We start from the raw sequence: 72,089 nt of genomic DNA on the forward strand, positions 1-72,089 counted from the left end.
GCTTTCTGTTTACATTTGTTGCCACTGGGAACCATGTACCTCTCATATCACAACTTCTACCAGTAATAAAACAACAAAGGTTGGGGCAGGCTGCCAACTAAATCAGGCAGTGACAGGACTCATTTGAAAATTCTAGGGCAGTTGTGGTGATGATCAAGAAGAAGAGGACTATTATCATAAATTTAATAAATAATCCTTGACGTTATTTATAACTAATGACAATAACATTACACCAAAAAAGGTGATGGACAGAGGGTAAAGGAGTGAACTGAAATCATAGGAAGTGGACATTTCTTCAAAAGACAGCTGTCTGGAAAATTTTTGCCACCTTCTGAATAGCTCTGGCAAGTCACCCTCATAAAACTCCTTGCACTGAAAAGGAGAAGCTTGTCTTAAGATATGTCAAATTCTGACCAATTGACCCTGCCTTTCTTTGAGAGCCAAATTCTAAAAGCCAGATAGATCTCTAATGAAAAATAAGACTCCATGCCTAACTGTATTTGAAAAATTTCTTAACTCTTTTCCAGTTTTATTACTGCAGAGAAAGATGGAAAAACATAAAAAGACACTTTAAAACATTAAGCTTACCCTTATTACACTGCACAGACACATGACACAGACATTTAAAATTCACTTTGCTACTTCTTTCTTCAGCAGTGGGCTCTGGTAATTTCAAAATTTCCCATCAGCCCCCATCATGCATAACACACTTCATAATCCTCTCACTTTATTTTCCTTCTATTTCTCCTTTTCTAACTTTTTTCTTTCCCTCTTCTCTCTACCTTTGTCCCCTCTTCCTCTCTCCCTCTCTCTCTCTCCCTCCCTCATCTTCTCCTACTTCCTTTACCTTTACCTCCATAGACAAATACACTTTTTAAAGACAAGATCAGAAAAGTAAAGTAGGAATTTTTCACATAGATAAATTTTTTGCACTTTAATTAAGCTTCTACTTTTGCAGCATACATGTATCTGTAATGAAGTCTAAAATTAAAGAATCTTGGGCAACAAACACCTTTTAACACTACAGAATATGATCATGTGGCAGGAAAAATGTTCAAGATTTTGTCATTCAGAAGTCATAGAATCTATCTGTATTCACCATGCCTCTGAAGCATTTTTTTTAATATGAAAATCATAGTGCCTCCTTGACACTTTAACATACCTCTCATCAAATGATGCTGGGGCTTATACTATTTGACTAGAAATCAATAGTCTCATCCTGAGACTATCTGTAGTGGCTATCATTCTGCTGATAAAGATTTTTAGTCATTTACTTGAAGAAAACTATTATGAACAGTATCTGCAAATTGACTTCTAAATGCATAAACCATACAGAAATAAAGTTTGGTGAATCACTTGTTATTTATCATCTTATATTTTCGTTAAAAGGCCCTTCCACGCTGAACAAACAACAGAATTAAATTATATTTGTTTTATGTCATCAAGCTTGTAGAAATGCTGACAGATGCTGATCTGACCTCTGTTTATTAGGATCTGACAGGTGGGTTAGATACCATCTGCCATCATTCAGGGATGTCACCTGAGAGTGACGTTACTGATGCGTCACTAGGGCTAATTGGTGCTGTTTAAACAACATTTTGGTTCAGCAAATGGAGGCAGAACAGGAATCAACAAATTCTTCAGCTACTGCCCCTGCTGCAGAAAACTTGGCTCCTAACGTGGCTGGCTATATTAAGTAATAGTTCCTAAAATTCCTCTCATTTCTCATGTGAGAAGAATATTTAATTCAAGTTTCAAATGCAAAAAATCAACTGCTTCATTTATCACCACAGCAACAAATTAAATACTGTGACTATAAAACAGCGACTTCTAAGGATTTCCTGTAACTCCTGTAACTTCCTGAAAGTACCAATATTTTTCCTTACGTTCAGTGCTCTGTCTTACAACATGGGCATCTACTTTTTTACTATTTCCTCTTTACTGTTGTAAGTGAATGGGCTTTTATTAAATAGAGTTCCCGTAGCACTCAGCAATGTTCTTTTAGGAGCTTAAACATTACAATTTAACTGTAATGTTAACATATTTAAACGTCCAACATATAATACGTTAGAATTGCTAATTTAAGTGTCCTCCCAGCTCACAAAAATAAAACCAGCAAAACTGAAACAGTACAATAACAACAAAAACAAAAACAAAAAAAAAAAAAAAAGAAGAAAAAAAAAAAGGCTACATACAACAAACAAACAAACCCTGAGAAATTTTACATAAAGAACTTGGTGACAGTGTGACAGTGTTGGGGCTGCTGGAGAACTGGCTTTTGTAAAAAGCCAGACTTAGCCTGATTCTACCTGAACACCTTTACAACTTTGTTCAAGCAGAGGCTACCTATAATCTGCAGATGTCTTAGTGACACTAAAATGACAACACACCAAGAACATGAAAATGTTTCTCTCTGACATTGTATAAATAAACGAGAGGATGCAGTTGCTGGTCTGACATCCCTTGGAAATCCAGAGAATGAAAATAGAAAAAAAAAATCATCTCTCCCACTTTACAAAAGGTAAATTGAGACTCAAAAGTTTAAATGGTTCAGTAAAGATTATGTACTAACTTGTGCCTTAGTTATTTGCTTGTGATGAAAATGTTTTTATATACCCTCCACAGCTAATTATCCACATTTCTACAATACTAAACTGATTAAATTGTTGTAAATTAACAAGAAAAAAAAATTAGATGTTTCAGTAAGTAGAAGCCTCTGGATCTAATTCAATACACATGGTCAATAAAAGAAATTAAACAATGCAATGTGCTTATCATAATCTAAATATGGTGTAGGTGACAGAACTGTCTGAAAATGTGAATTGAAGTTGCATGTCATTAATACTTGGTTTGTTTATGTTTTCAAAAATCAATATAATTTAAAAGCTAATGATGTAAGAGACCAGAATAAGAGAACTATGTGCAATTCCATTACTTTTCTCACATTTGATTGCTCAAACATGACATAATAATCATATAAAAAGTACAAAATGCAATTGAAACAGAGAGGAAAGATGAGAAACAGAAATTATAGGTTGTCTACATTCATCTTTTCCAATCTCCTCAATCATCTGTCACATGATTACCTTACTTTCTATTGAATAGATAACTATTATTAAATGCTATTGAAGAGAATTTCAATAATGCTCGAACTTCCTTTTCAAAAGCAGGATTTGAAAACATCAGAAGAATCTTTGCCTTATCTTCTGAAGCATAAAGAAAAAAAACAGATGCTGATAATGATTTTCTACTTGTGGAAAATGTATTTGTGCTCCTCATAGAACAGAGAGGTATCACAACAGACTAAAACTTCATCATTACTTCTTCATTCCAGATTCACCCAGTGTGACTGCCCTCAAAGATTCAAAAATTGTATCAACTCCGATTCTGGAACTATCTGCCTACTCTAAAACTAGCCAACATCACATAACAGAGTTTTGGATATTCAGATTTCTGATAGATGGAAAGCCCACTAGACTAGCAGTAGAAAGCATCCATTTTCCTGTGGATTTTTGCTAGCTTTAAACAAACAAACAAACAAAACAATGAAAAAGAAAAAAAAACCCTAACCAATGAAAATCCCCTACACTAAGAGAGCAAATGAAAAATACCAAGCTTTATCTCTCCAGTCACTATCAGTGGTTTAACACACAGCATTTTCACTGTTTCAGTTTGACAGTGTAACACATAAAACAATTGCTGTGTAATGTAACAACCAACTACTCTGCAGTTCAATCTCGTGTGTGTATAAGAATTTGAATTACCACTCTTGCTATCCCATCTGTTTCTCTGATTGCTGCTGGCTTCTCCACAGGGATAGAAAACAGTCATTTAGTTCCCTCACTGTTAACACCTGTGATTGCTGCTGGCTGAGAACAAATGTGCTGGGCTGCTGAAAAAGCCTTACTAGCTTTAAGGTCCTTACTCTTAGATGATCCTTAATTGCTGGATGACGGTAAAAGGTGGCCAGCACTGTAACCTAGATAAAGTTATTAAAGTAAGAGAAAAAGGCAGGCTGGGGATTGGAATTAGTTGATCTCTAAGGTCCCTTCCAACCTTAACCATTCTATGACTCTATAATACAAGCCTCTGTATATCACCCTGCCAATATAAAAAATATTGTTAGGAATCCGAGCCTTTATTCTCATACAGTAAAGCAATCCTTATCAGGTGATTTTATTTCTGCATCTGTAAAGAACATTAACAACTTTTACAGGAAAAAATCTTTTTTTCTGTCTGGGAGCTGTAGACTGGGGACCACTGATCTAAAGATACATAAATGCATTTGGGTTTTTACATATATCTTTTGGATGATCTCTTCCTCTTTTTTAAAATGTAACATTTCATTCCTCTATCTCTCCTCTTTGCATTCTTTATTTCCATGCATGAAATATACTTTTTGTAGAGATAGAAACCTGTGGCTTGATATACAAGTGGTAGAATATCTAAATATTGGTATAATGTGAGTGGAATTTGAAGGGCACAAACACAGGGCTAAGAGTGGTTGCTTTGTTACACATTCATCCATCAACACTGACATAAGCACTTAGAAAAACTATCAATACTTCAAGGAACAGAGTTATATTTCAGACTTATATCCTGCACCTCAAGTATTTTTTGAAGTTAATGACAATTAAAAAAAATTAAAACTTTTAGGGAATGCTAGGTAATGAAATGGCTTTTGATTGAAAGGGGAAAATGATCATATTCTGTTAAAGGAATTGTTCAAAGAGTGTTAATATGTCTCAAGGTGAAACCGATAAACAGAAAGATCTCATAGTATTTTTATTCTTCCTGCCAACAGATGAAGAACACGTACATTAGGTTTGGTAAGTGTGTTGCTTACTTTTGATATGAGAAAGCACCTCTTGACTTGGCAGTGAACAGAGCTACTTCTGAAAAGGCTTCGTCTTTTCTGTTTCAAAGTTTCAAAGGACAGTTCTGGTAAAAATGTCTTTTGTATCTCATGTAAGGATTGACTTACACTTCACTTAGTCTTTTCTCTGGCCAGCAGGACTGTGAAGAGTAAGAGCATCTGCTCCAGAGTTTTCACTGTGGTGGCAGCATTCATGAGACTGAGAGACTGTTACAAGGACTGTCTCAGTAAACTTTCTGCAATTTGAAAGGGTAAATTACACTTCCAGATCTGGGGATCTCCATTTTAAATGCAGATGAGACCCAAGGGAGAAAAGATGGAGAAAAAACAACAAAGGAAGGGTGTTTTGACTCTATAATACCTTGGTTTTTTCTGTGTTCTGATGTTTTGTGAAATGCAAAATTTCACCTTGGTAAGCTGAGGAGAGACTGTAGCTTCCATTTCTTAAGCAAGTGCTGTGCAACATCAGGAAAAAACATGTTCATCACAGATTTTTTGAGGCAGTTCAGTGCTGACCATGCACATTGAGAATACTCTGAACACATATCAAGGACTGGATCTCTACATGCAGTGTTAGAGGATTATATATGATTAGTGAAACTATGGAATTATGAGTTTCAGGTATCTCCAGGATCAGAATGTTGAACCACTATGCCAGTGTCTCATAAACTCCCTTACATGCAGTGGCAGGATCTCCATGGACTATGGTGGCTGCTCAAGTACCCTCTACAGACACAGACAGCCAAATGAAGGTGTTTTAGTCTAAGCCTGTTCCATATCTACTCAGAGAACATGGAAGAAGCCTCCAGAATGTGGAAGTGTGCTTCATCTAGAGGGAAAAGCATGCAGATGTGTCCACAGAGAGAAATGGTGACAGGTTCTACATAGGTCTGTGTAAAAAGTATCATATTCCTTATGTCCAACTATTCTGATTAAACTAGCAGCTTAGATTCCACCCAGTAATGTTCATTAACAGTCAGTTTTCTTACTTGGATAACATTTCATTTCAGATGATCTTTGTTTAAATAGTAGATACTTTTAAATTTATCAGTAACATAACACTCCTGGGGTAGCTGAATTCACGAGCAATTTACTCTAATTTCCAAGCTGCAGATCTACTACTCACCTGCACTACTGGCATCTCTATCCATACCTGCTCACAGAATGGTCTGGGCTGGAAGGGACCTTAAAGTTCATCTAGTTCCAACCCCCTGCCATAGACAGTGACACCTTTCACTAGACCAGGCTGCTCAGAGCTCTATCCAATCCAGGGATGGAGCAACTGAAGGGAACACTGCATAAATTTGGTCTGCAGATTGCAAATTAATAGGGGTAATTTTAATTCACAGTGGTTAGTAAACAGATGTTTATACATGGTAAATAGTCTGGTGTTCATGGCATACCATCTCTTGGCTATAAAAAATAGAAACTACTAAATAATTAAAATAAGCTTGCAAATTGGGTCAAATAAGACTATATGCTCTTCCATATTCCATCTGTGTTTTCATCCATTTCCTCTCTCAGTTTGAATGTAGGGTACCATTAGAGTATTTTCTTTTCCCCTCTGAATTTCATTTATACGCCTGTATTTTCCTGTTTTTCCTTGAAAAGGATTGTGTAGTGACTTCAACTTCTTACTAGGACAGAAAATGGGTTGTTATGGAGACACCTAGCAAGAGTTTACATCCTCCTCTTTAACTGGGGAACCTGCAGGTTTGCTCGGAAGTTTTCAGGAACAGTCCCTGGTCATAAAGCAGCCTTGAAGTTAGGTGGGTTCTCTGAGTCTGTGCTATTGCTGCAACTCTCTCTCAGCTTGTACACCTGAGTAGAAAAAGACCATACACACTCAGCAGCAACAAATCACATCCTCAATTGTCAGACAGTGCTGGATCCACATAATCTGTATCATGTTTGCCTCATCTTTCTCAAATGCCTCCAGCCTCACCAGAGCAGCTATTCCAGAGATCTTCTGTTCTTCATCATTAGGAAGATTTTATTGTGTTTGCCTGCTCTATTATGAATAAACAATAAACTGAACACAAGTTATGCTATTTGTTTAACATATGCTAAGGAGATGCCTATTTTAAGCTGCTCTGTATTGTAAAGTAGCTGTTTTGGGGTAGTTGTCAAACTACAAGGCAGTTTTATTTCATGAAGCCACATTCATCTCCACTTTTAAAGACTCCATAAAATGCTTGATTATTTCTCACAGAAAAATACCTTCAAATGAGGATTGGTAAAGGATATTACTATCTGAGATAGACTTATTCCTCATGTCTTGTTATCCTGTTTCACTGCATCAGCTGGAAATTAGCTCATCATTTATTTTCTCATCTTTTGGTGATACTGTTATCAAAACAAATTATGTATGTGTTTTTCATTTAGCCACTACATAACTGTGCCACTCCTCCAGACTGCAACCACAGAGCAGTGAGGCAAACACTCAGTTACATCCTCAACTATCACATAAGTCTTGGCATAGTGGAAAATAATGCTGATAATGGAGGGCCTACAGTCTATTCATTACATACCTCCCTGTTTTTCTCCAGTCCTGTGGAAGAACAATAATCAGGTGGAATTAAGGCCTTTTTAAGATGTATTGACATTTTTATGAGTCTATATCTAATCCTTCTTTTAGCAGAAAATTAAAACTATACTTTTCAGGTAATCTAACTCAAATTTCTAAATTTCCTAGAATTACAGTTGAAGCCAGAATAAGAAACCACACAAGGACATGACATAAAATCTAAATGTGATTGTATTTATATGTTAGCATGTCTTTAATATCATCATAGACCCAATTCTTATTTTCATCATCGTGAAATTGTCCTGAAATAGATCTATAAACTGATCCTTAGGTATCTCAAAGTTATGCATTTATTTTTTAATATTATAATGTCATTGCCCCATTCCTAACATGTTGGAAGTTTCAAATCTTAAAATCTTGTCTGCCAGGCATTTAATGCACAGGGAAAATATAAAATATTTAAAGATTAATATCACTTCTGTGCTAGAGAGTAAAAGTACTTTTTATTCAAGGGCATTTTAATAGTTCCTCTTCTATGCCATAAAAGAGCTTTTTTATATTTCATCTTATTTAAACTCTTCTTTATTTCAAATCTGTCATCATGTTTTCTCAGCCATAAGTTTCCCTTGCATAGCAAAGTACAAAAGTGATCTGATTTCTCTTCCTGACAGTGCTTATGCCACCTGCTTATCACTCCTATGGGACACAGCTTCTTCTCAAACATCTTTAATGAACAGAAAAAGAGTCAAGAACAAGCTTGTCTGTATGAACACAGATCCTGGTGAGCCAAACCTTGAGGCTATGGCAGAATTTCAGCTCATTAGTAATTTTCTCTAGTATTTTAGAAAGATATTACCTACTTTTTGCCTTGTATACCAGTAAAACAGAAACTTCAAGCAATTAAAATAGAAATTTTTAATTATTTAGGTAGTCACAACTGTAGGTAAGCCTTTCTGTTTTCTGAATATTCAGCCAATAAACCAATGTTTAGTTATAGTCTGCAATTCTACTCAGTAGTATAGTTCAACACTATTGTAATTATATATTATTAAGAACATGTTAAACTTTATCACGACCAAATTAATTGAATCAAGATACCAAGATAAACAATGAAGCAACTACGTTGCTATATCAATAATTAAATTAATTTTCAGGAAAACAAAACAAAAAAAGCCCACCCCACTTGTTCTGATACTGAATAGCTGCTTAAATGCACATGTGAATCCCAGACTAGCTTCATTAATTTATTTATGCTTGTCTTTGATCAGTTTTCTCTTCTTTCCTATTCAAGTCAGTATCTCAAAGGGCTTTTGTCACTGTTTTTCAAAACGTTACAGATAAAAATAGAGTGTTATCTGAGGAGTTACAGTCTAATAACAGGAAATTTGCTGGTTTGCACTTCCTTTTGTTTCTCTATTTAACCTGGTTAATTTCAAATATGATGAATTAAAAGCATATACAATTAGATATTCTAATATTAAAATGTTGGTAAAAATAATTAAATACATGTGTTTATCTGCTGATAACAAAATGAGGTAACACAATTAGTTGAGGTTTTTTTCCCCTGGGATGTACCTTTGAATAAATGTAAATTGAAAGAATTTAATTCTTTAAGACATAAGTGCAAATTATTATTAGAGTATACAATCAGTGACAGAAGATCAGTTTAACAAAACAACTCTGAAAGTTACCACTGAGGAGACATCCTTACACAGCATCTACTGGAAAGCTGGAGGGTTTGATTGTAGCCTTAATTTTATTTAAAGAATGTGCAATATTCCTGTACCACATAAGAAAGCAGTGACTCTGAAAAGATACACTGCAAATAGAAAATCAGTTGACAGGGAATTCCCAGTAGGACTCTGTGGAGGAATATTCTTGTATCTGTAAAAAAGATAGAGGGACAAAAGAATAGAAATTCAATTCTTAACCCTGAATAAGGGGGTTTCAAAGGAGTCCTGCTTTAAATCACAACAGTTGCAAGAAATTTTGGGGGTTTTTTGAAAAATTGTATCAGAAAATTATCCGATATAATGTATAAGTATCACCTTAAAAAAAGGGGGTGTGGGTAGTAAAGGGCTATAGAGATGATGCAAAGCTATTTCAGTGATAAGAAGCTGAGGACAGAGCTCAGAATACAAATCAAGGCACATCCATTCCTGGTGACAGTGATTAGTCATTGCAGCAGCTGACCATCAGCGTGTTGACACTATCTCTCAAAGCCTTCAGATCAAAACTGGATATTCCCATGGAAGTTATCTCTTAGCCAAACTCAAACATTTAAATCTGTAGGCATTGAGTTTGGGTAACAAGTTTTAACTAAGCTGAGGAGTAACGTTTTTGGATGTAATTTAATATTCTATGTATAGAAGATGCTACAAGGACATTCACTAACCCAGTGGGCTCCTGTAAATCCAGAAGGTATATAGTTAAATACATTGCCCTCTTTGCGACCATATAGTTCTTGGCAGCCAATGTTCACATGTCCTGGACTGCAGGATGATAATTAAACATTCAGCATCACTTCAGCAAAGAGAAATAATGTTTCCTCTGAATCATTCCTGTAGTACATTTGACTTCTCTAATTGGATCAATACTAGAAAAAGCAAATTCATCATGTGGTGTTTAAGGTGTAAATGGAACTTTGAGGAAAACCATCAGAAATTAGGTGTCTAATGCAAACTTTGCTGTATTGCACCATAGGCACTGCTCCCAACCTTAGAGAGTTTTAGCTTTTTTTTTTTTTTTTTTTTTTGAGATGGGCACCTTTGAGAAAATCTGCTCTACAAAACCAATCCCATTCCTAACCATTTGAATAAAATTCTCAGAATGGAAAAATAAACCCAGTGGAGTTAAATCTGAAACTATATTAGAAGCTAAGATGTTGCAATGTTCAAGATGCCTGATGGTACACAGGTAAATAGTTACAGTGAATGAAACCACAAGAACCTCCCCTTAAAAACAAGATTAAAAACATGTTTTTAGCAGAGCTTGAATTCACTTTTCAGCTACTTGCTGAAAGCTCTGTTATCAGTAGTTTTGGATGAGGTTTTAAAATCTCTGCATTAGCAATCTCAAGAAAATGATGCAATTTGGTACATTAATTACGACAATTTACTTCACTTACTTTGCTGGTAAGTAGGGATTTTTTTATCTTTATTTATTTGTTTTTTTAATCTTTATTTATTTTATCCCAGAATTCACCAAACCCTAATTAAGGAACAGAATGCTAATTTAATAATCAAGGATAAAAATGTCATTTGCTCAGTTTTAGTCCTTAAACTCTTCAAAGTGCTGTTTTATGGAGGAAAATAAAAATACGGGGGAAAAAAAGTATTAAAATACTTAAAGTAATAGATAGAAATTAAAAGTGTATCTGAAGCAAAATTAAAATTATATCTGAATGAAAAATTAGAAAATACAGATTCATAGCTATTTTTTCATAATTAGTTGAACTAACCAATATATTATTTCAGAATTTTTATAAAACTGTGTCTTGGAGAACTTTTAAAAGTTCATTTAAATGTAGTCACTTAAACCAAAGAATTTAAAAGAAAAAAAAAGTAATTTTTTTAATGGCCTGATTAAAATGCAGAAGATATTTCAGATATGAGCCATCTTTTTCACTTCACAAAGTTATCTACCTCTCCCTCATTCAACTGAGATGAGACTGGTTTTCTACAGGCAGTGAAATATTGCTTTTGATGTGCTATATTGATGTTTTAAGATACTTTTGCCCAAATTAAAAGAGAGACCCAAAAACTTTTCTGGATTATTATTACTATTTTAAAAGATGTTTCATATTAACTTCCAGGAATCTCTTTCAACAAAGACCCACAATTTCTGAAAACTCATTTCTTAGTAATTATGTTCAAATTACATGCCTTTTCAATGGCATGTAGTGATAGGACAAGGGGTGACAGTTCTAAATGGAAAGAGGTAAGGTTTAGAGTGGATATTGAAAATGAGTATTTTACTGTGATGGTGGTGGAGCACTGGAACAGGTTGTCCAGAGAAGCTGTGGCTGCCCCATCCCTGAAAGCATTCAAGGCCATGTTGGATGGGGCTTTGACAAACCTGATCTAGTGGAAGGTGGCCCTGCCCACGGCAGGAAGTTTGAACTAGATGAATTTTTAAGTCCTTCACAACCCAAATCAATCTATGATACTATGAAATGACAAAAGGTCTAAAAAGAATGACTATAAAAACCCAGGAGTAACCAGACATTTAAAAAATCTTATAATTTTGTTCTTATATATTTAAACAAAGTTTTATCTGCTCTTAGTAATGATTTTCCAATTTTTCACACTCCATATAAAAATGCATATGCAACTCAACAGACAAACCTGTTTCATTTGAAAATAATTTTACAAATACAAGGACATTTACAATGGAAACCTGGTTTTGTGGCTTCTCATAAGGCTGTAGCAAAACTTTCTTGCTTCACTGGAGTGCACCTTTCACTGTAGATGCCTGTAGCTGTGTATTCCTCTCTGTGCATCCATGTGTTGGCCACACCCATGTGCCCTGCTGGCCAAGACCACCCTGCTGAGGAGAGATTCCTCTGGTTTACCTGAATGTGCTTTATTTACCTCCCCAGCCAGCAGCGGGCCGCAGCTCTCGGTCATGCAATACCCTGAAGATGCCAGCGTGCTCCTCAACTCCACGGTGTGGATGCTGTGTGTGTTTGAGTACCCCAGCGAGCAGAACGAGGAGCCAGTGGTCTACTGGAGGAAAGGTCCTGACTGCCACAAGCAGCAGAGCCTCCAGTCGAGCCCCAGCACAGGCGGGACGCAGGTGCAGATAACAAAAAACATCCTCAGGGGATTCTCCATCTTAAAACTGAGCAACGTTGACCAGAACGCCACTAACTCCTATTTCTGTGATGTGATGCTAACAGAGAAAATACAGGGCAAGTGTGGAAATGGCACCAAACTGACTGTGCATGGTAAGGAACGTTTGGGAGCACAAAAAGGGGAGTGATAGAAAACAGAATTGTTGTGTGCAAGAGAAAATAAATTTTCCTTCAGCCTCACTGCCTTCTCTGCTACTGCTTGTGTCTGCCAAAAGAAAGGTGTAAAGGAGCAGTGTACCATCACACAAGTAAGGGAGGGTAGGTACAACATTTGTTTGGTGCTAACTATTTATACAGCTGGACAGACTTCTCAGGGACAGTGAGGTTCTGTGGATCTAAACCAGTTCAGTTCACTGGTTCATATCTTTTACATATCAAAATATATATCAAAATACATGATATTTTGGTGTCTGTACTTAGGTATTTCTTTTAATATTTTTTCTTACTCTCCTCTGCAAACATTTGCTGAGTCTTTATGCCAATCTTATAAACACCCAAACCAAGCCCCTGGTAACCGCTTTTATAATTTTCTTCAGCCCTTATAAACAAATGGTCTCTTGAAAAGTGTAGCTTGGACTTTCTCTTCCTATTTGTTAAAAAATGTACAGTAAATTCACACAGCAGTGTGACTGGTTTTAGAAACTGCACACAGAAGTAGGGATATGTGGCAGCAGAGTTCTATTTCCATTTGATGGCAAAATATTTTTCAATAATTTATAAATTTTCCCCATCTTCTAATTATGAACTGAATTTCCAGAATTCCACTGAGCATATGACCTCAGTGAATGATATACACAAATTCACGTGAGCCAAATTTTCTTTATGTGAACTTTCCAGAAAATCAGGTTCGCAAGTGCTAAAATGCCACAAATCAGTTTCTCATTCTAGATTTCACACTGTATTTGAAAATTGTCCAACAATTCTTCAGGTTTCCTGAAAAAAAACCAGTTATCAAGGAAATTCTATTGACAATTACACCATACGCATATGTTAGTTATAGCCTGAAAAAAAAAAAAAGGAAGAAAAGTTCTATGAGACTTGGTAAGATAACTGTGTTTTACATTGCCTTTTCTACATAACAGATGTTTTCATATATCCCACTTCTACTAAACAGAGAATCTTATTTACTTTCCATTGCATAAGTAATTTGCAACAGGTTCAGAAATCTCATGTCTGGAGTAAAAAGAGATAAGCTTAACTCCTGAAAAAACAGTAAAAGAAAATGTGATGAAAACAAAGACAATCGCCATTTGGTCAATTTTCACTAATTCTTTCAAATATTTAATTTTCCTTCTCTTTGTTCCAGATTTGAAATGCAAAGACTGTACAACATCAGATAAGATCTGGTGGGTTTGGTGCCTTCTTCTTGGATATACCATCTTTGTCACCACATTTATCATAGCTTTTGGTGTAAGTAATAACTTCAAAAACAAATAATACAAACCTTAAGGTGGATAGCGTTCTCTGATGGAAAGAAACAATAAGTAAATGAGCCTGAATATTCACCTGTGAAAAAGTAAAAAGTCCCTCTATTTTCTGTTAACTAAAGAGTTAGAAGTATAGCCCCCACCGTGTTTTGAGGGCAGGGCATGAAGAAAAAAGGGAAGCTGTGACATACAAATAAATTGCAAGGGGTTTTTTTCCTGAGCGTGCTGAAAACATGGAAGCTATTTTCCCTATTGCTGGCTTTTACCTGGAAACAAAAGAGGAAGCAAATGCCTAAAGTGATTAGTAGTTTGAAACACATCCTGCTTGCTTCATGCTTCCGAACACCAGCTTCTATTTTTATGATCTCCTCTGGACACATATCACTGTCTGCTCATCTTTTATCTTACTCATGTTCTGTCCAACCAACCAATCAGGCCAGGGCTTTTTGCCCAACCCCACCCACTAGCTGGTTTGGGCCACTGCTGGACATTTACCTGGCCAGCAGTGCAGCACCCTGACAGCTGGGATACTTGGGAAAAACTTTGCAAGACAACAAAAAAACATTTGTTTGTATATACAAAAATGTCTGAATCTGGGGTGAGTTTGTAGGCTTCCCATTGTATTTTAAAAATCCTTCACTCTTTTTTTGTCGTCGTTCAGTTCCCCACTTCAGGAAAAAACTTCATAGTAATTTTAATCAAGTACTTTTTATGGAACAAAATCTTAAAAAGACAGATAATGAATAGTTCTACTTTGATCCTAATAATCTTAATGTAAATGAAACTATTTGGAAACAGACAAACCTTGTGGAAGTCAGCTGAGCTGTGCCATAATGTGAGGCAAATGAGCATCACAAGTCCTTGAAAGCATGGATGACACTACATTCCTGCCTAACCCTCAACAGTACAACATGCTCTACCTAAGTTTACAAGGTCTTTGCCTGGAAGTGTAATTCCAAATTATAATTGATGTGAGACCTCAAAATCCACTTCTGCTTTACCAATACCTCTCCTCAAAGTTACTGTGGTAGAGACCCTTAAAAGTTAAAAAACACGTGCTAAATTGGATCAAGAGGGAATAGGTACCAAACTTACACAGGCTTCAGAGAACAACTCAGCTCTGGAGGAATTACCATGGTTTAAACCAGTAGCTCTTCGAACTCTAGAGAGATGGATCTTTCAGACAGCCAAATCCTGACCGAAAGGCAGGATTTCCTTCACTGCTCTGTCTTTCTCAGCTTGTGCTGCTTAAAGGTACTGCTACTTCAGTTTTACTGAATCTGGTATTATGGAAACCGTTCTCTCTCTGCTGATACTGCCAGACAGCCAAAATCTTCATTATCACAGAAGACTCAGCACCAGTGACATAACTTACAAGAATTAAAGACATTTAGGTTATCTGATTGCCCTTCTAGGTCAAGGTTTGGGTTTTGTTTTACTTAACAACTGGTTGTTAAGTACTGTTACCTCAAAGCCACAACAAATCGAGAAATGTTCACAGAACCCATGCAGTAGGTGACCAGACATGAGTATTGAGTGGCACAGTGAACTCACGAGAGAGATGTGGTAAAAAGCCAAACCTTGCTGAAATACAACAACAGCACAAGCCCGACAAAGAATGTATTGCATCTGAACATACAAGGCGTGCCTATCAAGTCTCTCCTAACATTAATCACTGTGACCACAATTAGCAAGCAGCAGCAGTAACCTGGGATGGAGCTTGCTTTCTTCATAGTAGTCCAAATGGTGCTCTTTTGATTTGTGGTTAAAACAGTGTTGATTATCATGGCAGTGATTTGGCTGAGCAAAATGGTTGAATGGCATCAAGGCTTTCTCTGTTTTTCACTCTGCTGCTCCAAAGAGGAGGATGGGAGAGGGCAAGAGATGTTCAGCAACAAAAGTTGGGCTAGGGGAGTTGCTTTTGAGTCACCTATTGCTCAGAGACTGGCTGGGCATTGCTTTGCTGGATGGAGGTTGTGAGTGATTTCCTCTGCGTTACTTGGCGTGTTTTGTTGTTTTGTTTGTTAGGTTTTTTGCTTTCTTCTTCCTCTCTCCTTCACCTGCTAGATTGTCTTTATATTGATGTGTGAGTTTTTCTGGTTTTGTTCTTCATATTCTCTCCCCAGTCCCAATCTGGGAATGGAGAAGAGAGCAAGCAAGCTACTCTGCAGATGCTTACCTGCTGGCTGGGCTAAACTTACAGCATAGAACAACACTGAAATTTAAAAAGTTAGGAGGTTTTAAAGCTCATTTCTTTACCAAATGACAAATGTTTCCTGTCATGAAAATATACATTCTGTCAAAACTAGAATGTAAACTAATGAAAGTGGGACTGGGTCCCACTCAAAGGTCTTTTTGCCCTTACAGTCCACTGCTTAAATCCAGTGTGTCATGGCTGGTTAAAGGCAGCTTCCATACACACCTCAAAACCAAGTCTGACCTGCCTCTTGTGAGTCTAAATCCCATTCAGCTGTTCCCTTGCTTCTTACTTCTGCTAAACTCTCTCAGAGCTTCCAAGTCTAGAGCAGGACACAGCAAGGCACTATCCCAACACCACCTGTGCCTGACAGCTGCATCATTACAAGTGTTTGCTTGAGAATCAAAGCGAAAATAAGACAAAATAAGACATTTATCTCCAAAAAACCCTGTCTGTACTACCTAAGAATCAAGAATGAATAAAAATATCTCTCCCATCACTCCCGTGCCCTATTTTTTCCAAAAGTAACAGCACGCAAATATCTTGAAGGGTAAAACTGGAAAATGGAGAAGCATTACATGAAACCACTGGTACACAGTCAGACACACTTTCAGCCCATTTCTTGTGCACAATATGAATCACCCTTACTCTGCTACCTATAAAGGCCTGGAATTCATCATATAAGATGCTAATTAACTGAAATTAATTAATCTAATACTGTAAGATATTAATTCTAAATAACTTTAACCCAAAATGTACCATCAGTATTCTGCTGTATCATCATGGCCCACACCTGGCTATATTCCACTTTTTTATTAAGTTAGAACCAAATAAGCTATAAAACAATAACTACATAGGTATTGTTAACCTAGCTTACGTATTACTAACAATTTCTCTACTAAAATAATAGCTATTAACAGTCTATAAAATTAATGGTGTAGTTAAAATTAATTTTCACATTTCATTTTGACTGCAATATGCATGACAACTTTTAAACTAATTCAGAATAAACATTGGACTGATATCCTAGTGAAGTTAGCCATCAGTTCTCTTAACAGATGAGGTATCTGATGGAAACATTTCTACTGCCTAACAATGTATGTTGTGCCTATTGCAACAGATTCACCAGTGCCATACAAAGTGCAAGAATAAGTTGAGAAACAAAGATATCAGCACTACTATGCAAAGTGAATGGATCTACGACCAGCCATCACGACTAGTTAATAATGGGTTTAGTCAAGAATATGAAGATATGTCAAAAATAAGAAGTCTATGTGACATGGGAAGGGAGAAGATATGAAAAAGAAAGTGCATGCAGTTGTAACCAAGATACGAGCACGTGTGATGATACTTCTATCAAGGTAGAAAAGAAATATACATAAAAATCTCTCCATTAACCTGGAATACTTTTTGTTCATGTATTTATTTCAAGTTAAAGAACTTTTTACTCCACACAGCTACAAATGAAATCAGCATTAATGTATGTAACCAGCATCAAAATACTGTGAAAGCTAAAGGTGTTCAAACCTCTTTTCAATGCCAACATATCTGACCATGTATATTGGGGTTTTTCTACTTCAGACAAAAGCACAGTTATGATTTTGTTTTTATCCAGCTTAAGGCCGCTTCTTTGCTTTAAAAATGTAGTTCTGTAAAACAGTATCTGTCCACTGTAATGACAGATTTCCAGAGAGGAATACCTCACACCCTCCCAGGGCACTGTCTGGCATTATTTCTAACTCCTTTCATATCCCCCGCATTAAGGAATCCCTGCAATTCCTTCTACTCTTAGCTATTTAGCCAGCTATGCCATCTTGTAATGCACATTTTCATTCCAAATTAAAATGCCTAATGTTGTTTTAAAAGTCATAGCTTATATGTTTTTTAAAGATATATTAATTACCAAAATAATCTTGACAGGTAGGCTACATGGTATACTGCTGTAGGGCTTACTGCCATATCTGGGAACATCACAGAAATTATTTGGATTTAAAATGTGTATTTTAAACTTATCTTAAAGTGTTTAGAATACTTGTGGAATCTAAGGAAATAGTTATATTAAGATGCATAGAAAGAGATTATCATAATTTGCACGTACTTGAGGAAACGCAGTTTTGACATAGTTAAGTATGTGTGACTTGAAGGAAATGAATTTTTTTTCACAGTCAAATACTGCAAGCTGAATACTGTGTTTCAAAATTGCCTGCAATTGTAAATATGTGAAAGGAAAGTTCATAGAATAAAATGGGAGGTTACAGCCTTATACTTTAATTGTGTTGTAAAAACTGATACATGCTTCTCACTGGATTCAGCTTCATCACTAGCTTTATTTTCTGAAATTCTTCCTTTCTGTAACAGTAAAAATGCCACATAATTTGAAAAAATTCATCTGTGCATTTGTTTCCTTTTGGTAAAAGTGCTGGCTACCATTCTTAGACAAAGTAAGACGTGACTTTCAGAGGGATCGACTGGGAGCATTCACATAGGGAAGAACAATCATGAAGTATCTTTTTAAAAATTATTATTGCTAATTTTTGGACATTGGGAAGTAAACAATGGTTTTCCCTCCTTCTCCATCTAAACTGGGAACTGACTCCATTTGCAGTCATACATATTCAGGCTTCCAGAGTCAGTAAATCGAATTTTAATTGTGGATGTAAATATGTAGTTAATTTCTTTTCCAGCAAAATTTATCTCTTAAGAAGCACTTCAGATTCCCTATTTTGAAACTCTTTAAAAATTAAACCCTTAATGCATATAATACATGCCTAATTTTTAATTTTAAAGGTAAAATTATATATTGGGTTAAATATTAAGGGGTTAAATACACTGAATGTTTATACATTTAGCATAGAGCTTAAAGGGCAGATATACATGAGGTGTGAAGTCCGTCTGAGGCACAGATGCAGTTCTTTGAAGAAAAGAACTGAAGGCAGCAGTCACTGAACCAGTCACCTCCAAGTGCACAAAGCACAAAGAGGTCAATGCAGAGCCTTTCAGCTCTGACATTTTGTCAAAAACCGTCAACAGTTCATATATAATCCAGCACACATCTAGAAGGTGCATTTAAAAAGCCTCTAATTCAGATAACTCATTTACCTCATTTGGGCTCTTTTCTTTACACTTGATAACACTGCCTCCACTTCTGATCAAATGAAGGCCCTTCAAATGAAGGTCAGTGTGATTTCTGCAGTTTTTCACATGCTTCTCAGAAACGGCTGAAAGTTGCTTCGAAAGAAGTTGGACATAAACCTCCTGAAAGGTTAAAAATTCAGCAAATTCTGGGGAACTGAAAAAATGTAATATCTAATATGTTCTATCATCTGACACCAACAGCAAAGCCACTACTTGTTATGCTCCAGTCAGACATCATGGGTTTTTATGGAAGTCTACCACAGAATGAAACACCAGGACCAAATTCAGAATTAATTTAGAACACAAATTCTTAATATTAAAAGTATGAAATATCCTTTTTTTTATTTATGCTTTTTTAAAAAATGCATATTGTAGTGTTAAGAACATTAAGACTTATATGAAATATAAATGGACAACAGTAAGTCAAAGAATGACAGAACCACTGGTTAGAGGGGACCTCTGAAGATCATATATTACACCCTTACTTAAGACAGAAAAGGTTGGCCAACACCTTGTCCAGATGGCTTTTGAGTCTCTCCAAGGTCAGAGACTTTCCTGATGCTCTGACGGACCCTTTTGTGTTTCTTGTTGCCTCTGATCCTGTCCCTGGGCACCAGTGAACAGAGCCTGGCTCTGCCATCCACAGGTATTTATACAAATTGATAAGATTCCCCCGATCCTTCTCCAGGATGCACAATCACAGCTCTCCCAGGCTCTCTAGTCCTTAATCATCTTCATGGGCTTGCAGATGACTCCAGAAAGTCCATAATATTCCTATCCTGGGGAACCCAGAACTGGAGAATGCATTCCAGATCTAGTCCAGGATCTTTCAAGCCCACAGGAAGCACCCTCATCCTTGTACTGCTGGCAGTGCTCTGCCTGACGCAGGGCAGGATGCTGCTGGATCCCTTGCCATGAAAACACATTGCTGGCCCATGGTCTTTTTGTTGTCCCTCAGTACCCTTTAGCTAGGGTACATCTGTGCAAAGCAGGTACAGGAACTTGCCCATATCTTTGACAAACCTGAGAGATGCTCTTCAGTCCAATTCTGCAGCCTGCCCAGACCCCTCTGGACATCTTCAGTACATCTTCAGTTACAGATGACTTAAAACAAGAACCTCAAGTTCTTGACCCAGCATCTGAGCCATGGAGTGAGTCTTAGACCTCCAGGGACTGAAGGAGACAGAATTCCTGATCATTTTAGTAGGACTCAAGTTTACCTTCAAATCACTTAAATATATTCTTTCATAGGAAAAATGCAGATAAGCTAAAGGAAAATAGTAATTGAAACAGTAACTTCCAATGACTTTGTCTGGTATTAAGGATTATTTAACACACCCTCAGCTTGACTTTAACAATAATTACAGATATCAAGATGCATTCTGTGGAAAACTGGACAGAAAACACTTCATTAGACTCCAGAAAATATATATAATAATAGCATGCGTGCCATATAGTTTCCCTAGAGAAATGAAAGAAAATGGAAAAAGGATTGAAATTAATGTTCATAAAAGTGAGATAGGAGGAACAACAAGTATTGATAAGCATATGAAAAACTGCTCATGAAGAATTAAAATACCTGTCCAGGCATCAGATACCCATGGATGTACCTACATTTGGATGATGGCATTATTGCTTGGCTTAGTATTCCCAGTCAATTAGTATTTGTGTTAACTAACAAAGTAGCTTGTCTATTTATATAGTGATCTTCATTTCCAATCTCTACACATCAACAAAGGTGACCAAAGTTTTCAAGATCAGAGCAGAGTTCAGAGTCCAGCCTTCTAGGAAAACTGAGGTCTTATAAAATATAGAAGCATTGCATTTCTGAAATATAGAAAATTATGAAATCCAAGAATAAGACAGTTTCTTAGGATTTGTATGTCTTACCTCTTTAAACACACTTAAGAATATATACAAACAAAAATGTACCTTAGCATATCACCAGCATAATCTGAAGAAATATCAGCACAGATATGAACATGTGCTTTGTAATAAAAAGTATTTTCATTCTCATGAGAAAATATTACTTTAGACTGTCTCATCTTCTAGATTTGACTGTGCTTGCACTAACGATTTTCAAAAGAATTCAGAAAATCTGAATCAAAAAACCAAACAATCCAAAACAATGGTTTCCCAGACAACACAGCCAGCAGAACTACCAAGGTTTCAGCAAAAATGGAACCTTCTATTTAAATTATAAGTATTGCATGCAATCATCTTCATTGCAACGCTTATCAACATCATGGTACAAAGTCAGTATGGATTTTTGCACATTTTATCTCCTTTAGCTTTTTAAGGTATTAGTAACATTTTTTAAAAATAGTTATGCAGCCTATTTGCATAGCAAGTCCATCAGAAGACAAAATTCTGTTGAGTGTAGGTTTCGCCTTCAGCCACATAAGGACTACACCTAAAACACATCTCAAAGAAGAGAAGCAAGAGAATCTATCTAGGAGGTATTCTTGAAATTAAAAAGCCAGTTATTTCATTGGGGTTTATTTTGACAAAGAGGTCACTAACTGATTTTCAACTCCACTTATTTAGGACCCAATAAAGAGGACTCTCTAATCGCAGGCATTTGTGAGATGGCAATGTTCCTTTTTCAGCACATCTGATTTATGATATTCTAACACAAAATTCCAGATATTACTCGGGATAGTTAGCTAGGAAAGATCTGTATTAACTGAAGAACTTGTAAAGTGGTAAAAACTCCCTGAACTTCCCCCATTCAAAGACGATCATATTCACCCCTTGAAGAATACAACTATTGTAAACAGAAAACAAAATCTAAGAGGGTCTGATTTTCTTAGATATCGCAGTTTCGCTGAGTGAAAATAAGCTGTTTCAAGATTTCACCAGAATTCTAGGACAGTTATTACCATTCCACTGAATCAGAGACTTTGACCACAGCAGATGAACATGAAAGAAATTTTTTATAGCACTATCTACAGCTGCAATTCATGCTGGAAGCTATCCCCTGTACAACTGAGAATGCAAGTGGGTGAGGCGCAGGTTACAAGGGTAGCTTCTTTCTAGTTTTACATGCAAAAAATGCTATCCTAAGGTCTGGAAGTCATGCAAGCTATTCTGTACATCACTATCACAGTACACAGAACCTCACTCACACTGTTCTAAAATGAATTTAAAGTGCTTCACATCAGTCTTTTCTTTTTATTATCAAAAACATTAATAAAATAATTAAATCCCTGCACTATGATTCCTAACTACATATTAATATAAATCTGGTGGTTAGTTGCTGAATAGGCTCTCAAACAGCTATAAAAGATTTTTTTTCCTTAGCCACAGGTTTTTCAGTCTTTAGAAATTCTAAATTTCATACATGCTTGAACCTCCAATTTTAACTTTTTTAAACTTTATAAATCAACTTAAGCTCCACACTTATAAACCAAACATGCTTTGCTTTTACATAAACAGTTGCAGATTTTAGCATTTGGGCATTGAGACTGGAAGTCCTAAACTTAAGGTAGTCAATACAACATGAATGTTAAAATAATAAGGTATGTGAATCTGAGTTCATTACCCACTGACTCTCATCAACTACTCTCCAGTAGACTGACAGTAGATAATAAGATCATTACAGCATTCCAAGACACTTGTAAATAAACTCTTGACAGAAGTTTCAAGAAAATATATTTATTCAGTTTTGGCAGAGGAAGAAAACAATAAATATAACAATTTTTACACCCTTTTTATAAGTTATTTTTATATCACATTTCTGCTAAAAAATTTCAGGTAGTATTTAAAATTTTAAAAGAAGACATTCACTGAAGAAAGAACATTTAAAGTGAAAAAAATACATAAGAGTGCAAATGCTTTATCTTCCTGTGTCTAGTACTTAATTTTCAAGACCTTTGGAACAGTGCAAGTTACATTTTAGTTCAATAACAATGTGAGCATCCAATTAATATGCAGAACTAATACACAGAAGTCTGTTACGTGAATAATACAGATGGTAATTTTTCATTATATAACATCAATTCTCCTCTCAAATAACACTGAAAAAGACCTTACCAAATTTCTGTAATTATGACACTTTTTACAAGCTTTTTAAAAATCCCACACTCAAGTCCCCAGCTGAAGCAAAATGAATCTAAGTGGAACCTCCTCAAAACAAGACATCCACCAGGCACGTCCAGCTCCTGTTCTGACATGTTTACACAGCTCCGTGGAGTGCAACTGATACTTTCTCAGCAGCAGCAGATCCAAATCCATTTGGATGCTTATTTTCATGAACAGCAACTGGGGCAGCAATCCCTGAGATTCTCTAGGATGCCTGTAGGTGTGTTTTGACATCCCTCATGTTTTGCTAATTTTCTGTGAGCTGTCTACTCAAACCAGTTTTCTTTCAATAAGAAGCGTACAGCATCATCAAAGCCATTTTGGTACAACGATTCCATTTTCTCCTGGTCTGGTGGGAACAAAGCTTGATTAAGCCTTACTAGGTTGGCCAGAGACAGCTGCAACAGAGCAAGAGGCTGTAAATTAGTTTATTAATGCAACTTATCCTGATGTGACTGTTCTGTCATCTGTTTCATGGAGCATATGTAAAATGGAAAGACTGGCATGGCTGTGTCCCCACCAGGGATTAACCACGTCCAGGGTCCCTGTGAGCGCCAGCACAGACTGGCACCAGTGCACACACACAGAGTCAAACTCACAGCATCCAAGACAGACTGGCTGCCTGTAACACTGTCCAAAGCTTCTGCAACACTTTAGCTTTGGAAACACTCCCAAAACTGTCTCACAGAGTGGTAGCTGGCACATGTTAAACTTGTGCAAGGAAATATTTTGACAACTTACTAGTGCAAACAAGCACATTCTTGGGAACATTCCCAGGCAATGCTTAACATATGAGTACAAACGTAGCTTCTGCTACCAACAAATTAAGAACTACTCAGCATCTTAAGTGGTCACTCTGATAATGTAAAAGGATTTTGGAGCTTTATTCTTGAATAGACATTTTATTAAATTGTTTACAACAAACTAAAGACATTATCTTTAATAATGTTCTGAACAATTTCTTTATATAATTAATACTTAGCCACATTATTATATACAATTTTTCAAAACAATATCAGAATCATCTTCATTATTTGAAGTAAGCAATTATTCAAATTCTGACACTAGGAGATGGAGAGAGAGAAAACTATTCATATTCACATATGGATATATGAAGATGTACAACCCTTCAATTTATGCAGATTACAATATTGCTGAAATGAAATTGTTCTTAGTCATCATTTTTACAGCCCTAAAAGCAGAAGTGCTTCAATTTGAATAGTTTTAAATGTTGCCTGGGATTCTGAACAAGTTTGCACACGACCCCAGAAGCAATGTAACTGTGCAATTAATTTTCTGTCTCTAAACTAATCACCAGCTCATTTTTCATCTTCTAGATACAAAACACAACCAAGAAATATACGATAATTGCATATACTCCCAAGATACATGAAATCAATAATTTCACATTTTGTGATCTTTACCAAGTATAACCATGCCTAATATCTCTCTGTGAAATATCATAAAGATTCAAAAACTGGTCCAATTGAGAAAGGCTTTACATAACACTGATTTTAGTAAAATTAAGTAAACATTAAAAACTGACTAGAAAGAAACTTTTAAACTAATTATTACTGTTAATCTTTCTTTCTAATGGAATATTGTTGACCACTTGGTCTATCACTATTCAGTATTTTCTTTCAGCATGTTGAAAAAATCAAAACTGTGGTTAAGGTCTGTGAGACAAGCGTTGCAAACACAGAAATGAAAATAATGAAAAGGAGGCAATAAAAATCAGTCTCATATTTCAATATACAAAAATGTTTCTCCAACTTGTAACAAAGCTTCTGGAAATGCATTGTAGTCACAAATATTCACAAGTTCGCTTGTGCAATGCAGTGACAAGTCAATGCATATACAATTTTAAATGTACAACTTAAAGTTGTATTTTAAATTTATTTAGAGCAACTGATTTCAGCAAGTATGAGGAAATGTTCTGCAGCTGTCCTCTCCTGAGGTATTCCACTTTATTTTTTTCTATAAACATCTTGTGTAGTCAAAGACACCTGATACGTAAAGCAAACCTAGTATTATTTACACTGAACAGCTTGATATCATTTGCTCAATTTTGTACTAGATCAATGCTTTTCAAACTTTCTTCTACATTCTCCTTTCCTCGTGTTTAAGAAAAGGTTTAACCTCCATTTGCAAAACAGAAAATGCCAGAACTTTACATAAGCTAATATATGAGCACAAAATAAACACTTAAATAGGAACACAACTGCAGAAATACTTTTTAGTGGTTTTAAGTTAATAAACAAGCAACTTACCATCATATCTTGTTTTGCTAATTTGACATACAGGTCCACACGCCCTTTATCTTGTGGACAGATATCCAATCGACCGCTGAAAGGGGAAATTGTCACCGTTCTTCCAACAGGCAAGATAGGAAGGCCATTGGTAAGGCCACCATCAACCCACTTCTATTGGAAAACAGAAATATTTTCTAAGTAACACCAGCACAGTATGATCACAATGCAATACTTTACCCTTATTGACTCTCCCTCCTTCACTCTCAAGAAAACTTACAAGTTTCCCTCTAAGAATACAATGAAAAAGCTTCAGTATGTGTCAAGCATCAAAGAACTGACAATGTACACACAGAGATTTGAATCAATGAGCATTTAACATAAAGTACAAATTTGGTGTGAGGTATTTATCAAGCTACTTATAAGACTTTTTAGTTAATTAAAAAATAAAATGCCCCATATGGGATTTTTCTCAATGCATACATGTAAAGACAAGACTGTTAATGCTACACATAATGTATCAGATATTAATTATATAGCATATACTCTTCTAGAACATTATTCTGATTGACAACAGGAGCTGTTCAATTTGTACATGCAGGTACTCTGACTGCAGAAGCTAAACCACAAATAACTCCTCTCCTCTTCTGTGATTTTTCTTCCAGAGCCTCATTTCTTCTTACATACACTACACAACAGCAGTAGCTGGAAAGTGGAAGGTAAAGGTGGGAAGGAGCTGAACAATTATGGCATAAGAGGGAGCAGACCTAATCCTGCTGTAGGAGTTGAGCATAGTGAAGAATGAGATCTAGGGGCCAAATTCCATTCCAATATAAACAGGACAGCTGTGACATCTCTTGGTAATGTATTTATACCTTCCTATTTCTTTCTGTGTTACAGGCATAGCTCAAAATTCAGCAGGGGGCTGCTGGCTAATTGGATTCACTGACATCTTACATGAGGTCTGTTGAGCAGATGCATCACACTGATCAGCTGATATGTATTGCTGTATCTGTAATTATAAAGCTGACAAGCTTTCTGACATAATGACTGCCTAAGTAGCAGCAAATACATATGATTTTGTGGGGCTTTTTGGCAGGGGGTCTGTGGAAGTTACAAAGGTTCTAGAGGCATCATTTGTATGAATGGGGAAGTGAAGAATCATCTATTTCTCATAAGGAAGAAATAGCCATTTTCATGCTTTTAAAATTATTCTTAAAGTGTTCATATGTTTATGTAAGAGAAACAAAGAATCTGTAGGAGCTAGATTGAGTAAAGACAACTGTAAAAAGGTTTTCATATAAGAAATACAAAATATAGTATTGAAGTTGCTTTCCCTTAAGATGAAGTAATTACACCATAAATGAAAAACATTTAAAAAGAAAGTTCGTAGCTCATGAAAAATTACCTGTCCTTTAAATTCCACTGGCTTAGTTCCTGCATACACTGGTATAAAACTACTTGCCAGCAGGACCTAGAGCGAAGAAAGCAGAAAGAATAGAGAAAAATAAAAGGCAAGGGAGTTTAGAACTAATACATATTTCCATGCATATTTACCAGTCAATATATTAGTTTTACATAAATCCACTGTAATCTCAAAACGTTGTGGTATGTCAAAATGTGATTAAAATTATTCAATAGGGTTTGATTTTTTAAGATTTTTTAAGACTTCACAGTGATAACTGTCTAAACAAAATATCAAACATTAACTCAATTATTAATGTGATTTAAGAGGAGATTCAACTTAGTTTTGCACAATGTGAAGTAATCTGTGGTTTTCAAGAAATTAAATATGCAGATGATGAAAAAAAACAGTTTAAGAAGGCGCTGACCAAGCCATTCTGTTGGCATATTAAAATAGTGTTTACTTTTCTAGTCCGATTTTCAAAGTTTCAATAATACCATGAATATCCTGGAAATTCACATATGTATACCTTTACCAATGTTTGTATTTATACATTCAAGTATTAACAGACTACTATTTCCCTTACTGTAAGGCTTCATTGCCGTTTATAGCCATTCTTGATTTTCATTTTTATTTTAGATCAGGTCAGCTCTTATCTCATGTACATCTTTGCACACAGATATACTTTTCTATGCATTCATAGCAATGCCTCTGAGACAGTGTGGGTATCTCTATACCTGTGTATCCACCCACACATATATAAGCAATCAGCATGCAGTATTTCCAGGAGAAAAGGTAAATGCACGGAAAAAGTGCAGTATGTGAGAACTTTTCATTCTAAATTTTTCATTCACTCAGCTAAATAGGGTGGATATGCACATGCTTGTGTGGTGGCACTGATGACCAATCTGGGGAACAGAAGCAGGTCACAAACTGGTGCATACACTGTGTGAAAGATGAACAGGTGCAGAAAAAAAAATCACAATCCATAGAGATTATGTAAGAAAATGCCTGAGCTTTTTTGGCTAGAATTAGTCTACTTTTAAAAAATTTAAGCTATTTTAATATCAGGCTCTTCTGTTTCCCTAACAAGTTTTAATAAAGACTGTATATGTATATGAAGTCTTCAACTTCTACTCTGAGAATGGTTTTCCTGCCTATTCATCTTCCTAGAGATGCAGAGCTTTGTCTGAGCTCACATTAAAAGGCTCTCTGTTTTCTAAAGTGAAACTGCAGCTATTTCTCTACCAATCAGGCCTTTCGCTCACAAAGTCTAAAGCAAGATTCCCAAGGTCTTAATATCAGCCTCTTCCCCAGCCTTGCACCTTTCCTCCTCTCTTCCTCGACTCCATCTCAATGACTTTGGCCCTTCTAAACTAAGAGAAATGCAGACAAAAGATTCAGTGAATGGAGTCAAAACCAGGTGACTCCTGCAAAGTTTGATTTCTTTTCAAGAGGACTGAAGAAAGCAGTTGTTGTTCTTAAAAAGTCACTGAGATCTCCTGAGTGAGGAGAGGCAGGACAAGTTTGAAAAACAAACACTTTCAGTATTTCCCACCAGTGTGGACTTCTAGGCACTATCTTACTTTTCCAAATTAAATATACCAGAGTTCTGTGCCTTGCTCTCCCACAAACACACAGATCGTGCCTCTCTTCCCCCTCACCTCCAGTTTAAGAACTGCAAGCCTACAAATGCCGATACAAGATGATTGTTTTATGGGAAGTCTACTTCAAAAATGGGAGATTACTACCTGCCTTTCCAAGTCCACAGGGAATAGCAAAAAAAGATAAAAGCTTAACATTGCAGCAATACACATTCATTTTAGTCATTATGAAAGACTTTTGGAACTGTAAGGCTTGGTTGTTAAGGATTGAAGTTGAAAGATTTCTGTCCGGGGGTGCAGATGTTTTGCTGCTTTTAAAACAATCTGCCCAGCAGTACCTTTATCCATGCCTTGGCTGTAGGTCATGCCTAGGCATGATACAATAAAATAACCTAACACAAGCTCTACCCTCCCTGATCCTGTGGCAGCCACCAGCACTCAAGAGAGCTGTACTCATGATACAGACAGAGCTGAAGGCATGCACAAAAACAGCTATTAGGAGCTGGACTGAAAGATCAGACAATATGAATATATTCCAATGAGCAGTTATGTGTAATTTTATTGCTATTATTCCAACCCACCCTACTGATATCATTGAGAACAAAAGAATAGAACAGCAATGGCTAAATCAATGAAAGAACTACTGAAATACTAGTAAAATGTACATATTTCCAAGGTCATCCTGATTCTTCTCATTGTCTCCAGGTTAGAAAATTTCACTGAAAAAGCACATAAAGAATAAAAATCTCCACACTTGCTACTATTGCATACTATAGCTAGAAACAACAGTGCGTAACTTGAGATAAACTCTTCACATAATTATATTTGCATGACAAAGTCCAGTAAATTGAGGACTATCCATGTAGAATATAATAGGGTCAAAATTTTAAAAAATATACTTTAAAGGCAAACTCCCAAAGCACACTTTGAAGTTTTGTTAGTAAGTGTCATTTTTTTAAAGTGGTAACTATAAAGAATTTGCTCTAAGCATCCACAAGGATAGAGAAAGAAAGAATTCTTTCTTATACTATTTCATCCTTTATTCTGATACATCTTATTATGTCTTCCACTAAGATACAATCAATTACTAAAAAGAACATCTGCTTCACATGCATCTGAATTGCTCTTACCATGTCTTATCAGCTTATGCATACAATCCTGATCCAAATTTAAAATGTGGCATTCAGATGAAGAGAAGGACAGTGAAAGATATACTTTCTGTTGGAATCCATAAGGTTAGAGGGTTTTTAGAAAATGGTTAAAAAAGGTATAGGCCTCAGACTGAAGTTCTGTTAGCATTGCAAATGCAAGCAGAAAAGTTTCCCATGCAAGCAGAAAAGTTTCCCAAGCAGTAGACGTGACAAATAACAATAGATCTCTGTAGAGTTGGTTTTAGGATGGCAACAAGGTTATTTAATGTATATCTTTAGAAGGTTAGCATGAATAGAGCTCTGTTCATTGTCTCTTATGAACCAGTCTTTGTTTTAGCTACGATTACGTATACTTTGTGGGATTGGATAGAATGCTTGTCAATATGTGTTTTCTGTGTGTGATTGGCTGAACTCTAGATTGAGATGATTTTATGTATTGCTGTATGAGCCCTCCTGGAAGAGGCATTTTTTGGGGTGGATCAGTGAGCTGTCATGTCTCCTTTTTGTATTATGAGACTGATGTGCTGGAAATAAAATCAAAAATCTCTTCACTGGTCTGTTTACAATGTTATCCATATTTGGATATTTTGCCGCGGCCTAGTGGGTTCCTTTTTTAAGACGTGGGTTCCAAACACAATTGGACTTATATCTACCCATCCCCCGACACTTTCCAGCTTATATAAAGTACTTAGCATTACATTATAAGTATCCACAAGCAGCACCTGTAGGAATTGTTCCATTTTTTTTAAACTTCCTTTAATTTCTTTTATGATGAAACAATGATATCAGTAAAGTAAGAGATGCAAACATTTTTACAATATTTTGAGATTTTCCATTGTGTTCTCATATACTGCAACAATTAGCTACCTGTTACTTTCAGAAACACTCTGCCTACAAGATAGAGCTTGAATAACCAATGAAGGAAACACAAACAACAAATATATTTTAGCAAAATTTGTGAAGCTATAGGATCAAATTCTGCTTTAAACATTGTTTATATTATGGTTTTAGCACCACTGGGAGTAGCATGGTTACCTGAATAAACCAGTGATTTTACTGTACAATTCATAATACACCCTTAAGTCTTGAAGAAATCTCTGAGTTTGTATTTACAACTGCCACATTCAACATGATTACCTTAATGACATCCTCCCTGGAGGCAAAATTTGAAACCAAGTGATTTTCCCCACTCTTGGAGTTGGTGACTGACACATAGAGCCGGTTCTCAGCTATCTCATGAACATCAGGAGGAAGAATAGACTCTATGCCCTCCCTAGAGGAAAGAAAATGCTCAGCATTACTCACCACTATTATTTAAAAGCCTTGCCAATGCATTAGGGGTGAGCACCCCACAGCACAGCAGAAATATGCACCCTCTCAATTTGCATTTGGAGAGCTCTCTAACACAAAAATGATCTCAGAGAAGCATTAAGATAGGTACCTAAGTGTTTTCATAAAATCATAACCAGGCGTTACTGCACCAAAGTTCAATCTTCTGACTTCCTGTGCAAATCCATAGGCAAAGTGCTTACATTTCTGGAAACGAAAAGCATTAACCATTAGGGATGTTTAAGTGATGGGAACCATGTTTAACTGCAGTACCTAAAATATACCAGAGCTAAAGCTTTAATAAAAGAGTTATTAGATCAAACCGAAGGATTTTCCCACGTGTGCTTGGTTTATAACAAGACATGCATAACAAAATGTTGATCCTTTGCTAAGGATTAATTTATAAGAAAAAAAAAATCCCTAATGAAAAAAAAAATAATGAATAAACTCTGAGGATACCACTCCAACAATCAAGCTAAGTTAAAAGCTATTTTTTTATATCCTACCAGTACTAAATAATCAGTTCCCTAGATCATGCCATTACAAGAACAATCACTTAGTTCAAACCCTAAAGCCACCTTTTATTTTAAGGTCTGTTTCAGAACTTAAACTAGACACAAGTACCTTGAGATGCTTATAAGTAGTAAGAAAAATAAAAAATACTGCAATTTCTTCTCACTAAAGCAAAAAACAGGGTACTAGCAAATACATAGTATTTTATTAATTAAATATGTGTAAGTATTTAATGAATGGAAAACTCTGATAGGTGATATAGAAAGAAAATACACATCAGAAAAACAGGTAACAGATTCCTGCACAGAGAACCTTTTACACAAGCTGAAATGCCCAGCATTAATGACTGCAAAAAAATAGCCTGAAGCATGAGTCACAAGAATTCCTAAGGGACAGTAAAAGAATTGGTATAATTTATTTTTAGCCATAATATTCTGCAACAATGAATTATGATCCTAAATGCTTAACACTCACTATTCAATATTTGTAATCCTTTTCTTATCCTTTCATGCAGGCTTTTATAATGATTTTAGAGACTTGGAAAAAAACTAAATTCAATCTCATGCAACCTTCTGAAATTGGTTTTTTTATATTTTATATTTATATATAAATTTATAAATTCACCCACATTCACCCATATAATCACACAAATAAAAGATAGTTTGGGTTTCCTGGATTATTAGGTCTGTGCACAGAGAACAAATATGTTGCTAGTAACAAAATCAATGACTGAGTGACTGGAAAGGGAAAGAAAAAAGGAGAGACATGAATATATCCCACTGAGGAGGAATATATTGAAAGAAAAACAAGGAAGGAGGTAGGTGAGGATTAACATGTGATCAGAGCCATGAAGGAGTTAAACTTCCTCACACCACTTGTATGACAAAGCACTCAGCTAAGCAAAAGGCAGAAATGTAGTTCTTGCATCCACTTTCTTTATATAGCCTTTGAATAAATGCATCAAAAAGTTCACAAAAAGGTTCATACCTCTTAAAGAAACAATTATTTGTGATACTTAGCTTCACATTGGTTGGATTTGCACCTTTACCCCATGAGATACTTGCCATTGCCAGCTCAAAGCCAATCAAGGCAGATTCAGATGCTTCTCTCTATGAATGCAAAAGAAATGCACAAAACCCTACACAGAAGTACCTCAGAACTACTATCCCTGTATCTAAGATGCTTAAACAAGGTTATGGGGAGCTAAGAGTACCAAACTAGGGAAATGACAGAAAACTACTTTCCACATTACAAGTTCCAAGAATGTACTGTACCTAGACTCTCAATTTCTGCTCTCAAAAGGGACAACTTCTTACAGCTATGATTGTTTTAGAATCTGAGTGCTAGAAGCTTTAAACAATACATCTACATGTTAAATAATCACTGAGGCCATGTTTAGAAATTGTAACTGCTTGTACTGAATTAAGCAAACTTGACATCAAACATGACAAAGGTAATTTTACAATAAATAGTTATTTACCTATAACTAAATAAGCCTAATTAGAATTCTCAAGTCCCACACCTTTACAAACAGTGACAAAAATTCAATATATGACAGGAAAACATTTGGAAACTGTCTTAGAACAGCAACAGTCAAAACAATAAATCTTCAGTGTTACATTCTCTCCAAGATAAGGACAGGCTGCATTACAGCTTTGAGACTAGAAGATACAGAAAGTCCTAACTATGGCTTACCTAACACTGCCATCTCTGGGGGGGAAGGTGAGGGACAGAAGAAACAAATAATTAACTGATTAGGAGCTACACTTGTGGATATAAAATATTTCAAGTTAGAATCATAGTAAAGATAATAATATAATTATCCTGATATGAAAAGTTAATTCTATTCAGTAAAGAAAACTGCCTTTACTTTAATTCTCCATGAGAATTACAATTATTCCCACTGACAAAAGAACTCTCAATTTCCCATTTAAACACTGTAACAGAATAATTAAAAAGTACACAAAAAATAAAAGGACTAGAAAGTCCATGAAGCTTTGTTTAGCTTACAATAATATGACAAAATTTCAAGGAAAAATACAACAGACTCGATGTAATATAGACTTAGCTTCCACAAACAAAACCTAAAAACTATTATAATATTTTTACTTAGAAAGAGCTTTGTAAGTTGGACCAGGCTGAGAACAAGGACTCATACCCAGGGTCTGCAATAAGCAGAAAAATTTCCTTGGGCTAACAAAGGGCTGCCATGCTCACCACAGAGGAAATTAAAGTCAGAGGTACACATTATACCAGGCAAACTTGAAACTGAACTACCAGTCAGAGGTGACAGAAGAGGAGAAATGCCTGCACAGAATACAATGAGGTTTTCTCCACAACACAGAGGAACTTGCCTAATACCAAGTCATATAAAGAATGCTTGCAGGGGAGTGGGATGGGGGAAAGAAGCCAGGGAAAAACCAACTGCTGAAAGAAGTAATGCTCCAAGCTGAGTTCATATCCCAGCAGAAACAACCAACAAACAAACAGAAAGATCAGTGGCAAAGTGGGGTTTTGCTGGGACTATTATTTGAATCACACGAAATGAATTAAGCAAGGCCTAGAGGAATTATCAAATGCTCACTTGGAAAAAAATGTAAGTGTAACTTAGATGAAAAACCTAACAGCCTGTTTTTCCCACAATAATGAAAAATAGTAAAGAAATACTAACATTTTGGCAATCCTGGTCCTCTACATTTATTAAGGCAAAGTCACTACAGACAGTTCAGGATGGCAAAGCAGCCTTAACCTGTGGGGAAAACCAAGCAAACAGATACCAAAAAGCCCCCTAATGCTCTCCAAGCAAACAGACACCAAAAAGCCCCTAATGCTCTCCATGGAATCTGTAACATTGCAATCACTGAACAGAACCTTGGTGTCTCTGCAGGACACCACAGGCACTGTGAGGAAGGAGTGGCATCTCTGGAAACAAAACAACCCAGATGCACGTCAGAACAGAACGCTGCAAGGGTTAATCCCACTGGCTGCTATTAAGGCATGGGCTGAACTGAGTCTAAAGGAGATGCAAAAGCCTTTAATGCTGTCCAGTGGAGGACAGGCACCAAGAAAAAGATCTGAGCAGGTGGGAGCTGTTTATGAAGACACACTCCATCTACCATTTTCACCTCCTTTCAGAAAAGGTTAGAAGGGTGGTGCTATGCCCTTGCTTAGCAAAGCCTATCTCTAACTAACAGAACAATGATTCACTTTGTAATGTACCATCATTAAGTATACATTTTGGTATATTAAAGTATATCTGTTGCTTACAAATTAAGATTTACACACATGAGATTAATATTTACCCAGCTTAAAATATAAGGTTCATATGAAATATTTTTATCATTAACATTTTTCCTCATGAGTCACAGATACGGTTAATGAAAACATGATACAAGAGTCCGGTTCCTAGCAAGCAACAAGAAGAAAAAAAGAAAGACACAAAACATTTTAATAAACTTAATGGAAGATGATCATACACAAAAATGTCCTTTGAAAATTATCATGGCCTATACCTACGAGTTTATTAATTTACCTCTATATTTTCTGGCACTGCTAACAAGACAGCGGCAGCCAGAGATCCCGCAGAAGCTCCCGCAAAAGCTTTCACATCTCTCAGTAACTTCTTACCATGCCTGTGGAAAGCAGCTGCTGCCCCCAAGTGGTAAATGCCCAGAAAGCCACAAGCTGCAAAGGACAGGTTGATGTGTCTCATCTGGGCTGCGGAAATAGCGTGTCACAGTCAGTCTTTTGCAATTTCTCTTGCAATATACAGTTAATTTTTTTGCATAACGTACTCTAACTATATAAAAAACCGCAAGTTATTTGAGAACAGTAAAAGCTTTTGATTACTAAATATATCAAACCATCTAAACTAACTCTTGTCAGTTTAGCATCTCCAAAACCGAAAACAACTCTAAAATAATCCTTAGTACCCTTTTTTAATAAATCAAAAATATATAATTTATATATAGCATAAATAAATACTTTCATCTGATTTGTCAAAGAGTAGCTACACAAAAGTTATTAAAAAATACCCTGAAGGAACAACCATTGTTAGCCACCTTTATCAAAAAATCAAATTAATTATTAAACTGCTGGTTACTGTCTCATCATGTAGTGACAGGACTGGGAAAACAGATTCAAACTGAGAGAAAGTTAAGATTGGATATTAGGAAGGAATTCTTTACTGTGAGGGTGGTGAGGCACTGGAACAGGTTGCCCAGAGATGCTGTGGATACCCCATTTCTGGCAGTGTTCAGCGCCAGGCTGGATGGAGCTCTGAGCAACCTGGCCTAGTGGGAGGTGTCCATGCCCATGGCAGGAAGGTTGGAATGAGATGATCTCTAAGGTGTCTCAAAGCCCAGGGCATTCTATGATTCTATAATCACACTCCCCCTTACACAAGCAGAGTTCTGAATCCATTATAATTCTCCAAGAGGAATTTTTTCCTGTCATCTTTGAAATTCATCTACTTACTAGAATTATTAAGAGACTTTTTTTAAACTAGTAATTAGTTTAAAAATTAAACAAACATAAAGAATATTTTTGCTACTATTAAAGTAAGAAGGAATTAAAAAAACCCCACAAAGTAAATTACAAAGTACTAAATGTAGGAAAACACACACGCACTCCAAAGGTGTCCAGGATAGAAATTTAAATTTAACAAGAAAAACCCACAAATAGGGAGCATAAGTTCAGATTATCAGGGATAGTTAATTAAATAAACAGAACACTGTGCAATTTATTAGCTCTTTTATTTCTGTAAATAACTACATAATGAAATAAGAATGTAAATAACTACAATAATGAAAGTAAGACATTCTACAGATTGTATTTTACAGATGTAAGAGATATTGTACACATTATCTTAGTATACTGAATTAAAAATAACTCCCTACTGTACTTGGGTTCATCCCAATATGAATGGGAATAAAAGACAGAAACTGTTATATCAATCCTGATGAAGACAGGCAAACATACACAGCACCACATTTTTGTTAAAGATACCTCTTCATCTTTGAAATGGGAAGGCCAGGAAAGATGAGGAGAAGAAACAGCTTCCAAAACCATTAGATAAATGCCAAATCCAACTGCTTTACCTACAGCATGATTAAAATCAGACCTTAAGATCTGACCAGGTTTGCTATTTTACTGAGACAGCAACTCATTGTGCCAGGGAATATTTGATGCACCAGCCAGTCTGCTAAAACTCACAGTTTATCAACTGTGCTGGAAACGCTTCCATACCCACTTGTAAGTAGGAATACCTGTAACAAATCCAACATATTTGTACTCATAGAAAGTAATAGAGGTTGGCTCTTGCTGTTACAATAGGAGAGAAAGACATTTAGAACGAAGAAAGTGATAAATTGATTTACTATTTTTGCAGAAAAGGATCTATTAATTTAAAGAAAAATCCGTGTACTGAATAGAAGGTAAAAAACTTTACTCAAGATGCTACAGGAAAATAACAACCACAACTCTACTTTGTTTTTTTTTTTTTAATAGAGTGGAAGAAAACTAAAACAGTCTTTGAAGTATGACACCACAATATGCTTCCTTTCAGGATAGTTAAACTCTTGGGAGTTAAACCAGCTGCTGCAGCTGACTCCAACCCTTCTACAAATTAGGAGCAAAGATGCATTTGCACCGCAGGCCACTCTGATAAAAAGGTGAAGCTGGTTAAAGCAACTGCATTCTTATGTAGGAATTGAAGAATCAACTCCCATTTCTATGCAAAACAGATCTCAAGATCAAGAAACTTCTAATATGAAGCACTATATGAAATAAAGATTATGTTTACATAGCTGATTGGTCAAAAAGTATGCAAAGTACAAGTTCACAAATACAAAGAATTACATCTAAGGGACCCATGTAATGTAACTAAGAAATGCAAGTGTAAGACAAGGTTATGTGAATCAAAATAAGTATATGGATGTTTATGTACATGTAAACCTTCTACTAGGCTAATACTCCAAAAATATCTCTCTCTGCTGGAAAATAATTAGATGTTTACAAATTAAAAAAAAAAAAAAAAAGAGAGCCACAAAAGAGTATCTAAAACGTGGTTACAGTAAAAAACTTTAGATTAAAAGCCTTTCTTAAAAAGAAACATTCCCTACAAATGTGGAAGAAAAATCATACTTCACTGTGTAAAGAAGGGCCGAGTACATTTTCTCTAAAGCAAGAACAGAAAAGGAGGTTATGTGAACTGAGGAACCTATTTGAATCTCAGATCAAAAACTACAGAACTTATCTGACTAAAGTCAGATATCCATACCTCCTCTTACACACCTTCATGAAGAAATTATAGTCTCTTAGACAAGCTCTGGTCTATCTAATTATCATCTACTGGGAGTTACCACTATTCTCTTTTCAGTGTCTGGATACATGGTATTCACTCTTTCATACGAGTTAATTTCCTACCACTTAGATCCCACACTTTTCTGACTCCTACCCAAGAGACAGAAAGAGATTATTGAATGAGTATTCACATCAGTTACTTGACTGACAAAAGGATTCAGTGAGAGAATACACAAGAAGAAAAAACAGCACTAAGATTTCAAGTCAAGGAATACAGTTCAAGAAGGCTGCTTGTCTACACTCTGGGAAGAGTAGATTAATTTCAAGTCCAAAAAGATTAAATTATTACAGCGTAAAAAAAAGGTGATTTTTTTACTTTTAGTGAGCAGAAGTACTTGACCCACTGGATTTGGAGGGCATACAATTCATTGTTTTACAGAGTCCCCAAGAGAACCTCAAATTAAGAGTAGCAATAGCATAGCTGGGTTACCCAGACTAATTAGGATAAATCCCCAGGTATACATTAAGTATTTGTCATATGAAAAAAAAAATTAAATTCCTCACTGCAAATGTTAATTGGCAGGTGACATTCATGCTCAAATGACAGATCCACTGGTTACATCTAGATTCATGACTAGGAAATGGGGTATGCATATATACCCATCAAACCTTTTAATTATGTAAATAATGAGTGGGAAAAAAATCCTACATCATTTGAGTGACTTCTTGCCCAACATTCTTATGCTTAAAACATGGTCAGCTATGAGATCAAATTTGGTTGCTCAGGGCTTTACTCAGTTAACTTGAAAATCTTGCAATGTTTAGCTCCTAAGTGATACCTAGCATTGTCTGTTGCTGGATGAAACAATCAGGTCTTCTTTCATTTGTTCAGAATATTAAACTCAGCAGAGTATTGCAAATACCCAGGATTACAGAGAAGAAACACAACATTATTATCTTCAATCCTGCATCCATCTGCAGGTAAGTGGGTGGAACTGAGGCCTCTTCAACAAATCTGTAAAAAAGCACTTAACCTACAAAGGATGCAGATGACAAAGATGAAACAGATAAATAAGAATCATGATTCTATAAGGAACTACTGCTCCACAGATACAGTTAAGCAATGCTGATTCACCTTGCAAACAGATCTCTGAATAAGAGGAAAAGATAAGAAAGCATTCTTAGGTTAATGTCTTGTAAAATCAGAAAGGAAAGTAATAGGAAACTGGATACTTCAAAAAGAATTCTTGCAAATATGTCATAGCATCATCCGATTTGCAAGTAATAATGGTGTATTTCAGTCAAAGCATGATTCAAAAATGTCTTTTGCTTTGATGATATGATAGATCCCTGCCTTTTTGATCAAAAAACAATAGTATGATTATAAAAACTCCAAAGAGGAAACAGAGAGAAATTTAATTAAGTATACATTATGACTATTCCCACAGAATTTCTTATAGAATAACAGAAATAGGGCATAGTCAGGTGTGGACACAAATCACTCCCTTCACCTGCTGGAGCAGAGAGCAGAAATCTTGCTATCTTAGAAAGAGTATGAAACACTTGTTTCACAAGACTTCAAAACAAATATTCTTAGAGAGTTTAACATAAATCGTGACTATTAAGGATATTAACATCTATTAACACAAAGCTGTCATGTTGGCATGTTCATTTCAATGAACCTTGAAGATGCACAAGTACATTTCAGCTGGACAGTGCACATAATGTATGACATAAACAGGACAGAACAAACACTTCTGCCACTGCTTTTCAAAAAATGTTGCCATCTTACACGATTGGCAAAATTCAAAACAAAGATTTCAACTGGCCAAGGGGATAGAAATGCTTCTGTTGTCTACAAGAGAAAAAACAGAAGCATAAGAAAAAATATTTACAAGAAGAACACTGGGGCTGTTCAGTGTCATTATTTTGCAGATAATGCAGGAGCATTCAAGAATAAGCATAAACTGAAGAGTTCCCTTTAAAAGATTACCACATCTGCAGGGAAAAAAACAACCCACTGGTGATTAAAAATCTCTGAGGGGTGGGGGCATTTCTGTTTACTCAGCAGTATTGCATCCATTTTGTAATGCAAACCTTCAAGGGAGTGTATGTAAAAAGACAAAGCTGTACAGAAAAATTATGATACAGTACCACACAGCTTTCTGAGGACACCTTACTATCTTCCTGATTGCCATGCACATGAAATAGCACAACAGTTTCTCATAGGGCTGTTTCCTGAGCAATGTAATTAAATAAACATTGCACCATCCCAGTGTCTTAACCTGTCATAACTATCTTCCTGTCATCCCCTTTCTAAACAAAAGCTGAAAATGCCCAAAGCAACTGAGAACAAACACCTTTACAAACAAAATCTAAATATACATAGAATACAAATGACCAAGCACCCTGAAGCACAGGAGCTAAAATGTATCATGCACACCCACCACATCTGAGGATAAGTTATTAGCAAAGAGTGACAAAACAAGCAGAGTCACAGAAAAAACAAACTGCTTAGCTTAGCAGCACTGCTAAAATAAAGGTCATGAAGGTAACTACTAATTTATCTGAATCAAAAATCACCACTGACACAAAAATCTTTGTTTTTTCACATTTCTAATGGCGAAAAAAGTGCATTAGCACAACAATTCACAGCCTTCAGTGAATCTAAGAGTTTGATGAAGTTGAAGAAGAAAAATAATAAGTACATAATCTAACCAGCCATTAAGAACCTTAAGAAAATCGTGAATCTTTGCAAACTATAAGGTTCACATATAATCCCCTTAAAATTAAAAAGAGAAAGACATCACGTAATACAAAACTTTCAAATTAAGATTCTAGACCTTGACACTTAAGATGTCAACAGAGGGGCAGGGAAGGCTGACTTCCCCAGAAGAGGGTGGCAAAAGGTTCAATACCTTGTAATGAATGTTGTCTTCCATCACATACTCCACTGGGACTTTTTCCAACAGCTATTTTGGTTTCCTCTGCACTAGTATCCATTTTTGTATCAACTACGGATTGTTTATCATTTACCTTGGAAACCTGCAATCAGAGAGTCAGACATATTAAGATTAAAAAGGAAAATAACAGTAATATTATTTGACAGTAATACTATTTGACATTATTTGACAGTAACTGCTAAGTCATCTAGATTAATTTTGCAATTGCTCAGCCAACACGAAATGAGTTCAAACCTCAATGTTCCACAACTTATGTCTGCAGCAATTTATATTTTAAAGATGAATTTAAATAGATATTGAAAAACACTGCTAATTGGATATGCCAGTATCGAAAATGAGCTTTGTGTCCTTTACCACTATTTTTATTTACATCTACAGATTTTTTTATAATCAAACTCTTCTGTTTTTTTCTTCCCTTACCAATACACCTCCTCCCTAAACTCTGTTGCACAACATGGCATGTGTAAGTAATTTTTCAGAGAATTCTGGTCCTATTCTTCACTTAACAATTGTCACTAACTAATCGGCCTGTCAGTTATCCTGCTCTACTATCCAGAGTACAGTCTGAAGAAAATGAATGCTTCTCCCCAACTCAGAACTATCAGACTCAAAAATTCACTCTGGAACACTGGTAGTCCAGCACTTATTGCTGCCTGCCCCTTTACCTTGATAAACTGAAGGCACCTTAAATTCATAATTAATGCTGCAAAATCAAAAGCTTAGCTCTGTAGAGTCTGAGCTAAATTATTTTATCACTGTATTTATGCACACCACTTATGTCTTTAGAGAATCACAAAAATACTTACCTGGAATTTAACCCTGTTATGTGGCACTCCTAAAGTGCAATAGCTTGGAATTCCAATCCAGAACTGCCACGTTTTGGGAAACATGCAACTACACAGTTGGCCTTCTTTCATCTGGAGCAACAGTATTTGAGCACTACAAAGCCTTTTGGCAGTCCACATTTTAGTAAAAGTGATCTCAAGATCCAGATGATGTGGTAATCAAATAGATACTCGCAGTAGCTGGTTTACTATGAAGTTACCAACGAAGCCATAAAAGCACTCAGAAGAAACTTTAAGCATAACCTGTTTGAAAGACAGTACAAAAAAAAAAAAAAGAAAAAGTATTTGAAAGGCTCTCATCAAGGTCCTGATATTGTAACAAGACCCTTCTCACACCCACCAACCCGAAAACACAGAGGCATCAACAGCGGAAGTTTTGTTCAGCAGTTCCTCTCTCTCCCTCTCACCAGCCCCCATCTGGTACCGTGTTGTTCACCACCGACTATAAAGTCAATTGTTCATTTCACAGACAGGAAGAACTAAAATTGTTAATAATAGAGAGCCCCAAACAAACAAACTCTCTCTTAAGATTAACAACACGAATACACTGCTCCGTCTACCTCAGCTGAAAATTGTGGATGCAGTGATCCAGCAACTTCAACTTGTTCATAAAACAAAGCGCCGATGTCAAGATCCCAGTAGGAGACTCTCCAGCATGCTGGCTGGCACAAGGAGAGCCTCGTCATCTTCTCTGTTACTAAGATAGCACAGGCCTTACTCACACACCCGGTGCAAGCCTGGACCATAAAGAAAAATGTACGGAATTGTGCTCGTTCAGATGAAAAGCAGGTTCCTGCCTGACCACCACTGCAAATAACCCTATGGAGCCCTGTGGCAGCGAGCTCTCGGCGGAACACTGCCAACTTCCAACTTAACTCCAAACAACAGGGAAGTGACTTAAAGGTGCTCTGTTTCATCTCGTGCGCCTGAGATCAAGCCTGTGGTGTACCTGGATTTCTCCTACCTCCACTTTTGTTCCGCAAACAACCAAAACAAACAAGTGAAACAGCCGCAAAAGCGAGACAAGTTTTTTTTAAAGCTAGCAAACACAGAACGTGAAGTGACAACCGCGGGGCGCACAACGCCAAAGTGCAGCCACTGCGCCTTCTAACCTTGGACACTTACAGCAAGCGGGCGATTCCTGGGCGGGACACGGCCCTCCAAAGGCCAGGCACCTCAACCCCGTCCCGATCGCCCGCTGCCTCCCGCAGGCCTGCCCGGGGGCTAAGGCGGCCCCCGCGAAGCAGCGGCGGCACTGCCCGGCGGCACCGTGCCCGCCTCGGCCCCACCTCCCCGGCAGCGGCCCCCGCGGCACGGCCGGATCCTGGCCAAGACCGGGAGGTCACGGCGGGCCCTGTCTGGCTCCCACCCCGAGCGCGCCTGCGCAGCGCGGGGCCGGCAGCGCTGGGAGGAGCGTCCGGGCCGGAGCCCGCGGCCCGTGAGGCGGCATCGCCCCGCCCTCGGCACCCGGCCAGCGGCGCTGGGGGTGCGGGCGGGCCCGGCCCGGCCCGGCCCCTCCGGGCGGTGTTGCTGCTGTCGTGTGGGCGGGTGTCCGCACCCTCAGCGCCGTCCTTGTGTCGAGCGGCGCGCCGGGTAACAGCCTCCTTTGGCTGACAAGGTAGCCTCAGGGCAATAAAGATTATAAAGATTACGGTGTTTTATCCCTTTTAAAGAAATTTCTTTTTCATTTTTCATTTTTTCTTTTTTTCTTTTTTTTTTCTTTTTTTTTTTTTTTTTGGTCAGGGTTTCCGTTTTACGAAGGTGAGTGCGCTCACCCTCCTGTCAGGCCTGAGCCAGAGCAAGCAGGCACCCAGACTGAAGCTGCGGATGGATTCTGCAGCCAGCAGTGGAGGAGGAAAACGTGCTGAGGGACGGCAAAGACGCCTGTGGAACAGAAGTATAGATGTGTGAACTGTCCCTGGAGTCTGGCTGACTGGTGTTCAAACTAAACTTGTGAATAAACACTGTGTTAGATTTTACACAGATTTGTCTCCTTCACCTGTGGCATCCATCCATTATCCGTGCTTTTTCTAGCATCTGGGAGATGCTGGGATGGATTTGGGATAGAAGGAGGTGCAGCTGTTTTGTGGAACCTTGGCACCTTCTACAGGGTCTCTTCAGAGTTTAGCCAGCCTTTCAACTGCTAAAGGGCAGTGGTTACAAAACAGAGCCCTCAGACAGTCTTACAGGAAAGACACCCTCTTGTGGAGTTACTGCCTGCTGATTTCATCATCCTGCACTCTTTCCCCGTGTTTACAGGATGAGATTTTAGATGAGAATGCCAGATGAGACCTAGAGGTCAAAACAACCACTTGCCTTAATTATAGCTGGAGTTCCAATTTTTAGCGTTCAGTACTGTGATTAAGGCCACATTTGCATCTAAATTAATACTTGGTTGACAGCTGTGGCAAGTCATAAACATGTCAGGAGGACCCTTCTTATTCTTTTAGATGTGGACTAGTACATTAGATGTAGACAAGTACATTAGTTAGCCTCTTGTTCCTTCTGTGCTGTGTCTGGTCTATTAATGAATTGGAAAATGTGTGCTGTGGATGAAGCTTTCTGAGTTGGTGACAAACCTTAAATCGAGGTAAGTTACAAGTATAAGTGCAGCAAGTCATTGCAAAGGACAAGAAATGAGATGGTGTTTCAGGTGTTTCACATAAAGCAGCATCTAGTCCGATCCCCTTGCCAAGGCAGATTCACCTGAAACAGGTGACACAGGAACAAATCCAGGTGGTTTTTCAGAGAGGGAGACTCCAGAACCATCCTGGCCAGCCTGTTCCACTGCTCTGTCACCCTCAACGCAAAGAAGTTCTTTCTCAAGTTGAGGTGGAACTTCTTGTATTTTAGTTTATGGTTGTGAAAGAGAAACATTCATGTCTCCTTTGACTTTAAGATTTTTTTAAGGGCATTGAGGTGCTGGAGCATGTACAGAGAAAGGCAACGAAGCTGGTGAAGGATCTGGAGTGCATGTCCTATGAAGAGTGGCTGACACAGCTGAGGATGTTTAGCCTGGAAAAGAGGAGGCTCAGGGAGACCTCATCACTCTCCACAACTGCCTGAAAGGAGGCTGTGGCCTCTTCTCCCTGACAGCCAGTGACAGGATGAGAGGAAATGGCCTTAAGCTGTGCCAGGGAAGATTCAGGTTGGACATCAGGAAGAATTTCTTCATGGAAGGGGTTGTTAAGCATTGGAATAGGTGGCCCAGGGAAGTGTGGAGTCAGTGTTCCTGAGGATGTTTAATAAGATTCTGGGTGTGGCACTCAGTGCCATGGTCTGGTTGTCACACTCTGGTGTTCAGTCAGAGGTTGGACTCAATGGTCTCAGAGGTCTTTTCAAGCCTCATTAATCTGTGATTCTTTGGCTCCCTAATTCAAACTCAGTCCATTCTGTTTCCCATAGCTAGATGTCATCAGACCCTTATCCTTCCTTCAAGTGTCAAATCTTATTTCATCTGCTGCATTTAGGTAAATTTTTCCACATTCAACCCTTTTTATAGGATGACATGCATCTTTCATTCTTTGCTCCTTTAGTAGTTGTTCTTTGGAATTCTCTGACATTCTCTTAAGAATAAAGTGCACCAAAGAAATCTTAGATGAGCTACATAAATGTTTAAGTGGCTTTTAAACATGGTGTTTGTCAGAACAGGTATTTTGGAGCACCCATATATTTAAGGAACAAGGCATTTAAAAGTGTGTGTAAAGTAATTTCCCCAAAACAGATTCAGCTAAAGGAGCAAAAGGAGCTTTCAGTAACAGCACTTTAACTTAGTTATATATTTGGTCAGCACAATTAAGCTGGTTAGTGCTGTGACTACTGTACTGTGTCTCTGTCAGTAAGACTGAATTCTTACTTCAGAAGCTTGAGGCCCACATGGAAAATGAGGAGACATAGAAATAAAATTATTGAGAATCAAACTTAAAGGTTTTCTTTTATTAGTGACAAAGATGTTGTGTGTATAATTCAGAAGTAGACATGTAAAAATATATCTCTTCAAGAAGCTCTGCAGAATAATTTTTAATGGAGAGGATGTAAGATTCTAGCTATGCATAGGTTTCATTAAGGGATTTAATGCAGTTTTTGACAATATTAATTCAAATTGGCCTTTATCCAAATGCTGATTGAGGGATTGAAATGTTTGAGGAAATATGATGATTTATGGCATTACATTAAGATTTATGACAGAAATGTATAGTGGTGCATCACAAAGAAAAGATGAGATTTTTTTATAGGATAAGCATAAGAATAGTGCTGAGCAACTGATACTCAAAGCTATGGGTTTGACTGGTGACCACTGAAAACTAATTTCTTTTCTTATCACCCTTGTCACCTTCATTTCAGTACCAAAATTAAGTGTGGGTCCCTCTGTCTAGAAGTTCATGCAAGTGCCTATGCCTGAGGATACCAGGTCCATTGCTGAAGATGTGCAACCGTGGCTCAGAATTCTGAGGAAAATGCTAAGTTGCAGGAGAAAATAAATAGCTGTGAGAAGGTCTGAAGAGGAGATTCATGTGAGATGAGAAAGCTGAAATTTCAGACAAGGTAAGGCAAGGGAAAGCACTGACATGGGCAAGTATAAAATCATCAAGAAAATACAGAGTGTCGGAGGGAGGCATTGACCCCCTGTGCTCCAGAGAGCTGTAGGAGCTCCCTTTCTCCTTCCTGACTTTTGCCTGCCTGGCTAGCAGAGACTCTGCTTGTGTCTTGTAAAGGGTGGTGAGCACATTCATACCTAACCTAGTAGTGATCATCTGGGTGTGATAACCAATAAATAATTTTTAAACTTCTGAGTATGCCCTGCTCGCAGAATCACTTTGTGCTTGGCGAAGGTGATCAAACAGGAACACAAAGAATCATGATTACAGGACTCCAAAGTTGACAGTTAAAGCATTTGTGGGAATTTTACCCCCAAAAATTCAGTTCAAAAGAAAATATGTGCTCCCAGATTAAAAATAAAATTAAAAAAAAGGTGGTTTTAGAGGGAGACTGGTGACGCTTGATCCTGCCAAGCAGTCAAGAAACTTTCAAAAAGCAACCAAACAAACGAAACCACAAAACAAAACAGAGGTTCAATATTGCCAAGGGATTCATTGGGGAAAAATAATCAATTAAAAACTTCAAGGAATCATTATAAATATGCAAATATGAAGCAGATTTTTGTCATATGTTGAAAATTTTCTTTAGACTTTTCCTAGTAATCTTATGATCTATTGAATGCAACATGCGAATATTTAATAAAATTGAGAGCAATCACAGCAGGGGTACTGTGTGTGCACTTTTGTTCTTTTTCTTTTTTTTTTCTTTTTCTGTTTTTGCTTTCTTTTATCATAGCTGAAGCCACATATCTAATTAAGAATTAATATTTTTTTAAGCAATCTGGAATTGCTCTTAGTTCTTTAATAGCCCACAAATAAAGGGGAGATTTGCATCCCAAAGGTATGTATGTTATTTGATATTGAGTTACTTTCTACAAATGTTCATATAGCTCATTAAAGAGCCCAGAATTTTTTTTTTCTTGTTTCTTCTCATATAACCAGACAGTTTGATATTTTCCCTCTTACTTTTTGACATCTTGGGTGGGATTTGTCAAAGGAATGCAGGCGTGGGATACAGTCTAGACATGGGTATTTGAGCTAGTCATTCTAAGCTGCTTCAATGGTCAGCAAAGAGAAAAAGACATTTTTGGAAAGGAATTAATTTCAGAGTACATTTTTGAAATATGTTAGATGCATCATTCTCTAAAACTGCTTATTTTTCTTTATTGACATTGAGGAAGGTCTGAGAAGACCACCTCAGAGGTAAATGATTGAAGTTTTGCAAAAGGAGCCTCTGTCCTGGCAATGGTTTAGACTCTTTTTTCTGCCAAATGCTGAGTCTGCCATTACTAGAAATTCTGAGGTGAGATGAATTACTGTCTGGAAGCCAGAGAGCAAAACCTGAAACCATCCATTAAATAGAAAACTCAGTCAGAAAATGGACACTGTAGTAAGGGAATGGCTCAGTGCTTTTAAATCACTCCATCTGCTCACAATTTGTCTCCTTTCATTTCCTAACACTTCATTTAAAGTGTCTACTTTTGCATTTCATCTTTTTCCTCTTGTCACAGCCTTTGGGGATGTCTGTGTTCAGGTTCACAGCTGCCATGCCCATGAAGAGTTTGCCCAAAAAATGTGGATGCTCCACCCTGGAAGTGTTCAGGGCCAGTTTGGATGGGGCCCTGAGCAGCCTGGTCTAGTGGAAGCTGTTCCTGTCTGGGGCAGGGGGGTTGGAACTAGCTGGTTTTTAAGGGTTTTTTGTAACCCAAACCAGTTCATGATTCTATGATTTTATTGCTCCTTTTGGAGATTTTAATTTGTTGTTTTCTTCTGTTAAATACAAGCTACTTGATATCAGCACAGGAATGAGAAGAGGTGTGTATGTAAGCAGTGAGAGGACTTAATCATCAGTGTTGATATATAGGCTAGCATTAGTTTCCAAGTTCCAGTTTGATTTGCAAGCACTTAAGGTTTTTTTGCATCTTTCACAGTCTGTAATACTTCAGCTTTAGGAGATTGATAAATTGTCACATTTTTGCCTGATTCCATATGAAATTATCTTTTTCTTCCCCACAGTCCTGTACTAACTTTGCAAAAATAATTTTTATATGGCTTGGTAAAGACTTCAAAATCTTTATACTAATAATAACTTCCCTGTATTGCATAATCTGTTGTATATTCAGTTAGCAGGAGTTCATATTTTTTCATGTAGTTTTTTTATCTTATTGCCATCTCTCTTCTTTTGAGCTGTTATCTCACCTTTCCATTGTTTTATCTTGCCTTCTTTATATTTTAGATGTTAAAACTATTGCAAGTATGTATAGTAGCAATGATAATAACTGTGCTTCCATCATATCTGTGCATAAGTATTTCCCATGCATCTACTACATTTAGCATGAGATGTTTTTAGTGCTTTTTGTAACAACATCTTTTGGTGACTCATTAGGCAAATCATCACTCAGTTTGTTTTTTGTAATATGCCTTCTATAAATTTATTAGCCATTGTTAAGCTTATGAGAACAGAAGAACAATAAAGAAAATTAATCTAAATAAACTAATGGTGTGAGTATAGAGTGAATTAGTTAGGCCCCATTAATTCTTTGTACCTCCTGATTCAAAATCAAAAGGTCATAGCTGAGTCTGTAGACATAAAAAAATGTTTGGATATTAAAATAGAGTTCTCAAGACATAATAAAGCATTTTCATCTCTGTTTTCTATTTCTATGCATGAAAAGGTCAAAAAACCATATGAGACTTTGATTCCTGTACTTAGATGGGAATTTGAACTTTGAAAAAAATTTTTAAAAAGTAATTGAGGTAAAAGACAGACTCCTGAGTGAGGACATGAATGATTGCTTCAGCTTTTTGAAGTGGGGAGATTTTTAATCTTCCTATGATCTATTATCTCCCCTCCATGTGGGAAGCTCCCCTTCAGCTTTGTATTTCCATTTGGCTATGTGTGATGATTCCAGACAGCCTCAAAGGGCTCACAAATGGTATTTAGCAACCAACAATGAAGGGACATGTCCTGTCTTTCACCATGTAACTCACCTCAAGTGCCCATAATCTCTTTTTACTATCTGCAGATACTATTAATTACACTGTCATTGACATTTACCTGAAACATCATCTTTTCTGCCTGAATCAGCATGAGACTGCGAGAAGAAAGGTATCTGTTGATTTACTATGACAAAATATTCTTTTTTATCTAAAAAATTACCAGAAAATGTGGCAAATTCTGTGCAAGATGAGAAAAAATACTGAGCAAGGAAATAGAAAAGGACTTTGAGCAACTGAATAAGAATTTCTGCAGGCAAGGGAAGACAAAATCATCTCATTACCAATTTATATTTTGATCTGTTTGGACATGTATGATGTTGGTCAAACTTTTAAAATATCAGATTTATCTCTTCTGTGGCTCCATTGCTGCTTCAGCTCTATATTTCACTTCATATTTTATGCTTTTATATTTTAACCTTACTAGCTAATATCACTGTAAAATGTGTAAAGGACATTATTGCGTTGATAATTGGCAGCATCATTATAAGCTATAGAACAATTTTAGCATAAGGAAAAAACTTGTTAATTGAAACTTTTTTGCATTACTGTAGTACATAAAGGTCAGATTTGATTTGTACCCTATGATAGAGTGAAACCATAAATATGATGAGTTTGCATGACCTTTCTTAAGTATCTACCACCAGTCTCATAGAATGACTGCAGATTTACAGTAATTATCTGGTTAAATTACTTGAAGTTCCAGTAATAGACACATGCATAAATACAATATAGTCATGCAAAAAAGAGTTTAAAAAGGGGGCAAAGTACATGTGATATTTCTGTCTTTCAAAGTAACCTGCCTAAAGTTCACATGCTGAATGATTTGTGTATGTCCTTCACTTCCCAACCATGACTCCAAGATAATAACCATTACCAGACTCAAAGAAATTTAGTGAGGTAAAAAAATCTTGAAATATCAACAGTTTAGTAATGTTTGCTCTAAACTGTCTAATGGTTACATGGCTCAAAAACTGGCAATTTGAATCTGAATCTGCCACTCTGAAATATCTTTTCTAACCAAGACTGCTGTAGTAATATTTTCTGACAGATTTCACTGAATTTTCCAGAAAGGTAAAGGTGAACTAAGTGATTATTTTGATAATTCTATCTACCAGTGGCTCAAGATTTATAGGCAGGGATTTTGAGAAAATATTATCCAGTTTTCTGCCTGACTTAGTATATCCTGAAACAAGTGGAAGCTTCCTGCTGGGGAATACAGGGATGATGAACGTATGAGAGTTTAAATCAGAATTGTATGAAAACAATAAAAGAACATTCTGCATCCATGAATTAACTTGTTTTGATATGGTTTTATAAATATTTCTAGGATATGAATTTTAGACATAAAAATTCTTGCTTAGTCATACTATTTTTGATCCTACTTATGTGAGTTTGAAATGTGAATTCAATTGAATGGACATTTAAATAGGTTAGCACCAACAGAAACTGTGGAAATATACCTATCCTGAAATAGCTAAGTGATGGAAAGCTCATCTGAGTTGAAATCTGTTTCAGATGGGGAAGAGCTGGGTTTAGAATTAAGACCATTATCTAAATATGAAATCACACGGTGCGAGGCCACTCTATACTACCAGAAGTGCCATCCTTAGAATTTTTTCTAATGAAATGTTCATTTGAATTGTTTATCTCCTGTAGGTAAAACAGAATTGTTTGAGAAATTCTGGTGTCTTTGCATGTCAATGCTGTCTGATATAATTTCTTGCTATGTATCCTCAGGAGCCTTTGCACAGGCTTCACGGCCAATGCATGAGGGATATCACAGTTTTCCACTGGAGTGTGGGGAAAGGGTCAGGACTTCCTGAATCCAGGTTACATGTGGCAGCAAGCAGCTGCAGCTGCCATCAAATGACAAGTCTCTGACACTGCTTGTTTGGAATCCTAAGCAGGAGCAATGAGGTCTGCCCATGAGCCAGGACTTCTCCCTTCTCAGCCCAGACCCTTCTCATACTGGGACAGGGCTTGTCCCTCGGTAAAGCCTGGAGAGATTGGAGAACTTCAGGAACTATAGAATAACTTCAGAGTGCAGGAATTCTTACAGGTGAAATCAAACTAAAAATATTTCTTTCCTTAAAAACACACGTTAAAATATCATTGTACTTTCAGTACAATTTACTCTTTTATAACAGTTTTAAATGCTATAGATAGCTCCTGATGGCTTTTGGCACCAATGTGTTATAAGGGCGTGATTTCTGAGTATGGCTTAATATTGGGGTATTTTGCTCTAACTGGCAGTCATCCTTTTTAGTATTTTTTCACTTTTGATAGTGATCCAGTTTCCAACTTTTTGCCTGTAGTGTTTAACCTGGGAGACCTTCATGGACAAGGGGTAGTGATACCTCTCTGTTTAAATCAGTGTGTACCCTCACTGATGTTTTCATAGGAGTTAGACCATCTAAAAGGAAGATGTCCTTTTCCAGTTGGTGTTTATTTACAATCTCATAGTTGCCTTCATCTGTATGTCTCACACACACACTGGTTTGAGTAGCTTTGATTATAACAGTCCCACGTTCAGATTATACATATGCTTCTGGAAGTTTCTGACGTGCAAATTGTCAGATACTGAAACGCTGTAAATTCATCATGTGGCCATACAGGCTTTGCACTACAAGAAGGTTAAGCTTGTTCAGCAAAAAAATCTGTGCCATTCTTGCCACTATCTGGGGCAAAAATCTTCTTTTTTCATACTACCTTTTTTACTTGAAGCAATTACCTTTTTTACTAAGGTAATCTCAGTTCTTTTCTCTTTGAGCTTTTTTTGCTACAAAAGATTTTTGCTTATCATCCTTTAGAGTCTGATTTATTGCATTTTAAATTGAGATTACAGGTTTTATTTTGACAGTTTCTGGATATTTATGATATAATATGGTGAATCCAGGAGGAAATCATTCTTATCTTCTAATCTTGAGTTGAACAAAATGAAGAAATTTGTGTATTTTTTTTAAATCTATGAGTCAAAAATCCTCAGATGGGATATCCCTCAATCATTTTATTCTGCTTCTGGAGTAGCTCAAACTGTGTGCTAGTGTTCTGGGATAAATTTGATTGCAGTTTTGAATATTGCCATTGTATTTTCCTTTTCTGTAAAATTAATCCCAGCCTGCCTAATTTCTAATGTGTAGAATGGAAAAACTTTTATGACACTATAAATTTTAAAGACAAAAGAGAACAAAACTTTGAAGAAAAACAGAACTGAGATTAAGTTGTAACATTTAATAAGTATCTGTCTAAAAAAAATTTCCCTCAATAAGAAGGTCAACTAAGAGCAGAAATAATAGCAGTTATTTAATTTTTGATGTCAGAAATTGATCTGGGTATGATACAGTGCAAGACTGGACTAAAAGGAAGGAAAGCTGGTTTACTGGAACATATAAGCTCAGGGCTACATCACGGGGTGTTCTGAAAGGGTATGAGTATACCTTTACCAAAGTCTCAGTTTTCTCTGCCTTTCTATTTTGAATAAAAAATTTGTATAATTATATATTAAGCCAAGGAAAAGTTAAAAAGGTACTAGGTTTCTAATTTTTAAGAAATTAACAAACTCCAAAAGGCCGATGTTCTTTTATCATACTAGATCACTACTTGTTCTTATTCCAGTTGTTATCTTGTAGCTGCTCAGTCTTGATATTCTGTGCTTATAAAGCTGGAGAGAAACATTTTCTAAGGTGTTTGATTAATTTCTAGCATTTTCAGTCAGAAAGAATGGATAGTTGCCTTTAGGCTAATTTCACTCAGACATGCTGCATTTTTTTGCTGATTTTTTTAAAGAAATGTCGTTAGGCGTCTTTCCTCTTTCAGCTTATGAAATGAAACAGCTCTTGAGTTGTTTGTAAGCAACAAATCAGCACATATGACTTATCAGAATGAAATTTTTTCAATTGTGCCCTTTCTGTTGTCAGTATGCTATAATTACTTCATGGAACTTCTATTTAACATATTTGCAGAATTTAACAGGTAGGAAACATGGCACTTAACTAATCAAATATTACCCGCCAACAACTGTGAAATCTATAACGTGCTTCCTTAGTCAAGCTCCTAGCCTGCGAACAATTACCACAAATCCTTCAAATCACCTAGATGTAACAGTGCACGTGGGACAGAGCAGCAGTCACTCTGATCATACCAACCCCAGCTGCTGCTGAGGGCACCAGGCCCACAGCTGGGTGTCAGGGATTCACGTGTCCTCTGTCTTTCCAACTGTCTGAAACCTGTCAAAGAGGGATGAGCACCTGCTATTTGTCACAGTATCTTCTGTAGGATAATGGTAATCATATAGTCCGTGGGTTTTTCTTTTTCCTTTATTCTCCTGTTTTCTACATTATGAGTTGATTTTGTTGGTTTGGGTTTGTTTGGGTTTGGGTTTTGGTTTTTTTTGTTTTTATTTTTTTTTAGCTTTTTTTTTGGTTGGGTTTTGTTTTTTTTTTTTTTTTTCTGTGATTCAAACAATATTTTCCAATTAGCAAGGGTTTTGGAAATCATAGGTTTATCAGATGAGATGCTTCCTCAAAGGGCTAAAGAAAATGCTATGGAGAAACAGAGTATCTGTTATACCTGCAGGGGGCATTGCAATACAAAGAAAGGAGCAATGAAAGCTTCCAACTGAATTGTCTGATAACATTTTATGACATATGACTGTCAGATTTGGATTTTTCTTGTCTTTTCTTTCAAAAGATGTCAAGGTTTTTTGAAGACATTAATGAATTTTTTTCATAGTTGTTTTGAAAGAGGGGTTAAATTACAATTGCAAGGATATTTTTCAGTGTTTTTGCACTCACTGATAGTGATGAAGAACATTGGGACAATGGTATTAAAATGGGACATAAAATGCCAGTAATTTTTTTTCTGTGGTATAGAAAAAGAGTTTGCAAATGATCCATTAATAACTTTTAAACTTCTTCACTAGTTTAATGAGTCAAATTAATCTCTAATTATCATGAATCTCTCTCTATTTTTTTTTTTTGGCATGAGTACTTTTATTTGTTAAAGGCAATGAGGCATGGCATCTAAGCTGGCCAGAAATTCTAATATGAAATTTTACCTATTGTGTTATGCACATATTTGAGAGTGATGTTGGCTATCTTGTCATTCCTCATAGAATTCATTAATTATCTTTGATGGTCTTGTCTGTAGTAGTTTTTTTATAGTTTTATAATCTATGATGAGTGAAAGGAAGCTGATATGTAACTTCTGCTTCACACATGATAGGTGGAAATTTGTAAACATTGGGAATTATGGAATCACTCCTAAGATTAAATATATACGTATATTTCTGTGTACAGCAGAATATGATTTCACTCCTTTGTCTGCAATACCTCAACCTGTCTCTTCTTCTCAATTATGAAAAATCTCCTTAGAAGCAGGCAAAAATGCTGTATCTGTTAGCAAAAAAAGGGAAGGTGACCAGACTTGAGATCTGTCACTGGGAAGAAAATCATGATTAGATAGAGTTACTAACCACTCATAAGGAACATCTTAGCCAAACTCAAGTACAGTAGAATGGCTGGTTTTGTAACTGCATGATTGACAGTAGTTCTATGCAATTTCTGATTATTTACTGCCTTTCACTCCTAAAATGACATTTTTAATCTTTCTTCCCTTCTCCCACTAGCAATCACATGGTAATGAATAACAAGGTTTAGTTTCAATGTGATTTATGATAGCAAACTGTTATTCTTTCAAAATGGAGGCAGTCGTCTTTGCAAATTTTTTTGGATTCTCTTATACCCAAGTAAAATGCAAGACCTTTTTTTTGGTAAAATATTCATAGATTAAAGGCTTAACTGAGAAGACATTATTTTATTTCTAGGATTTATCAACAAAGTGCTTATGAATGCTACTGATCTGTTGACTGCTTCTTTGTAGTCTTTAAGATTTGACACCATGTTCCTGACATTCTGCATTTTTTGATAGATTCCCTGCATTGCACTAAGCATTATGTTCTTACAGCAGATCCTTATCTCTAGCTTTGTCAAAATTGGGTTCAAGGCCATTAGCATCAACTCACTGTATTTTTTTCCTGTATGAGTTTTCAGTACTTTTGTTGCACTTTCTGTCACACTGTAAAAAAGAAAACAGTGATCTGCTTATTTATCCATCTTCTTATCTCTTTACATTGTTCTAGGAAAAAGAAAAAACAGCATTGGAGTTGAATTGTTCTTAGGCGTGGCAAACCACTTTATTTTCCTATAATCTCCTCAAAAAGGAAAATCCTTTATCCACACTAATAATGTGACATTATCTATTTCAGATGTGCATTTAATTTATACAAATTTCTTAACTGACCTAACTTCCACATTTTTTAGCCAGTTGTGGAATTTTCTTACAGATTTCTTCAGCAGTTTGTTCAGGCAGGACTGTATTTTATGTGTAAGTACTTTACTTGTCATCTGTATTACATTAATAGCAGTCTAGAATGAAAGCAGATGTATTTTCTTTATTCTTAACAGAGCAACTGGTAATTCTCAATGTTGTAAATGCTATGATGATCAAAAATAGGTTTCTATGATTAAAGTATCAGTTCCAAAATGAGAAAAATTATGAAGGATCTCAATAGCATTCACCAAATAAAAGCCAATGAAATAGTGAACAATATGAAACAGATTAATTCTTAATTAGTTAAAGATTTGCTTGCTTCATCTGGACATCACTTGTTATTGATGCAATAATGCTTGTGCTTGGGAGGGCACAGATACTGCTAAGTTACTTAAGATGGCAGAGAGAAAAGTCATCACCTTTTGACACATATTTGTTATAGTTTCCCTTTTGGTCTAGGAAGTGTTAAAGGTCAGGACCCTGGCATTCAGACCAAATCCCAATAATTCATACTTGAAATTTTGACTTCAAATACATTTTCCACATTTACTGTGATTTGAAAACCCTTGCAAGGGTTATGTGAATAGGATAAGTAGTTCTTTCTTCACACAGGAATTGCAAGATCAAAAATCATAGAATTTTTTGGACTTGATGACTGAACATATACATCTACTTATTTCTATTTCAAAGAATTTATAAGGGTTTCAGCTATTATTTTCTCCTCCCATAACAAAAGGCTGACAAAGACAAATTTTCTTCACTTTTCTTGGCCTCTTTTTGATATGTATCTTGTTAGAAACACTTTTTAATTGTAAGTTACCTAAAAAATTCTTCAATATTCAAATTTATTTTGCTAGAATAATGTGTATTTCAAAGGTACACAGATCAGGAAAGATGATTGGCCTGGGATGGTAAAAATGTCATTCCTTTATTACTGAATGCAAAAGGAATCTAAAAGCTCGTGTTATAAAATCATCATATCCTTGGTTAGCTATAAAATATTTGATCACTTGATGTGGAGCCAGATATGTGCATTCCTTGCCCGAGTCACAGGGGGCAAACACACAAAGGCAGCTGTGGATTTAATTTTCTAGTGACAAGTGGTTTGTTACTCCTAGATATTGCTCTAATATAATGTATACATAGAAAAACAATGTCAGACAGAAAGTTTGGGAAAATTTGGTTAAATTCATAAACCTGGAGTTAACCAGATTAAACCAGTTTAGTTTAAATAACTAAAATTCCCCCATCTTAATACTGCCAGGACTCTGGGAGAGATTCTTTTGTACCATCACACAGAAAGATCTCTTGCAGTCAAAAATTGTTCTGTCTCAGATGAGACTGAAATATTAATCTTACTGCCATTTTTCAAACACCTTATTTAATAATTTCCATACCATTGCTGTTGCTAAGGATGCAAGAATTTGCCACAATGGTGAAAAGTGGTTTTCTGTCGTGTTTTTTACAGACAGGATGTTCAAATAAATACTCTTTCTTGGTGGTGATCACAACCTGGTCAGATCCTTACGTTGGCTAGTTTTCTGCAAGCTATAAAAGATAGCTTTCATTCCCAAGGTAGGGACTTAGCAACTCCTGGGTTTTTTCTTCATATTTTGTGAGAATTCAAGACAGACTTGATGCTGGAAGAAAGATTCTTTGTGCCTTCAGCCAGACTCAGTCCACTGAGTTTATTACTTCCTTGTTACACTGCATTGCACTAGGTGGTGGTGGAAGCCAAAACAATATCTCTATCTCCACTTGGTATCATAAAATAGCCTAGTAACTTGACTGAAGAGAAGGAACATGAGTAAAAAGATCGTTTTATACCCACAAGCTTTCTGCTGAAAGATTTCATCTTGTTTTTGTAAACTGTGAATAGAAGAGATCATCAGGATGTGATAAAGTTCTGAGGACTGAGTACTGAAACAGGCTGCCCAAAGAGGTTGTCATGTCTCCCTCACTGAAGATACCCAAGAACAGTCTGGATTAAATTCTGTTCAATGTTCAGGGATGACCCTGCTTGAGCAGGGAGATTGGACCAGATGATCCATTGTGATCTCCTCCAACTTTACCAATTCTGTGATTCTGTGACCTGGCATGAGGAAAGGTGAGAACTAAAGGCTTGACAGGGTTAGGACATGTCAGATCATGAGAAAGACAGAAATTCTTTCTTCATCCTAGTCTCTAAGCCAGGTGTGGAATCAAGGAAATGAATCATTCAAAAGAGTTCTCAGACACATAGTTGTTACCACTCACTTGGTGAAAGATATTACTTTGTAGTTAGGTGCTGATGGGAGAGACAAGTATAGACATTCCTGGCAATCCAGCCCCTGGTATCTTACACCAGCACAGAAGGTAACCCAAGACTGCACAGCTCTGACTATTCATCTCTAGGCAACTAAACCCTGCAGTCCATCAAATTCTCTCTCATTCAAGGAGACAATAAATAGAATATCTGTTTTTTATTATATATTGTTTTTAAAGCATCTTCATTAATTTATCTGCTCTTCTTCTCAGTTTTCATTTAATCCATTCCTTACTGTACACAAAGCAGGATCTTTCTCCCAGATGGAGTGTTCCCTGCTGAAAGCGCCCACTACCATGGGGCAGAGTAATGGAAATGCTTCAGGTACAGGTACAGGTCCAAGCACCTACAACGTTTCTCCAGGAAATCTGAGAGGTTGTGTTTGGTGAACCGCTTTTCAAGGTAGTAGTGATTCCTTCATTCCACCAAGAAAAGAAAGAGTAATTTGTAATCAGAAAGTGAAAGTACATATTGCAAGGAAATTTCATACTTTGATATGAGACATATAGTCTTCCCTCTTAAAAATATAACTAGATATTTCATAAAATAAAAAAGAGATTTCTCTTGTTCCTGGAGTAGGTAGTCCCTTATTGTCCTTAAGAGCCTACTCTAGAAGGAGAACTACATTATGACCACGTTTCTAAAACACATTCTTAAAGCTTACAAAGCTTTGTAGTATTTGTCTTCCATACTAAGAATTTATGTACTATCAACTGGTAACAATTTTCATAAAGAAAGAGCTGACTTATGACAGGCATATTATTAATAAGTTTGCCTGTCTATGATTTGATCTTATATTTTAAAACTGCAATTATTGTCTCAGATTGTGAGGGACAGACACAGAGGAGTACAGTCAGTTTGTGACTATTGAGTAGGAATAGGGTATTCAGAAAAACAGGATGATCAGCATTCACACATTTACATGAAAGATGTCACCTTTCCAGTCTAATTTTCAGGAAGACTTTCTCTTCAGAAAGGAGTTAAAACTTAAATTACTAGAGGCAGACATTTTGGCAGTCACAACTCATAAAAAGTATTTCTTAAGTATAAAATTATAGAAATAGAAAAATTACTTGCATTACTTGTGGTTGAAATGAAGAAAAAAATCTCTATTTTTGAAATTTACTATTGTTATAAAAAATGTTATAAAAATATTTTACACACCACACTTAATTTAGAGAAGTGTTAGTTTCTTTGCATTATCTAACTTCTAAGAAACTTCTCAGGATAATGGTCTTTATTAATGTTGAACCCATATCATACATACATGAAAGAAGAGAAAGAAACTTCCAGTTAGGATATGACTGGTTAAATTTGGAAGGTGTATAAACTGTAACATCATTTCTTCTCTGAGATTATTTTCACAAAATAAAAAAAAACACCATACAGTTCCAGATATCTTAAGTTCTTATGGACATTTAGGCCTTTACAGGCTTTGCTATTGAACCAAGTGAAACTGTAAAAGATTTGAAATATATTAATGACTTAAGGCTTCTGTATTCAAGTAACACTGACCTTCCAATTGGCTGCCACATGACAAGAATTTTTTGTCCTTTTAAACTTGTGGACATATCCTTACCACTATTTCAGCTCAACATAAACAATGTTGATAAATAAAAGCTGCATCTGGCAGCTGATATTTAACATGGATGATGTTGAGAACACTTGCATCCACCTCAAGTCTTTTTCCAAAGTGCTGTCTTAGATTCTCAAGGCAATATCGTGTGCAATAACTTTTGTCCATGAGAAAGAGGGAAGTCATCTGGCTGCCATCCGAGGACCTCACTGAGACTGAGGTGACTGTTCACTCTCATCTGTGTTTACTTACCTGAAACAGCCTTGCAATAGTCAATTCCTGTTGTCCAAAAGTATGCTCCCCCAGTTTGTTTTCCTAACAGGTTTTATGGTTAGGGTGCAGCCAAGTGAGCTGAGGTTAGGAACAGCAAGTCTGGGCCCTCCATTATGAAAGCCCCATCTCACAGAACCCAGTGAGGAAGCAATGCTGGAATTAGTATGGGTACCATGACCAGCCCAGAGCACTGTGTCCATCCAGGAAGGTCATGGTGACAAGGAGGGCTGACTTCATCTCTCTAAATCAAATTCTTCTCTGAATTTGGCAAATTAGTCTTTAACTCTTGGTAACAATTTTAGGTTCTTCAGATAAACTTGCTATATGAGCAAATGATGAAGCAAATTTCTATGGGGAGACTCAAGGGTACGTGCTTTATGAGAAAGTTTTGGCTTTGGATGTTCATCTTTTCTTGGAAAGATTAGACTTGAATTAATCAGTGATTTCTTCAGAGCTTATGGCTACATGCATTTGCTGTGACAAATGTTTCATATACATTGTGGAAATTGTCTGTTTAAGAGAAGGACATTTCCATGATAAGCACATAGTAGATAGGTTATTTTTCAGGAGGTGGCATTTTTAGACCACAGTGGTTGGTTGAGACTTTGTTGACATCCAGGTGTTGTTGAAGAGCTAATCCAGTTGTAATGTGTGAACGTGTAATACGTGAGCCCTAGTAAGAGTGGAGTTGGTGGGCTCTAAGGGTGGACTTCACTGTGCAGGAACCCCCCAAATTCTCATGCCCTCATGACCTCCAGCCACTCATGCACCACGGCTGTTCTTGGGAACCTTTCACAGATTTAGCAGCCATACTCTTAAGGTTGGTAACTCTTTTTTCTCATGACCCATCGACCTTTGGGTCCTCATGCGTTATGAGTATCCATGGGAACTTGATAGGCTGTTATCCTCACACAACACTTGGCCTAGAAGGTTTCTCTGAGTACTGTGAGCAGTACAATGTGTTCAGCACTGAAGACTGACTTACCTTTCAAAACAGAATTATGTGACAATGATAGGATTATTTTTATCATGTCTAATAGATTGATATAAAATGAACTTAAGGCAATCCACATTCTAGAAATCTGGTGTTCTCCTAGACAACATTAAATAACCCTGTTTATCTCCCAAGATAGGAAAAAATTTGGTTTTCACTTTGGAAGAAAGATGACTCATCAGCATATTATCAAAAGATGAAAAGAAGAAAATAATTTGCTCCTCTTCAGCTTTTTAGCCATCTTAGTGAATATTATGACATGGGGAATGAGCCATACTGCACTTTCAATTAACTTTTGTGGAGAGATATTACTGTCTTGGAGATGTTTAAGAGTTTTAAAGAAATAACAAAACATTTTTTACACAAATTCTGAGAGAAATACCATTCTACAATCTTTAGTAAAGCCTTTTTAAGAGCTGCTTTTCATTAAGCATTTATACTATCTGCAAATTTTTTTAGGTTTGGTTAATCATCTCCTATTCATTACTTATTTTCACTCTTGCAGCATTAATTATAGACCAAAATATCCATATAATGAAACTGTGGTAAGGCAAAAATTACTTGTTTAGGATTATTGACCCTGATATGTAGATCTGAGCTTTACCGTTTCTTCACTTCCATTTGTAGAAAAGGTTTTTCATGTTAACAATGCTGTTTCTTTACTCTGGTTATTATGGAATATACAAATTTGAGCTACCCTTTATGGCCCATGTACAGTTGTATATAATCTAATACTATTACCAGCAAATAGATTTTCACACATTCTCTTGCTTCAACAGACAATGATAGATTTAGGTTTACAAGACAAAGGTTCTGCGTGTTTGATTAGGCAAGAGAATTAAATCTAAGATTGTATTCTTCACTGCTGTGTCCTGCAATATTGCAACATCTGTTGCCACTGGCTTATCAGTGTAGGAAAACTATGTGTGGTTTTGTGAAACCCACTATTTTTCAGAGTGGAAGTCCAAAAATGAAGAACATCTATTTGAGAATATGGATAGGTTTATAGTTTTAATTGCCATTAGCAAAAAGAACTCAGAATCTCTGAACCTGAAAGAATTTATTGTGTGAAATATTAATTGTAGAAAAAAACATCTTGTGCATTTTTTATTATGAAGGTGTTTTTTGGTTTTCTGCCACTGCAGTGTTGCATATGGAATCTTTCATCCAGCTTCTGATCTTGAATGTTCATTATGTTAAACATAGGCAGTAGGTGTCCTTTAAGGTTGTCAGTGTCTACAAAAAAATGTGGTCCAGTCTCTTCAGAAAAAAAAAAAAAAGAGAAAGAAAACCACAAATGCTTGAAAATGTTTCTCTAGATTATTCTGTCCTGATCCTGTATTCAGTTTCTCTGAGCAGCAAAAATTATTTAGGTGCTAGTGTCTGCAGAATCTGGTCCATCATCTACAGTGAAAGTTTTCTACCACTTTTCATTGTAAGCAGAAATGTGTAAGAGGAAGATTTGGGGGGATTGGTGTGAGCATGAAGACAAGTGGAACGAGAGCTGTAGAGCAGAGATCCAAAACCTAAATCCAGTGATTGTAAATCCCCCATCTTCAGTGCAATTATGATGAATGACACCAATGCAGATTTTCTATTTTTACTTTTAGGCTGTACAAGGTGAAAGTGGTTGAAAAATTTCAGGTCCTGCATATTTTACTGGTTATCATTTAATTTTCTTTTCTTGGATTTCTTTTATATTGAACATATTTTCCTCATATAAATGACAGTTTTCTCAATGTTCAGGACAGTAAAGTTGCCTAAAAAACTTTAAAAGATGTTTTAATAAATACTTGATGTCTCTATCAGCCGCCCTAGTATATTGCTGATAGGAGGCCATTACATGGCTGAGATGTTCTATTTTAAATACTTGTTTGTTACTCTCTGATATACCCAAATCAACATTCAATTAATTTTTCTTGTTTTTCATTTAAATGCTTTAAAAAATAGATTTTGTTGCTCTAACTTATTACTGAGGAATAATTCATCAAATGGAGAAAAAATAATCAGCAAAACATAGTTGAACTCCTTTAATCTATAATCATACTCTAACTCCTGGTGTGTTGAAAACCGTTTAAACCAATAAAATACAAGTTTCTTAAGTAACTGTTTCAATTATGTGTTAACAGTCAATGGCTGCCAAGTAGGAAAACTGTGAAAGTGATCAGACACTGTCTCAGGCCTAATAAAGCTTCAAAGGCTAACCACATTATTGAAGTGATGAGGTGTTTAGACTTTAAAGCCCCACTCACAGCCTTCATCCTCAGTCTCTGTATTAGATTTCTAATGGACCTTTCTGTAAAAAAGGACTGAGGAACCTCGGTCTGACAAAAGATGTGGAGTAGGTATGGGAGAGATCAAACTATGAGTGATTTAATCAAAATTATGTGAACTACAGATAAATTTTGATATGAAATATGATTATTTATATCAAAGAAAAGAAGAAGAAAATTATGGGAACATTTGAAAATAAAACATTGTTTTGTATATTCTAAGGAAATCAATCATTTAATGAATGGTTGCTGCTCTGGCAGCTCTTAACATAAAACAAGCTCATCAGAAGCTTTGCCAGATAACCTCTGGCTCTTCTCAGAGTTTTTTTTAAAAACATATAAATTCTACTTCATATGCAACTGTGACAGTCAAGCACAAAGAGCACAAATTCATAGCTACTGTTTCCTAAATTGGTAGACTTTTTCACTAACAATTTGGTAAATTATGAAACTGCAGTTATTTTCATGTTGAAGTTTTTCAAAGTTTCCTTTAACTGCTTCTCACAGAAGACTTTGCACAAAAGAAAAGTCCAAACAAAATTTTAAAGAAATCAAGAGGCTGTTTCTGTGTTAGACAGTTCAGAAATATTATGTTTCTAGCTCTCAATTTTTTTTCTCAGTTATCATTCCACACATAGTTGTATTTAAAAGTAATTTACTGAGTAATCACTACTGTGTTAAAAGGGTGGGGATCACATACCTGAAATAATTTTAGACTATACCTCCTTTATTATGAATCATAACAAAGGAAGCAAATAACTCAGGAGAGGCTAAAACCTCATCATATTCAATTTAGCTTCACTCAGTGTTTCAGCCATTTTAATTGTTGAAAAGGCAGAGTGAAATAACTAATACTGGTCTGCAGGATCAGTTCACATCTAAGGTGTTATTAATTCTGCTTGCCATTTGGTGGGAGTCAATAAAGCTCTTTGCTGTTACGAGAGGATTGTTATGAGACGGAGAGTCTGGAATAAAAATAAAAGGAGTTACTAAGTCTCTTTGAAAAGTCATATGAGGGGTTTGGTTGAATACCAGGACTAAAAGGTTCTTCTGAGTAGAGCTTCTGGCTCAGAGAAGGTGGTGGAGAAGGGCCTGACCCTGAGAAGTGGTTCTGGCAAAGAGGGACGTGGCATGGGCCATCATCTGCTTGCAGGTTCTGGACTTAGAAAATGGAAGAGGAATAGGCAAGAGACAGAAAAAAGATGCATAATCTGTAATATGCTATAGGCATGATAATGCAAGAAAATCTGTCTATTCAAAGTTGTTATCACACGTATTCTTTCACAAATTTAACCCACTTTCTTCCCGGGTGACATCAGCAATTTTGCTGTAAATCTGGTTTCACTGTAGCATTTGACCACATCCTCCATTTCAGTTCTTCACAACGATTGCCTCTTATATTGATTATCTTACAATCAGGTTAGCCACACACATTTCTTGGCTGATCTGCTAGCAGGAATATACTCACTCACACTCTAGAGAATAAGGTGTTAATATATATAGTGTAAAATACAGACCAAGAGCCATAAGAAGCAATAAATCTAATTTGGCACTTCACTCATTTGCTACTCTTTTCCCCTCAGAGCTCAAGGTCAAACCAACTCCTAAACTGTACAAATTGTAGTTACAAATTGTAATTGTGTCCTCACTGTTCCAAAGATGGGTCTGGATGCTACAATCTGGGCTTAATTACAGGGGAGCCAGGAACCTTAAAGACTTTGAACACACTGTAGTGTGTAACTTTCCACATTATAGACACTCCCTCTCCTGCCCCCAAATGATCCTCAAACACTTACTATAAATAAAACTTGATATGGTTAAGATATAACACATGGATATGTTATAGAAAGATGTCTTGTTCTACTTCACTGGTTTCTTGATTGTCACTCTCCTGAAACCTGCTCGTGGCTGCACCAAACCACTGAACACCTCCCAGGAGTTCTGCACTGAGTATGTTTTCTTTCTCATTTATGTTGTGTCATAGATGTATATGAATACATATGAAGCAAAATATTTAATCCAACCTTAATAAACTCTTCTGAGCTGTGTTCTGGCTTTCTAAGAAATTTGTTAATTTACAGTTTTCCTCAGCCTGGAAGAAATAAAGCACAACAAAGGCTGTTTAACACAGGGAGATCACTCAATCAGGTTTAAAATGTTAAGTATCAATTATTAATCAGCCAGTTTAAGCATGACATATTATTCTTTTCAATGTTAAATGTTGTGAGGAAGTTAACCAAGACTTATTTTAAATAAAAATTATTTATTTTTACTTACTTGCTTTAGGACTTGCATGTGTTATTTCAAAATCCCTTGGGTATGAGAAGAATTTAAACCTAATTATGGCTTATTTAGTTTGTTTATAGAGCTAACAGTTTTCACTTCTCTGTCTTTACCTGTGTAAGAAATTACCCTTCTGTGACAGTAAAACTGTAAAAATAACCAAGTTTAAAACAAATAGCAAAATTATTACTTGCAGTGTGTTACAACCTAAATGCTGAGTGAAAACTACACCCTCCCATGTACATTTTTGTGGAAATAAATTACTTTATTTTCCAAAGCCAAATTTTACTGTCATCCACACAATCTGTAAGCTTTGTATGGGTAACATATGCATAGTAAGCATCAGGATATTTTTATTTGGAATTTTTCTCTCAAATGTGTAAACAAGGAGAGAAAGGAAGTAAGGTTACAAGTGTATAGTTAGACCATGTCGAGTAAGAGATGAAGATGACGGTAATCTTTTTTTTTTTTCAAATAATATACAATTCCTATTTTTTTATTAGCTGTCTCTTTCTTAATTACCCTCCACAAAAACCTGAAAGGATATTGTAGCCATGTATGGGCTGATTTCCTTTCCCAGGCAACCAGCCACAGAACAAGAGTACAGAGTCTTAAGCTACACCAGGAGAGGCTTTGGTTGGATATTGGGGAGAAATTCTTCACAGAGAAGGTGATTAGACACTTGAATGGGCTGCCCAGGGAGGTGGTGGAGTGACCATCCCTGAGGGTGCTTAAGGAAATTGTGGATGTGGCCCTTGGTGCCATGGTCTAGCTGACACATGGTGGTGTTTGGTCACAGTTTGGACTCCATGATCTCAAAGGTCTTTTCCAACCTGATGGATTCAGTGATTCTGTCTTATAATTTCAAAATGAACTTGCATGACCCACAGTGCTAAGTAAGCTCCACCACACTCTGCAACCAGGACACGCTGTAAAGAGCAGAAGTGAGGGGAAATTTTTACTTTTGAAAGACTTCTGTTAACTCACCCATTGTGATTAAAATTAGGAGTTTGTTAAAATGTTACAGCTTTGAACTGTATGAACATCTCATTTTTTTCTGCTTTTCAAATTTCCTTGCTGATTTGAAGGACTTTTTTCTCTTAAGGCAGACAGTAGAGACACCTTAATTTCAGTAAGACTGTTTGTAAGGCTTTGAGAAGACTCAGTCTGTCACCGACCCACTGAAAAGAAAGTGGGTTTTGAATAAAGGCATTCTTATGTGTCCTTTTTTATCTTCAGCCAGGAAAGTTTTAACTCACATGACAGTATTAATCTTTTCACCAATGTAGCCTCACAAGTGTGCTAGTCTAACCAATAAATTAAACCGGCTGAAACCTAGTCTCTGGCAGCAAGGCCAGCTGGCATGCAATGGTCTATACCCATACAATTAAACTTTGTTAGCCTCCAAAAGAGAGTGGTGGCAGGCAAAATAATTTTTTGGAATCATCCCTTGCATGTGCTTATCCCTGAACCTGGCGCATAAGTTCTTTGGGAGTGTAATATTTGTTTAATTTAAAAGTCTGGCAAGTCTCTTCTATCAATAGATGGTCAAATCAGAGGACTCAAATCTGAGCTCTTGCTTTAAATACTTTGCTAGGACAGACATAACTGAAAATAGAGAACATAATATTTCCCTTAAAGCTGCCTTACAAAATAATGAGTTCTGCAAAGCAATCATTTCAGTCAGTAAAATGCAGAGGTTGATGATGGAATAGGAGGAGGCAAACTGCTGTGTTGGTTTTAGCTGGGGGGAAGTTGTGTATAGGTGTGTTTCAACACTTAACTCTTTGAAAAACAAACTTTATATTTTCCTCTGAATTAGTGGGCTGTTAGTATATATCAGGTATTTTAGCCAAGCACTATGAAAAATTGCAAATTATACTCATAATTATTTTTAAACGATCCATATTTGGATCCTATTTTGCAGTGGTTTGTTTCTCGAATAATCTTCCACTCCACATTGGTAAACAATCTCTTTGAAAAATGTTATAAATATCAGCACTACATAATAAAATTAACCTAAAAAATTAACTTGTAATTAATGTAAGGCCTTTTAAATATTTTTCCCCAAAAGAGAGTTGGGAGCTGGGTGGGGTCTAACCTATTTGAATCAACTGCATAATTGCTTGGAACATATGAAATTGTCCCCAAGGTACGACTTTCAGAGAAAATGTCATATCTTAAAGAAGTACATTATCAGACTACATTTTTTATTAGTTGCTTTTTTGTTTTTAATATTTAGAATATCAGAGTTGTCTGCAAACTGAATCTCTGACTGAACTGTTTCAATCCCTGACTGAACTGTTAAAAAGAAGGCTCTTGCTGGTCTTTATAAGGAGCCATTTTTGTCTAAGAGGTCATTTTAGATTTCTCAAATGCTGCTAATGAAGCAGAACTGCTAATGATTACACTTTGGTTTTTCTTTCAACTTCAAGAGTGAGCACAGAATACAGCTGAGTCAAAGTCACGGTGTGCAGATACAACAAGCCTGCAGTAGTAAGAAAAGTTTATCTTTGGTTTTCATAGAGGTGACCCAAATCATCCTTAATACTTCTGATTTACAGAGAAGAGGAGAGGGGAGAATTTCCTGGGTAGCACTTCCCTGAGGAAGATTCACACTTAGACTGATGGAAGATCCCAGCTCTGAGTACCCCTTCCATTCAAGATCTTTCCATGCTGAGGGAGTGCCCAAGTTTTTTAGGGGCAAATATGTAATTTAAAAGAGGTCTCTTCTTATTTGTGTGTTCCAGTGGCAGCTTAGGTTTTGGTTTTTAGAGGCAAAAAACCTTCTTTGCTAAAACCATGGACCTGAACTCCAGCAATCTCTCCAGACAAGCTAAATATTAAAGCCAAAGTTATTCTGCAGTTGGTGCCCATTGGGCCGGATTTGTGAGGGATCCTCATCTAGCTGATTCTCATTTAGTGACAAACTTTCTCAGTCTGGAAGTACCTTTTCCTTCATTTTCCTTTGCACAAAGATGACTATAAGATTTGATTGCTAAGTTTTGATATAGATTATAGGACATAATATGTAATCATCACTGTAAAGATTTTGATAGATTTTTAAAAATATATATCTTCAGCAGTATAGTATTTTTATTACTTTTCAATTTGTTTTTGAAAAGTAATCATTGATTTTTTGGATATAAATTTAATTTTGTTTCTTTGGTTTCGAAACCAGCAGAGTACTTTTTTTTTCCCCAAATAATAAATGATAAGATTTTTTTGTTTTCTCTTCTAGGAAAGATAATTTGTAGCTTTGATCTTTTTAATAGCCTTTAAAAATGTCATAGAAATTTTGTCTCACAGCAGCAACAACAAAAAATTATTACTACAGCTTTCATGCATCATACATCAATCTGAAAATTTTCTGAATTGGAAATTTTCTAAAACTAAAATTTTCTGAACTAAAACGAAATATTAATTTCATCTCTTACATATCTTACATAGAAATATTTACAGAAATACAAATATTAATTAATGGGGGTTTTTTGTATTTGGAGGAAAGAACTTATCAATAACTGATTGATTTCTTTTTGAAATCCTATACCAAGTACTTGGCAAGAGCCTGTGTAATAGCCTGGAACCTTGAGTCCCACAAGTTTTAACGCCTATTTCTGTAACTGTGTGCAAAAACCTAAAGTGATGGAAACCATAATTCGTATGGCCTGTAAATTATAAACATTATAGATAGTGATATTTGATATTGTGTTGCATGACAATCTATGGTGAGTTATTGTGTGTTTGTACTTTACCCCATGTTTTGTTTTCCCTGCCACCCTGTTACCACTTGCCTCGGGATTTCAGACCTCTTGTCTTACAGCTCTGCTGTAAATATTTGACCTCTCATTTGTCTGTTTTCTCCTGCTGAGCCTTTTCCTCTTCTCATGAAAGTCAGATGGGGAGACAGCAGGCCGTGGAGCTGAGGCCTGCCAGGGGCAGCTGCCAGAGCTGTGCAGAGCACGCTGCCCCTCCACAGGTCACATCCTGACACAGGGTGTCACCAGTGGGGCAGGCTCCAGACTGAGGGGGATTTCTCCAGCATTGCTGAAAAGGACAAGGGTTGTTTTGCAGCCAGCTTGTATTGGGGAAGGAATAGTGAAATGAGGGAGAAGGTGTAGCACATTGTGTGCCTGGCCTTAAAGGCTCAGTGTAAAATCTGCTTATGATGCTAGCTTTCAAAATTTGTTCTCCCCAGATGAAAAATGTACAATACCTCCAGCCCTTTAGGTATATTTAGAATCTTCCATTTTCCCCACATTCAACTCTGTTACACTGCAGGATGCTTTGACCTTTAAAAAGAAGATTATGAAAACAGTAGGCCAATAGCCTAGAGGACTTCTGCAATCCATATGGGTTTTTATTCTGCTTTGGTTAATGAAACAGTTGGAAAAAGAATGAAAGTGAAGGTTCAGATAGTTTACTACCAGCTTGAGACATGATATCAATTTCTGGAAGAATATAAACTGAAGTAAGTGACTCACAGAAAAATACACTACTATACAGACAGGGGCATTTTCATTATTACAGCCTATAAGTTGGATCACAGATCTGGTAGCTCTAACAAAATAAATATTTCAAAGTATTACACATAACGAAAAAGCACCAGAAAAAAAATTATAACAAAAGAATCCACTCAGAAGAAAACCCCACAAAACCAAAAAAAAAAATTTTTTTTTTCCAATATTGCATTTAACACCATAAATTTCTCTAAACTAGTCTTTAAGTGGCCAGGATTGATTTAGCCCTACAATGGATCTCTCTGACCTTTGTGCTGCCTGGGTAGAACAAGACACATTTGATAGATGCTAGCAAGAGCTCTGCTCTTACAAACCCTTAGAGAACATCCTCCCAATGATGGTCCCCTAGTTTAGCTAAACTGTTTGTATGACCAAGGTATTACAGGTCTGTTCCAGACCCGACTGCTGGCACATTTTTTAATAGAAGGTTCTTATTTGCTCCTTCCTGACTGTCTTTAACTCCCAAAACCAGAGAAAGCTTCTTATGTTTCCCATGACAATAACTTCCCAACAATGTTCTTACCATGCTTTCTTTGCACTCCTCATTAATTAATGAATAATAAATTTCTTTTGTTTCTCTGGCTCTTCTTCAGAAAGACTTGTCCTCACTGGTCATTGGATGCCTGGCCTGTTATCATAAATTCTTATTACTTGCCTGGGCCAGCCACTGGTTACTTCTGGAAGAAGCCATTTGGGCTTTTTGCTCTTAGTTTTTACCAGACAGTTATTCTTTACCACTGCCATGCAGGACCCATTTCTGACTTGCCCGGGTGAGATGGAGAATATTGCCAGCCAAACCATTCAGCTGAGTGAACCTCACTTCCCTTACCTGGAGAGAGCAAGGGGAGTGTTGATATATCAGACATACAACGATTTATTGCAACTCCACCAAAGTGAGCTGCCAGGCACTCTAACACAGGTACAGACTAATAATGTTTTTATGATCTCCAAAGAAAATATTTATAAAAATATTTCTACATAGCCTTTTGTGGAATATTTAGCTGATAATTGGCTGAAAGCAGGCATATACTTTCTTGCCCAAACAAAAGAGAGACATTAAAAACTGTAAATAGAAAGTTATCTTGAGGACAAATTCTCTATTACAGCATTTGGCAGAAACCTTCTTACAGCTCATCCCAAGATCACCACGCAAGTAAGGCATCAGAAAAAATGGTTAAATAAAGAGTTGTTATGTTATGATAATTTAACAAAAAATATTCAATGTTTCTTCTAAATGCAAAGTTTCTTTCGAATTAATTTTTATGTTGCTAGGGGAAATAATTAAGACTAGAACTATGGAAGATTAGAAATCCATGGCAAATCCTAAAACTAAATGGAATGCATTTTAGTATATGGCTCTCAATGCTTTATGACTATGGTAACAGACATTTGGATTGTCAAGCAGGCTATAAGAAAATCATATGTTTATATATTTCTCTTTATTCATACTACAACTTTCACTTGATTATTGAAGCAGAAATCTACAATAAAAATCACAGGGTTTAATTAATCCACTTCCCTGATTATAATCTGTCAAAAGTCTGAAGATAGCAAGTAAAATAATTTTTTTATGTTGCATTTTGTTGCAACATATTTAATTATAAGAATTGTTCTTATACAAAATGTGTTTTCTAGTGTTTTGAACTCAGTTAGAAGCCATTGGCTTCAGGCACTAGACAGAAGTTGCTGAGTAGTCTTTGAAAGCAGATAATCATCATTTATCTCAGCTTTACTCTGCTATTAGATTATAGTTAGCATGAAAAAGAAAAAACTTGTGGAAAAGGAGTTTGACCATGAGACCTGAATGTATTTTTTTTAATACCACCCGTGGAAATTCTGGGTGTCAGTAACCTGGAGCCACTTCTGGAATTGCATTTGATGGTATTTACTTCACCAGTACAGATTTTTAAATAGCTTTTCTAACTTCATGGCTGCTTGAATCTCCATTATAAGAGATGATTAAATGGATATACATCTATATATATATATATAGATGTATATATATATATATTTTTTTTTTAATCTGGAAACCTTACTCCAGGACTGAACTGCAACCAGGGATCAGGACAGACAGAAAAATTAGGTTTTTTTGTTTTGCAGAAAATAAGCATTTCACAGTCATTCTTCAAAGTTCACAGAAAAGAAAGAAGAAAATTCCATATGTGGGAGGATAATTTTGCTGAAAGCACTGTTCAGTACTAAAATGTCAAAGGGACTTTAAAGGCACAGCCGTTGTTCCACCATGGAAGAAAAAAACAACTAAAATCTTCACAGAGCATCTGTGGCCAGAGTGGAAAACATTAATGGGGGACTGAATTTATGAACAGATAGATTACAGCTTGAAGATAACCACAAGTTACAAGTATTCTTACTCACAATTTCAGCAGTTTCCATTAAATTTTTAACCTTTCCCCCAAAGAGAGTTGCTCCTGGACATCCTGAAAGGCTAAAGCTGAAATTAAAAAAATTTTTAAA

At 36.4% G+C, this 72,089-nt stretch overlaps 1 protein-coding gene across 2 annotated transcripts; it reads right to left on the reverse strand.

The window, feature by feature from the left end:
- Positions 1-22,704: 22,704 nt before the first annotated feature.
- PNPLA4 (patatin like phospholipase domain containing 4) lies at positions 22,705-41,690 on the reverse strand. 2 transcript variants are annotated; one of them, XM_054271821.1, is made up of 8 exons: positions 41,424-41,690; positions 40,573-40,699; positions 34,884-35,068; positions 30,951-31,045; positions 30,647-30,782; positions 26,758-26,823; positions 25,371-25,523; positions 22,705-23,498 (listed from the first exon to the last, which is right to left on the reverse strand). In XM_054271821.1, exons 1-8 carry the CDS (start codon positions 41,580-41,582, stop codon positions 23,367-23,369), a joined length of 1,053 nt encoding a protein of 350 aa, XP_054127796.1. In that variant the 5' UTR covers positions 41,583-41,690; the 3' UTR covers positions 22,705-23,366. The 2 variants fall into 2 exon arrangements, with proteins under 2 accessions (XP_054127796.1, XP_054127797.1); XM_054271822.1 differs by lacking the exons at positions 40,573-40,699; positions 41,424-41,690 and having other exon boundaries at positions 34,979-35,049.
- Positions 41,691-72,089: the final 30,399 nt, after the last annotated feature.

This window comes from Melozone crissalis, unplaced genomic scaffold (assembly GCF_028551555.1).
Source record: "Melozone crissalis strain CALT ecotype California unplaced genomic scaffold, PUWL_Pcris_2 ptg000013l_1, whole genome shotgun sequence".
NCBI classification, from domain to species: domain Eukaryota; kingdom Metazoa; phylum Chordata; class Aves; order Passeriformes; family Passerellidae; genus Melozone; species Melozone crissalis.

Excerpts from the sequence above, each read along its gene's own strand:
- PNPLA4 (XM_054271821.1), bottom strand. The coding sequence starts at position 41,582 with ATGTGGACTGCCAAAAGGCTTTGTAGTGCTCAAATACTGTTGCTCCAG. Across the intron at positions 31,046-34,883 it reads CAGTGCCAGAAAATATAGAG|AAATGTAAGCACTTTGCCTA; the intron begins GTAAATTAATAA and ends TTTCGTTTCCAG. Across the intron at positions 25,524-26,757 it reads CAGTGGAATTTAAAGGACAG|AAGTGGGTTGATGGTGGCCT; the intron begins GTAATTTTTCAT and ends GTTTTCCAATAG.